Here is a 60,948-nt window from a genome sequence, read left to right as displayed (position 1 = left end):
ATAACTGAAGGAAGGTCTTGCCAAAATTAATATATGTAGCCGCAAACACAAATATTGACAATATATCTAAATTCAAAGATGTAGACTATATGTTGATTTCGTGTCATTTTTCTGAAGACCCTGATATAGAAGAGAAAAAGTGAGTCTTCAGTGCCCCCTTCTGTTAGCTGGTTATAAATGGGCTATGATTTTAATCAAAGAAATACAGTATAATATAGCGATCCAAATGATCACATGGGGAAAGAATGGCTACATAAGAATGCAAAACAAAAGAAAAATGTCAAAAAAATTAAAGTGAGAAGGAAATGATTATGGTGGAATCAAAATAAATAGAATGACAAGCAAAATGGCTACAAACACAATTAAAATTAACTAGATGAGGCAGTATTCCATGAAAAGATAACAATAATGAGACATAAAATGACTATCAATAGATGCAAATCAAGTTGTGAGTTTTTGAATACAAATGACCTATATGAGACAACAAGAAAAACATCCATAATTAATGCAAAATGACAACAAAGAAGCAAAGACAGGCTGCAAATAGCTTCTGAAAATGAGACAAAGGTTCTGACACAAAATGAGCAAAGCAAGAAATAAAAGAGATTCATGAGATGCCAAATTTGCCACAAGCTGACTTGAAGTGATCTTTGTGTTTCCATCAGTCTGGGTGTCTGTGCCTGTTGTTTCATAAATCCCCAATACAGATTAATACAGATTAATATACAAAGCAACTCACTTCTGTTTTTCTTACAACTTTGATGAAATGTTAAAAAAAGGGAGACACACAAAAAAATAAAAATAAAAAAAGCTTGTAAAGGCAGCACATTTCCAACATTTTTGATGATGACGTGTAGATATGAATACAAATCGGACGCTCATCTGGCAGCCCTGTGCGTGCTGACGAACTACACTAACTGTTAGTGACTGTGCGATCGGCATGCATATCAAGAATTTGAGCATAAAAGACAGCTTGTTGATGTTCCCCTCTCATCTGTCACACTCAGCCTGGTTACAAGACATTGTCTTCTCAGCCCACACTTACTAAAAAGGTTCCTACAACCTACAACAGGTTGTGTGAATATTTGAATCTTTTACACGTCCTGTATTATAATTGGTCAGTTCAAATAAAGCATTTAAAAGGTGTTTGGACTACGGATGAGCTCCAGATATCTGTGCAGCCTCTGTGAGAACACTCCCAGCATGTTGCCTGTATCCCTGTGATAACTCCTTCGCTCTCCTCACTTGCCTCATGTTCTCCTCCAGGTTCTCATTAAGCCTTCCTTGTTCTTGGTAAGTTTCTGCTGCACCCTTCACTTGCTCGACCATTTGATCCTGGCTACGGAGCAGCCAGCCAGTGAGCTCTTGAAGTGTGGTGCCCTTTGCGATGATGGCCTTGGCGCTGTCAGAAATGCCCTTGACTTCGCACTGAGCCAACCGCAGAGCATGAGGCAGATGTTCCACCTCATTTTTGCTCTCTGAACCCACAGGAACCACAGTGAGGGAGAAATCATAGCCCTTCATCTTCAGAGAGACTCTGCGTGTGGACTCTGATGGAGCAAAAAGGATGGAGACAAACAATGGCAACAGACACCAAAGGAAATGATCTATCACATCTGCATATAGATGTGCCACTCACCCTGCTCCACTCTGATCTTCCTCACACAGTCAGCCAAAACCAGGTTATCAACACCCACACAATCACAGCTCTTTAGCAGGTTTCTGATGTGGCGGAGCATGGCCTCATAACGGTCTTGCTGCTCATTGAAGGTCTCTGCCATGTCAGCGAACCTCCGATCCAGCTCTGGCACATTCGTTCGCCTCATCGCCAGCCTTCCAATCCGTTTTACAGTCTGTATGTCTGAGCATCCCACAAATAGAACGTATATGCAAAAGAAAAATAAAGACACAAGAGGCCAAAATACATCTTACATTCAAGTACAAGTGGGAAAAAAAAGAGGTTGGCTTACTGCTATATGCTGGACGGGGTTGCCTGGCTGACTCAGGTCCACTAACTTCAGATGACGGTCTGGGCTGCAGGAGTGGCTGCCTCTGGAACAGCAAAGTTGTTTTCTTTACATATCTTCATTTTTTGCTCACGTTGAAGAGCTATAAAGCACTGATTAGGCTCACCTTGACCCATATGATTACTTTATCTTTAACTATTTCATGCTTCCATGCTCTTAAAGCTTTGGTTTCTCTTTCTATCACCAACTGAATGTTGAGGCTACTTCTCTGAGTGATTAAGTTGACCTCGCCAGTTTTTGACATCAACTTAAACTGGTGAAGATAAACCGACGGCGAAAACTCATGAACGAAGCAGTAACTCGAAGGAATCCACTTTATACTCATAGAGCTTTGCGGAAAACTCGGTGCAGTGTACAAAGATACATACCTCGTTGCTGGAGTCGCTTGAGAAGCAGCAACAGCAGATGAAACGGAGCATGTTTTGCAGCATATTGCCCTCTTTCAATTTGTTTTCAGGTCAGTCATTCTTGGCAATGCATTTGTGGCCCGCATTCCACGTGACGTAAGCGTCATTAGAGTCCAAAAAAACAAAAACCTTTCCTGGTTATGTTTTTATATGGCAGTGCAGGTATCGGAATGACGGACAGGTGCAGCGACAGGTGAACTGCAACAGCGGCGTACACAAAACCACGTTGTTCCCATTAGATATGGCCTCAATAATACGATTAAATCTGAAATAAAGTGTTGTCCATTCCAACCAAGAGGTTCCACAGTAAAAAGGGTTAAAAAAGAAAAAAAAAAGAAAAAGCAATTGTAAAGCTACTTTCATATCTGCGTAGTTTTGTACCAATGGCGTCATCCAAACAGAGGGGGGCAGCAATGCCCCTAAACGGCAACTTCTCTGCCTGTCCGAGGAAGAAGAAATAGGCGAGCACATTAATAAACCATAGAAGAAGAAATACGAACCGCTCAACTAAACCCTAGCTCGCTAAATGCATTTATGCTAACAGTTAATAAATATTATGTTTTTTTTTTTTAGCAATTTCTAACAGACTGGGGATTTCTCTGCAGGTGTCACGGGGAAGGTGCCGTCAAGAGTTTTAAAAGTCTAAATTCACAACAAGCTGCTGACTGTTAGCAGGTAAACTGCCTGTAGCTGAGTGACAACAAAGAGACAAAAGCCACACACTGGTGGCAGTGGTTCTCAAAGCGTTGTTGTCCTTTGTAAGTGAAGAGGCAATACAAAAAAAATAGCCTGACATGACGGGGATGACCTCTCCAGAGAAAGCTACAAGCACCAAGAAGAAGGGCGACAGAAAGTGTGCCACCAAAGAGGAGTACAGACAGCTGTCCAGCATCATGGGAGTCATGAACAACCTGAGAAAGCAGGTGTGTGGTGTATGTCTGAGAGACAGAGGGACGGGATACAAAACGAGGACATTAATTTATGTCACCTAGTGGTCTTTGCATGTGGCATGCGTGTGTGCCTCTTTCCTGATGTCCAGTGCATATGTGTGTGTGTGTCTCTCATCAGGGTACACTCTGTGATGTGTCCCTGGTGGTTCAGGGGAAACACTTTCCTGCCCACCGAGTAGTGTTAGCTGCCGCCAGTCACTTCTTCAGCCTCATGTTCACCAGTAAGCATCACACACACAATCACATAAAGGGCTAATGATGAACTTCAAAGTATGCGCCAGTGACCAACACCTGTGAACAAGAAATGCCTCTGCTTTTATAAGGATAGTGTCATTTCTAATGGAAAAATCACACAAAAAAATTGCAGACAGGCGACGTGTGTGATGTGTTGTCACCTTATAACAATGCAATGTTTGGTTGGGAAACTGAATTAAGGTATTCATTGGAATGTTCCATCCATCTGAACATTGTCACAGATCAACACTTGGACCAAAAAAATGGGAGTTTTAATTCTACAGAGGAGCTCGATGAAACACCAGCTTATGAATGAGCATATCTTGCACCTTTTAAACTTGTGCAAAGTGCATTCACTCAGGCTATGTATATATATATATATATATATATATATATATATACACATTATATTGCTTACCCCTTTTTACTGACTTCCAGCTAGAATGATGGAGTCCATGTCCCCTGAGGTGGAGCTCAGGAGTGCTGAGCCTGAGATTATTGAACTGTTGATTGAGTTTATCTACACAGCACGGTAAGAATCTTGGCACAAATGAATAGCCTGAGGTGCAACAGTTATGACAGATTTATTCAAATCTAAATGAAAGATTTGACCTGGTATCATTGGGTTTGCTCTCGTTTTTCTCAGAATTTCTGTTAACAGCAGTAATGTTCAGTCGTTGCTGGATGCCGCCAACCAGTACCAGATTGAGCCAGTGAAGAAGATGTGTGTGGAGTTCCTCAAAGGGCAGATAGACGCAACAAACTGCCTGGGTAACGGAAGAATTTTCTTTTTAAAACACGGGTCTAATAACTCTGTAGTTTGTTATATTCACTGACCCTTGTTCTGGCCCCCTGTAGGTATTTCCGCCCTGGCGGACTGTATGGATTGTCCGGAGCTGAAGGCAGCAGCGGAGGACTTTTTCCAGCTCCACTTTACGGAAGTCTACAAACTGGATGAATTCCTGCAACTCAATGTCGCACAACTCACACATCTGCTGCACCAGGACAAACTCACTGTTCGTGCCGAGGCCCAGGTAAGCATCCTTTGACTGAAGAAAATATTGTATGTGCCAGTTACTAATATGTAACTACTTCCTTTTTAGAACTTCTATTAAAAAAACATGGTTTTGCATGATGTCGGGACTGAACAGAGTCATTTTCTGCTAAATATCCTACCCCATGTGACCTGTATTTGAAACCAGATGCTTTGTTGTCACACGTGTGCACAGATTTACGACGCTGCAGTGCGCTGGCTGAAGTACGACGTGTGCAACAGAAAGCAGTACATGGTAGAGGTGCTGGGATGCGTTCGCTTTCCTCTGGTCTCCAAAACCTTTCTCTCAAAGACCGTACAAGCTGAGCTTCTCATCCAGGACAACCCACAATGCCTCAAGATGGTCATTAGTGAGTATGAGCAAAGAGGAGCACAAGATCAAACGTATTCAATGTGGGCAATAATGTCTTATGGGTACTTGATATGTTTACACTTTTCTGTGTTTTTGAAAACCTGGTTAAATCTTTGACCACTCCTCTTGGCAGAATCAGTTGACTTCATTTAAAGGTGTTGCTTTCCTGGTACTGACCTGACTTTTAACCACAGTTCACCCATTTTCAGTTGAGTTTACGATCTATTGTCCGTCAATTTTACTGGAAGTAAAGTAGTCCCAGAGCACGATGCTACCGCCACTGCACTCAGCAGTTGAGTGTATACCTTTGCTCCTCCAAACACACCTCTGGCCATTGAGGCTTAACAGGCTCCATCTTTGCCCCATTTGGGAAAAGTAAAACTTCTTGAAGCTCAACGTCATCCTTTTCTTGGAGCAAAGTTTTCTTTCTTTGAATACAGCCTCTCAGTTCGTGTCTATGTTAAACTGTCCTGATTGTAGACAGTGGTACTACTGTTCCAGCAGCTTTTAGTTCACGGTAGACCTGTTCTTTTGTGGTGCCCGGGGGGCGTTTTTCATCTTCTAAACAATTTCCTCTTCCTGACTATAGGAAGACCTTCATAACTTCTGTAAATCTGATCCGTCACTTCTCCTATTTTACTGTGATGCTCAATCCAAAAAGTGCTTATAAACTTTGGAGCGTAATTGTACGAACAAACACAAATTCTAGTTTATAAATTGTATAATTGTATAATAATAAATGTACAAGATAATATATCTTATTCTTGTTAAGAGACAAAAACTACCCCATTCTTTAAGGCAGTGTCTAAGATTTTCAGTCATGTTTATTAAGAATATACTATTACTGTAGCAAAATGTCATCTTCATCGCTATAAGGTTAGAATATGTTTCAGAAGATGTTCAACAAGATATGGTGGATAATTCAGAAGAACAAGTTGATGTTAAAACTGCAGAAGTTCAAAAGCCAGCGGTGCTGACACAAGCAATGAAAGCCACACGGAACAAAAATAACTGGTACATTTGCTGAAGGTGGGATGCGTTACCATCTGCTGTCCCTGGAGGACCGAGAGGACCTGGGAGAAAGCAGCCGGCCGCGACGCAAGAAGCACGACTACCGCATCGCGTTGTTTGGAGGTTCTCAGCCGCAGTCTTGCCGCTACTTCAACCCCAAGGTACCGCGCTGCACATGTTGCACATTTTTGCAGCATAGTTCTGTACGGTCAGGTTTTTTGTGTTTTTTTTTGTAATCATATTAGTTAATTGTCAGTATTTTCTATGCAGGACTCCAGCTGGACAGACATCCGTTGTCCCTTCGAAAAGCGCCGGGACGCCACTGCTGTCTTCTGGGACAATGTGGTCTACATCCTGGGGGGCTCGCAGCTCTTCCCCATCAAGCGCATGGACTGTTACAACGTCCTGAAGGACAGCTGGTACTCTAAGCTGGGCCCACCCACGCCTCGTGACAGCCTGGCTGCCTGTGCTTCTCAGGGCAAGATCTACACATCCGGGGGGTCAGAAGTAGGTGAGCACAGGGAGCCGGGAGTAAAGAACTTTGTGTATCTACTGAAAGAGCTACGGACAGTGAAGAGCCATCATGAGATGGATTTGTTTTTTGTTTTTTAGCTGTTCTGGCACAATTTCATATTGTTTTTTTTTTTGTAATTTGTTTCTACAGGTAGCTCAGCCTTGGACCTTTTTGAATGTTACGACACAAGGACCGAGTCATGGCAAGTCAAAAGCAGCATGCTGATGGCTCGCTGCAGTCACGGCTCTGTGGAGGCCAATGGGCTCATTTATGTTTGCGGAGGAACAGTGGGCAACAACGTCTCTGGGAGGATCCTCAACAACTGCGAGGTGTATGACCCCACCACGCAACAGTGAGTCAAATACACGTAAATTCAGTTATTTTCCTCACATTTAATTCTGGTTCCCCTTCCCTGTCTTTTGTCAGTGTATTATCACAGTTCCACTGTGCCATGAGCTTATATTTACTTTCTGTTTGATGGCATCTCCTTCTAAATTCTGTCACATGGCTCAAACATTTCCAGTGGCCTTTCCCAAGCTTTTCATATTGAGTACATTTTGTGTTTTTGTTTGTAATCTTTGTTTTCTAGCAAAAGCAACCTCGCAGCATAATGCTTCCACCACTGAGCTCATCAGCTGGGGGGAGGTGCTTTGGCTAGAAAAGCCTCCAGGCTAAATTTTTCGGTCAACAGACCAGAAGTGGATCTTTGTTCCCTTTTCCACTTTCAAAATGTAGTCTGGCTTTTTAATAGCAGTTTTGGAGCAATTTCCTTCTACTAAGCAGGCCTCTCAGGTCATGTCATTATAGGATTCTGTTGGGCATGTTGTACAAAAAATCCAGGAATTGGGATATATTGATTTGAGTTTGTTGTGATGTTTTTAACTCATTCGTTGAGTTTTGAAAGACACATCTCAACAAAAGGGCGCACTCTAATTAGAACTGCAACCATGACCTACTTTTTTTTCCCCCCACAACTCTAATTATATACCTTTCAGATGGAGGGAGCTGTGTGGGATGAAAGAGGCCAGGAAGAATCATGGGTTGGTGGTTGTCAACAATAGGATCTACGCTGTTGGAGGGCAGGGGCCAGTAGGTAATGAAACTGTTATCAGTGAGTCAAAGAGGAATGAGCATATCGACAGTTGTGTAAGATTGCAGAAGTAGTTTACCAGTAAGATGTCACTATTGTGTTTTGTTTTTTTTTTTTTTCTAGGCAGCCTGGATACAGTTGAATATTATGACATTGCCAGCAACGAGTGGCGTGCTGCTTCTTCGATGCCATGGAGAGGTGTGACAGTGAAGTGTGCAGCTGTCGGTGATGTAATATACGTCCTGGCAGGATTTCAAGGGGTGGGGCGGCTCGGACATGTCTTAGAGTACCAGACTGAAACCGACAGGTTGGTGTATTAACTAGATATTACTGAAGTAAGACGAGTGTGTGTCACTGACATAGAGGCAGTGGTGTGAAAACATCTGCAAGAGACATAAGCTCTGCTTATTTCATATAAATACAGTCAATACAAAACACTCTGATGGGATTTTGTTGCTTTGGATCATTTTAATTTACTCTGTTACTTACTATCTAAGTCTATTATTGTTTTGGGTGGGTATTTTAGTCTGTGTTCTGTCATTTAGGATGTAGGAGTGGAATACCACCAATTTAATTTTAAAACCTGGTCGTGTAACGTCAAATCATTTGTGTTGCAGTTTTTCACAAAGCAATGCTAAAATTCTGTCGCCCGTAACCAAACTGAGAATCTATACAAATAAGTAGCTGCTTGTTCAGATTCCGCATCTCGTCTTCATCTTTGCAAACTCTCGTCGGTTCTCAGGTGGGTTACGTGCAGCAAGGTGCGAGCCTTCCCCGTCACCAGCTGCCTGATCTGCGTGGTCGACACATGCGGAGTCAACGAGGACGAAGACATGGACCTCATAGACTCCCAGCCGCACGCCGCGTCCGCTGCCTCCACATCTGCCTCCACCACATCGTCCCCATAGGAGAGGAGGCAGATTCGTCACATTTTAACGTTTGCGGACAGCTGTCACAGCCACCGTGCTGATGGACAAGAGGCTGGGCCTTTCTTTTCAGGAAGAGTTTCTCACGGCTCGATGGCGCATACTAATTCAAGAATTTATGCACATCAGGCAGCGTACTTCTTTTTCTCCTTAAAGCTGTTCAGTAATTATTTTATCTTGAGTTTTTTTAGCTGTTCCAAAATTCCCCCAAAAAAATGTTCCAAGTTCCAGTGGGAAACTTTCCATAAGTTTATGTTTAAAAGGTGAAGCGCTACCATTGTCAAAATACTATTTGATAATGCCGTGTAAATTAATGTTATTGTGTTGTGCCTTTGAAGAAAGTGTGTGAGCATTTTATTTTTATTTTCACCTATATGTTGTTACAAGTAAATAGAAGAAAGAGTCGAAACTCTGGTTGACAGAATTGCATAATAAAGCAGCTTTACAGTCAGTATTTAAATATTTTGCAGATATGATTGAACGGAAATGAGAATAGTGAAATTAATTGGATAAAATTGCTTAGAAATGCTAAAATGTGGGTGAGTTTTCCTTGGAAAAGCTATTCGGGTGAAGTTTTGACTTCACACGAGTCAAGATGGCAGCATAACTTTGGACATAAAAAGCACTCAGATATAACTGAGGAAGGCTGAAGTAGTGCAATACATGTAAACAATAAAAAGGATTACTCTTCTGGAAAGATGACTTTGCAGCATTCCCTGAGCATCTGAGATTTGGCCCCTTGCAAGTGTTTCATATCTGTCATATCAATCATCATACTCCTCCTCGCTCATAAGGAGAGCAAACCTGTTATTTATCTCCTCGTCACCTCTCCCCCCACCCTGCGCTCCTCTTCCACCTCTTCTTCTCCCTCCTCTGCCTCTGCCTCTCCTCTTCTTCCCTGATGCAGAAGAGGAGGGATTTGTTTTGAAGCCGCAGTCCCTCACAGCCTCCATCAGGCAGAGGTAAAGTTGTCCAGATAAGGATCCTCCAGGCAGTAGGGACTCAGCAGCTCGGCCTCCTTTCAAATACCTGAGGAGGCCGTGTACCAAGGTGCCGCTGAACAACCTGGGAGACAAGCAGGGAGGGAAGAAGGCGGCACACTTTAAATTCTTCTTAAGCAGTACACTCCTCCCCGTTACTCCTTAGAGTTTGCAGGAAAATATTTTTTTTCCTGTAATATTAATGTTTGGAGCAATAAGAAGATAATTATATCACCATCAATTGTACTGCAGTGCCAGCAGACACTGAAGGAGTTTCTTTCTTCTGCGCAGCATCATTTTCTCAAGAGTTTTGGTTTCTTTCTCTTCGAGGGTTTTAACAATTTAGGAAAAATTTGTCATTTACAGGTTTGTAGTCACACTTCTGCTTCCCTTTCACCTCAGCTGGGTAAATGAGTGAAAAATGAAAATAAGGGCACGTTTTTATTTGCTGAACCGGGGTCTTACCACGACAGATTTGGCTGAGGCAGCGGCATCAGTAATAGCTGATTGAGACACAGTGCGCTCCAGAGACAGGCCTGCCACTGGCTGATACTGTGAGCCACCCCGATATCCACGCCTCGCCTCTCCCCTGGCCTCACTCGTTGTCGATCCAGCGCTGCACACACATTTCGCTCTGCAGCCCAGTTAAGCTGTGAGACTAGAATGTTGGACCATGAGGGGTGAATCACAGCTTGTAATTCTTTTTGAAAGTTGAGGAATAAGATAAGACAGCCATCTCGACTAACCGGCCTGTTGGTGTTGGGTCGCTCCAGGCTGGTTGTGCAAGGACAGCTCTCCATACACCATGCCAAGCACCAAAGCCTGCAGCAGGAGCTGTGAGGGTGTTGGTATGGCCTCCCGCAACCAGAATCCTGTCACTGCTACAGCCAGCTGCAGGGGGTAAGGCGCAGGATGCAGGGCGGGCTCCTTCACCCCCAAGACTTCAAGCAGGACACCAAGTCGAACTGCCACAGGAGTCTGAACAAAATAAAGATTGGAAGACGAACTGATTCATGGGCACAGTTTCTTAAAAATACATGCAAACAAATGATGGCGATTAAAAAAATACGTCTACCTGACTAAGCCTGTGTAGTTGTATATGGTTCCGAGGGAGATGTGCCTCCACTTGGTTTTTCTTCAAGTTTAGGTCCGCACGATCATACTCTTCAACAAAAACTGGGGTGCTAAAACCCTGTGGTTGCACTAACGCCACACCAGCTGATTGCTCCATGCCTAATGTTACATTTGCCCTACCTCTACCCCCCCTCCCCGCTCTACCCGTACCACCTCTTATTCCGGATATTTGGGCTTTGGTTTGTCCTCCTTTAGCTAGCTGCGTGCCTTCATCTCTTCCTGGAGTTGTATTGTAAGTGTATGTCTGCAGTAACATCCCATACACAGCCTGGCGTATGGCTCTAGAACTACTGTGGCTGCTGGCTAGTTTACTATTCTCCACCTGCGGGAAGAGCAGGACCCTCTGCATCACCACAGCATCAACAGCTAAGGGGGCCAACAGTCCCTGTGCTGCAGCCAGCGACAGACACTCTGGCAGCTGTGCCAGACCAGATGTCTTCCCTCCTGGAGCTGAATTGCCTCCAGAGAACCAGCGAGCCACGGAGCTTTGAGCGTTGATGTGGTACTCCTGCATAGCTGCCCACAGCTGCGAGCTGAGCCCGCCCATCTGACCTCTCCTGCCTCTCCCACCCTCCTCACACATGAGCCTGCTTACTTCCTCCAAGGCCTCTGCCACATTCGAAAAAGAGGACAGCCAAATGAGGAGGCCCTCAATACGGGAAGTGGATGATCTTCCTCTACGTCTGCCACCACCTCCTCCTAATGCGCTCACATCTATCAGATCAAATAGCGTCTCTGCCTCTTTTGGAGCACCATAGTCATTACCAGTCAGGACAGCACATAAGGGTAGCAACTCGCAGTTCATGCCCCCAAACCAGCGACACAAATTGTTAGTGGTATAGTGCCGAGCTGAGATGTAGCGGTGAGATGCTTTTCCGTTGAGGTTGGTCCACTGGAAAAAATGGAGAGGCAGATAACCACCTAAAATCACAAAAGAAAAGACATAAACAGTATGATAAACAACTCCAAAGTCAAGCTGGACAATATCTCTCAGGTCGTGAGAATCCAGAATAAAGTGGAAAAATAAAAGTCTTTTACTACCCCCACCTGGAAGGTCAAAGATGAAAAAGTCACTGTCGTTTGTCAGCACTGGGCAGTTCCACTGGTGTGCCAAACATGCAATCTCCCAGTCAGCCTCAGCTGGACATTGGAACAGTGGGATTCCTCTCTGGATGAGGACCTGGATGAAGACATCTCTTGTGAGGATAGGAAGGACAGAGCCATTACGGCCATGAGAGATACTGTCCGCCTCCTTTATCTTGGCCTGCAGGCGCTGTCGCAGCGTGGAAAACTTCTTGTCACTGGGGTCAATCCCTTTGATCCACGGAATAAAAGGCAGATAATAAATGTTAGCGAGGCATTAAAATGAAAAGATCTACAAAACAAGGCTTCGATGTTCATCCATTTACTCTAATCTAATCTCTTGCGTTATGTAATTAACGTGCAGAAGAGATGTCTATACTGACCAAAAAAAGTTCTGCTGCAATCATTTTTTTTAATCTAAAAGAGAGGAATGAAGAGAAGAAAAAACATTAACAAAAAGGGATTGACCGGAGCATCCATACCTCCATCCAGCACCACAAACGGCTGGATGTTACAAGCAGCCAAAGAACAGAAGAACTGGGTGAGCAGGTGAGCAAAGGCATCGTAATCTCCCCCATGCAGCTGGTCCAGGCCGTGGTTAAAGTAGAGGCGAAAATACAGACTGCAGCCATCAATAACCAGGCGACTGTCCCTGAACTTCACATCTTGAAGGAAGTTTCTGTTCCCCTCCACATACGTCGTCAAACCATGTACACCCATGACATCTCAGAGCCTGCAACACACAGAGTAAAAAAGATTGATCAGGTTTTATTCACTATGGTGCTAACGCAGATACACACAGAAAGGTATTTAGAGTGTGTCTCTGAGCAGACATCTAATCACAGTGTGCGACAGATTGTAAATGTCAGTTATAATAAACTCAGCGGACTGTGCACCGCACCGCAGTTTGGATCTCTTTAACGAAAGACTTCTTAGCAAATTACGACTCACTTGACTTACTGCTTACTACAGACAAAGAATTAATAGAAATTAATTTAAAGGTTTTTTTTTAAAAAAAAAAAAGACCTATAAAACAATCAGGGTAATTTGAAAGAAGAGCGTTAAAATGCATAGAGGCTACACTAACCAATGTCACTTCACGTTTCATTTCATGTACTGCGCAATCATTTCCTTGTTCCATTATCAAATTTCAACATAAAGGCTTTGACTTTTAACAAAGAGGTGTATTATCTCGTAAATACGATGCCGTTTAACTTATCTTAAACGTAAAAGCATAGAAAAAACACACACCAATAAACTGAAACAAAATACTGACAGTGAATGACAAACAACACTAAAAAAAACTAACAAAACTCTTATGTTACTCTACCCAACGCTACTATTAAGAGTAGCGTTGGGTCTCGCGAGAGAAAGCGAGAACGCAAACGCTAGCGACCGCGCTAGCCAGTCTGTTTTCCCGTTTGAAATTAATCTCGTTTTATTATGGCTACAATGTCAGGAGGAACAAACCTCGGGATTCCCGGGACAAGCCAAGCCAGCTCCGGGGCATTTGCGCTGCGGAAAAAAGACAGCAGCCCTTCCGCTAGATTCTGGGAGAGTCCGGATACTTTAGCACAGCTGGAGGTGGTGAGACAGTGGATCGGGAAGCACTACAAAAAGGTAGTTAACAGACTAGGAAGCTACATGAACCGCTAGCCGCCCCCTGCTAGCAAGTCCGTTTGCTCACACTGTAAACAAATCTCTCATGCTGGATAACGTTACAGTGGCTACTCAGATTTCTGTGGTGAAAATGGAGAACCGCGTCTATGTAATTTAGAGAAATAAAGCGAGGGAAACTATGTGCAAATTTGGCTCAATCAAACATGTTAACAAGTCTATACATGGAGCATCTAAGTGGGCAAAATTACAAGTAACAAACAAACAGAAACTGTGTAGACTCTGACAACCAATTCGAACCAAAGATTTTCATATTCCTTTCAAAAATGTGTGTGTGTTTGTCAGTATGTGTTGGTGGATGCCCCATCTTGTCAGGCTCTGGCTGCAGTCACCCTGCAGCTTCTCCAGTTTCAGGAGGATGCCTTTGGCCGACAAGCTGTCAGCCCTGCACTCACAAAACTGCCCGTGAGTCTATCTCTTGTTTTCTCTTTGTTGTCACTATTAACCTCAATGTACCTTGTTGGAGTAGTTTGTGATGCATGTCGATGGACATTGTTCTGGGATTTTCAAAGTGGTTGAACGTGATTTTTCTTGTACTAGAAAGGGACATCATGTGTATCAAAGAAACCACTGTGTTATTTTGATCATATCTCTACAGGCACATTGTTTCATGGACCTGCGACCAGGAGGGGGGCTTTGCCACATTCTTGGCACTGCTTACAAGTTCAAGGTTGAACAGGGCTGGTGGGTAACAAGAATTCGGTGCCTTCGCTGTTTCACGGGGATATCATGCACAAACCTGTGCTGCATTTGTTCGATTCCAGTACTCTTAGCTCCCATTTTTATCTCCACACAGGCGAAGGTTTGACTTCCAGAATCCATCAAGAACGGAAAGGAATGTAGAGATGTTTGGTGCGATTGAAAAAGCCGCAATCCAGGTATCAAAGATGCGCTCGACAACAAGTGTTCACACTCAGACAAAGGGCTCTCCAGAGATTGATTTGTACTTGTTTTTTTCATTTATTTTTTGTTAACAGAGCAACTGTATGACTCTGCCTGTTATATATCTGGATCCTACTGTGGATGAAGAGCTGGCCAGCAGACTGACTGGTATCATCATCAAACACCAGGTACGGTGCTGCAGATTGCAGAGATGAATGGACAGACTGGGTGATGAAGGAGAATATGTTCCCTGTTTTAAGCAAACAGCAATGAGGATAACTCATCAGAATGTTGCTCAGTGTCCATGCTACTCAGTAAAGGTTTGTCCTTCTGTAGGGTTCCATCACTGAGGACAGATCTATTGCCAGTCATCATGTTTACAGCTCACCTGTCTCCACAGAGGAGGGTCAGTTAAAGTCTATTCATGTGTGTCTGTGTGCTTGCTAACATGCTATTGTCAAATATTAACTTGATCCAGTTACATTATGTGTACACTTCTATTTACAGATGAGTGGATGCGTCCTGTTATGCGAAAAGACAAGCATGTCTTGGTACATTGGGGCATGCACCCTGACAGGTAATGCTCGAGCAACCGCACACACGCAGGTGCTCTCCAGCTGATTTTCAACAACCGTAAAAGTTTCTGCAGTGGTACTCATTTGCAGACCACGCTCAGTTTTTTTCCTGCCGATCTTTGATCTAATTGAATCTCAATGGGAGTTTTTATGACATCTCTGTCATTAGTGAATGTGTACCCAAACCCATAAAAACAAACCGCTTACTTAACTAAAGCATGGAACTGGTGCTGCTGGGGAAATACATTGACTCCCTGCAGGGTTGATTGGTTCCACATTTGCTGAACAGAACTGGCAGACATGCAGAGCTTGAAGCACTTGACCACAACTTCTCTTTTCTCTTTTTAACAGTTATGACAGTTGGCTGTCCATCGGGGATGTCGAGGGAGACGTTGAAGAGCTGCCGCACACAGAAAGGCCATGGAGGGTTAGTATGACAACATGTGTGTTCTTTTTAGACACTTGATGACCTCTACCATTATGAAACTGTCATTGATATTAAGTGTGTTCATATGTGTGTGTGTGTGTGTGTGTGTGTGCTCCAGGTGCATGCTGGTTGGGTTTTGGATACAGGTGTCTTCAATGAGTGGATGAATGAGGAGGACTATTGTGTAAATGAGAGGAATGTACCAGTCATCCTCCGCCGGCGCATTCACCTCCGAGACGACCAGGTGTGTGAAGCTGTTGTTGCTCTTGGTCTTTTGGCCATATGAAGGAAAATGGTTCTTTACTAATTAGATTAAGTTGCTGTTGTTTTTTTTTTTTCAGTGTGTAAATCAGAGTTTATAGTATTTCCTGTTTTAGAAAACGTTTCACATGCTCTTTTTTTTGACCTGCTCGATGAATTTATCCCAGTTTACCTCAATCCCTTGGTTACAGGATACCAAGTCCAACCCTCCTAAAAAGAGAAGACACTCGCCATCTCCTCCTTCCTCTGAATCCAGGAAGAAAGGAAAGAAGGGGTATGACGAAACTTTTTTTTTCTCCGAACAGGGTTGTGGTTTTGGCTTTGCTTCACATAGGAGTGTTTCAGACTTAATATGTGTGTGTTCACACAGGAGAAGGCGTGGGCAACAAGAGGAAGAGCCAGAGGAAGACCTGACCAAAGACATGGAGGACCCTACACCTGTGCCTAACATGGAGGAGGTCATACTACCCAAAAATGGTAAAACATTTGAAGGCAGTATATTCAAGTTCTACGTACATTTTCCCTCTAAAGTGTTAAACAAAAGTCTACTTTTCCACCTTATTTTTGCAGTGAACTTGAAGAAAGACAGTGAGAATACTCCGGTGAAAGGAGGGATCATGGCTGACCTTGGTAAGCTCGCATACGTGATGGAGAATGTTCCGAGAGGAGTTTTGGTCACTTCTGCGAGCGTTTGGTTTCCTTTGTGCACACGCCTTGTTTTCTTTCTCTTTCAGATGAGCAGGACGATGATTTTCCAGGACGGGTGAATATGATTTCACTTTTCTCCTTCCATCTTTCTTATTGCAGGAATTATCGTTCAACAGTATAACTTGCCCATGCGAGATGATATAAAAGTGCTTTTAACGTTGATGTGCATGTGTGCACAGGACGATGAGGAGGGAAGAGGAGAGATGCCACGCCTGTCGGAGGGAGAAGAAAACATCACGGAACAAACGCATCATATCATAATACCAAGCTACACATCTTGGTTCAATTACAACAGGTAAACGGCTTAATTCTTTTTTTGCTCAACTGGTGTTTACTGTCATCATAATATGTCCCTAAAGAGAGCTTTTTATTCAGCATTCACTCGATAGAGAAACGTGCACTGCCTGAATTCTTCAATGGAAAGAACAAATCAAAATCTCCTGAAATGTGAGTACCCCAGACGCTCGTCGCCGTTTGCTCGGATGATGAAGAGGGCCTCGGGCTGACCTCTCCTTTGTGTTGCAGCTACCTGGCATATCGTAACTTCATGATCGACACGTATCGGCTCAACCCCCAGGAATACCTCAGCTCAACGTCCTGTAGACGCAACCTCACCGGAGACGTCTGCGCCCTCATTAGGTATGAGTTGGTGTTTGAGCGTCCGCCATGCCTCCATGTCTGAGTGGAGTTCGGATGAAATGCATGACCCTGTCCTTTGTGTCCAGGGTCCATGCGTTTTTGGAACAGTGGGGTATGATCAACTACCAAGTGGATGCAGAGAGCAGACCCCTCCCTATGGGACCTCCACCCACCCCTCACTTTAACGTACTGGCCGACACGCCATCTGGCTTGGCCCCCTTACAGCACAAACCCCTACAGGTCAGTGTTGTCATGCACAGCTTATAAACCAGATCAGCTTTGGAAAAACATGTAAACTTCTTATGAATGTCTTCTGTTTGTAACAGCTGAGAAACTCTGCTGCTCCTGTTTACTCTTCCAGGTGTCAGCCTCCCAGCACATGCTCTATTTCCCAGAGAAGAGCAGAGAGAAACCTACAGACTGCCAGAACTTTGGGCTGCGCTCCGATATCTACGCCAGGAAACACCCCAAGGTCTCACACAATAGTAGTGCGAAAATACAGAAAATGGGATCTTTTTGTGACAGTTATAGGCAATTTAAAAATGGACGGTCTTATAAGATGGGAAGCCTGGCTTATATTGACAGCAGTAAAATACTGTAGAAGACCATTTTTAGGACCCTATTAAGAGTTTATTAGTCTTTTATATGTACTGTCAGCATCAAGGTGTAATACTTTTTATTAACTGCGACAATCCTTTTTAGTGTAAGTTTTAAATGGTTGTGATGACTCCTTTTTCAGACTAAAGGAGCGAATGCAGGAAGAGAATGGACAGAGCAGGAGACACTCTTATTACTGGAGGTAACAATCGCTTATGCTTTATTTTCTCCTCTGTTACAGAGCTTACATGTAACTCGCAGTTTGCTAATCGGACATCAATTAGTTTTTCTGGTTTAATAGCTGCTTTTCATGACCCCTTAAGATTTTCAGCCCGATCCCAGCCTCTGTCTTTGTCTCTGTCTCAGGCCTTAGAGGTCTACAGAGACGACTGGAACAAAGTGTCGGAGCACGTGGGCTCCAGAACGCAGGACGAATGTATCCTCCACTTTCTTCGTCTGCCAATAGAAGACCCTTACCTGGAGGACTCATCAGCCTCTCTGGGGCCTTTAGCCTATCAACCGGTGCCTTTCAGCCAATCGGAAAACCCTGTTATGAGCACTGTGGCCTTCCTGGCATCTGTGGTGGATCCACGTGTGGCATCGGCTGCAGCTAAGGCGGCACTGGGTGAGAACATGGGGCAGGGGGGTAGTTTGTATATAGTCTATGTCCAGAAATAGCAGTGAGATGGTACTTTGTATCTATGGTATGGTGACTGTTCATCTTTGTCTTCAGAGGAGTTCTCCAAAGTACAGGAAGAATCAATGGATAAAGCTTCTGATGCATCCAACCAGCTAGAAAAAATAGGTAAAACTGAATAAAAAAAAAAAACACGTTTTTGCCCCAAATTCAACTTTTTGTTGCTGTTTTTAAAAAAAAATATTTTGTTTTCCTCTGTCTTAAAGATGTGATGGATGCCGAAAAACTGGACTCCGATCCCCATCAGGTAGTGCACCTGGAAGAACCTAGAAAGTTTGTAATGAATGGAAAATTACACTATTTAGGTGTATGTTCATGTGTACATTTGGATATGTTACAGGTCCCTCTGAGGGTGGACGGGGTCAAGGTGGAACCTGACATTTCAAAAGGGGAGGACGATCGAGTCAAAAGGGAACATGTGGACAATATACTTGCTGAGGAGACAGATGGTGCGTGTGTGTGTACAGGACTGTAGAAAATGCATTGCAGCGGAGTGTGTGTGTAAATAACTGAATATAGGAATTCTGTGTTCCAGGAAGGGGAGATGACAACGAGAGCATAAGCCGGAAGGAGGGAGATGGAGATGGAGACGGAGACGGAGATGGAGATGATGGGAGGAGAGTGATGGAGCTGGATCTAGTGGAGGGCAGCGTTGCCACGGCAGCGGCAGCTGCTCTGGGCTCAGCTGCGACAAAAGCCAAGGTAACGCCTGCCTATCACGGGCATCATGATCTATCGCAGGAAGCATCTTGTCATGCTTCAGGTTTTCCTGCAACCAAACCAGACAGACACAACCATGGAGATAGAATAGGTAGATCTTTAGGATTAGAGATTATCTACCTTGGTAGATTGATTTTGATAAGGTTTTCAACAGGTGTTAGAAGATGATCAGTTACTTGGTGTATCTCCCCCCCATGGCCAGTGCCATTATTCCCATCTTTATCTTGGCACTATGCTTTCCTTTTAACCCCATCCTCTTTTGGCAGCACTTGGCAGCAGTAGAAGAGAGGAAGATCAAGTCCCTTGTGGCTCTGCTGGTGGAGACACAGATGAAGAAGCTGGAAATCAAGCTGAGACACTTCGAAGAGCTCGAGACCATCATGGACCGCGAGAAAGAGGCTGTGAGTGACTATACTGTATAATCTTGTTGCTCATTTAATGTGAGCTGAAGTTTCAAATTCCTACTTCTTTTAGTCTCTCTTTGTAGGGTTTGTCACAAAGCAACAGTGTAGTGCATAGCTCTTACTAAAAATACATCCCTTGTGTCTGTGTGTGCGTTTTCCAGCTGGAGCAGCAGCGGCAACAGCTCCTGACTGAGAGACAGACTTTCCACACTGAGCAGCTGAAGCAGGCAGAGATTAAAGTCCGCCAGCAGAGGGAGCAGCAGGGGCAGCCAGGTTACACGATGCCGCTATCAGGTCCGGACACACAAATGCACACAAGCAACTCCTGAGAGGTGGCACAGCTGAAAATCATGTTAATCCTTCTATTTATTAGCCACATCTTTTCACAGTGCAGTGCATTGTGTTTCACTCCCATATATCTATAGTGTTGACATTACATTTTAGTCCTGTTTTCCTCAGGCCAGCCCATGCCCAACCGGATGATGCCTGGTGGGGGAAACACCCAGACGATGGCCCCACGACACCCCGGGGCTCCCAATGGCATGTGTGAGGACTTTTAAGCTGTTGTCAGAGGTTTAAAGTACTGTTGCTGTTTAGATTACTGTCTGTCTTGGTCTGTGCCCATGGGTGTGTTGACATTAACTTCTGACTGTCCTGTTTCAGACCCATCCTCACAGCCTGATGGGATAGCACCTGCTCAGACCGGTCCCTCTTCCTCCAGTCACAGCTGAACAGGCCAGAAAACAAGCGAGACAGAAAAGAAAAACACAGCCTGCTCTCAACCAGGACAAATGCCCTGCTGAAATGTTTAGGAACAACTGCTTAAAACTGAAGCCTGTAACTCTTTAGTAGTCACGTTTTTAGACTGTAAGCCTCACAAACACAGCTGCTGTGTTTTTGTCCAACAGCTCAGTTCATCTTCTATCTGTGAATTATTTGTGCTCTGACGTCAAAGAGTTGAGAAGTCAAAACTCAGCTCATTAAAAAAAAACATTTTATACGAAACTAAATGCTGTTTTGTCTTCTGTTGTTGTTCAGGTGTCAGTGAGCGAGCTTCTGTTCTATCTGCATGGTTACGTTATAGGATATAACGCTTATAAATGCTTATTTCATTAACCATTCAAGGTTGGTGTGTGATTTATTGTTACTTCTCGCAGATAAGAAGCCATATACGAGTATTACAGAAGCACTTCATCCACACAACAATTGAGTTTAACTCATGAGCACATTCCTGACTGTCTTTTTACAATCAAAATAGATTCTTTGGGTGCTGCGGGTTATGGGGTGGAACCTTTGTGGTTTGGCCTTGTTCCCCAGATATGCCATCAAACTGGTATCTGAGGACTTTAGAGGCTTGATTGACTCCTTAGACTTTGGCTCAATCTCAATTCCTCTCCTCAGCCCTCGCCTTCTGTCCTGGAGAGGTATGGCTCCCCCTTTAGAGATCAAGAGGTAGTGGTCAGGAATTAAGATTTGGCCTTTGCTGTGTTCTTTAAGCCATTTCCCGAGCAGTTTTTTGAGAGCTGGGAAGTGCTATTGCCATGTTGGAGGGTGTGGCTGGTCTGCAGAGACTTTTAGATGGGTGACAAGTGTCAAAGTAAAGCCAATGTGAATACCAGGAAACAGGTTTTTCAGAACATTGCATTCTAACACAGTGAGCCAAATGGTTTCCTAACCTGTCAGTGGTGTGAATGTTGATGGCCCATCAGTATATAACAGAATCTATTAATTTATTAGTTTTCAAAATAAAAACTAATAGATTTGAAGTTGAGGATTGTTTTAAGGTTTTTGTTGGGTCAGTGTTGCTTGTAGGTAGGTTAAGTCTCTACAAAAGTGTCCTAAGAAGTTACTGAAACTCTTCATAGACTCCACCTTTTATGCCAGTTCAGGTCGAGCATTTTTATTTGACAGCAAAGTCACAAAGCTCTGCGTCAAATACTTTCTTTGTTTGCTTGTTTTTGAGGTTTTGCTCTCATAGCAAACGTTTGGCTTCCAAATTTGCAGTTATTTCTAAACCTTAACAATTCGAATGATCGCTTTGAAATAAAACAGCAAACCTTAAAAGTTGAGGCTGATCCGACTGCTGTCGTGTATTGCATTGAATGCAGGTATGCCCATAAGATTGACCGGTGATTAAACGTTGTTACTAAATGTAATGCCAGCAGTGAAAATGATTACAGTTTAACTTAAACATTTTTCCAAAAACTCTTGAAGAATACAACATCATAAGCAATAAATCACAACACTTTTCCATGAATTGGGAAACAGTCTTAATACCTTATAAATGGATCTCATATCTCTGAAATTATACTGAGCAAAAGTTTATTGAAACAGGACCAACTAACTGGTACAATATTACACAAAATCGATATTTGCTTGTGACAAATTAGAAATGAGTTGAGATATGATTTTTTAAATTTTTTATTTCAAGTTCTCCACAGGGATAAAACTGTTGATATTATTTGCTTACAGTTAAATAGATTTAACGGGATGAAGGTTTGATGGATGCTCTGGTCAAATTTCATTTAGTTAGAAACTATTATTAAGTGAGGGTTGAATGAAGAATCCCAAAATGGGTGAAATCTTGCTCTTCAAAAACAATCACAATGAAATGAAGGCATGTGGAATAGAGCTTGCATTTTTTTTGGTGACATACAATCGACCATCATTGAGAAGTTTGTACAGTTGATTTATTGAAGGAAAATGATATAAATTATGAATGTTAAGCTGTATTTCCACCACAGGAACCTTTTTGAACCAAGCAGGGCCTTTTGGGGCTTCAAGCACACAAATTTGGCGTTGAAAGAGTTCTGGAGGAGAAATTTCACCCCCCCCCAAAAAAAAGGCTAGGGAGGTAAAACCTTTGAGACTACCCTGAATCGTTGAGGTGGGGCTTCCAGCATTGAATATTTCTGATGGGTGGAGTATTCTCAGTGTTGTTTCATTTTCACTTTCTGTCACGCGTCATCTCAGATTTAATATCCACAACAGCTCATGAACTCTGTTAACTTTAACATTTATGATAGTGTTCCAAACTGAATGAGGAGGCAGAGCTCAGATTGTGACAAGATATCAGAGCAATAAAAACATTGACCTCTGAATGCTTCACAACGGTTTAGCTTTAAGGCACTAATCAAAACAGTCAAAAACCAATGGAAATGTGTAACATTAAGAGATTTTAAGTGAGTGGAGCTGATGAGTACAAATTTTTAAAGTAGAGTAGATCATTTTTACATCATCTGAACACGTATTTGACGCGTTTGACCTCCCTAGCCAGCTCATTCTTCTCTGAGAACAGATCAATGTCATCATGTGAATCACACGCACATATGTGACTTAAGCAGCTTTCCATCATATCTAAGCAACCACAGTGTGACAGGATCACAAGCTTTGGTTTCCTGAGGTGAAGCGAAGCATTTCAAGCAGAGTTACCAAAGAGACATTGTTGGTGCATGAACTTCAGTTATATAATACTGTAACTGTTGATCCAGCCTAATTTGGTCCTGTTTCCTTCCAAACAGCCAGACTTCCCTATAATCTTTAAAGTGTCCTGATCAATAGTTTTTCTTTGGACATTTTCTGCTTTTTCTTTAATTTTCAGTCCAGTCTTTGTACCTGAGCATTTTCAGAGGAATGTGTTTTTTTGTTAAGCCACTTAACTCTGACCTATGAATCATTCAAGCAGAAAAAAGGCTCCTAACTCAAGGGATGAACCAGTGTTGTGTCGACACATAACAGAGAACTTAGCAAAGAAGCCATTTTAAACTGGATCTTTAGGCACTTTGATATTAGCATCCTGTCACAAAGACACATCATTTGTTCCCATTTCTTTCGTTGCATCTATGAAAAACAGCAAAGATAACACAGTTTGACAGACAGAAAATAGGATTTCTGCAGCAAGAAGGTGATTCCCAAAGAGCTATTAGCTGAAAACTTGGCATATCTCAGATTTTAAGACCTGGTAGATGATACCTTGTATAATTAAACGTATTACTTAGCTAATTTATCTTCCTTCTCTGTAGAATCCCTTGATTGTTCAAACATGTGCAACTGAGTTTCTCCAACAGCAGAACTGTATATTTCTTTTGTTTTTCCTTGACAAAACCTTTGATATTGACAGTTTTGAGGAAGACAGAAGAGTATTTAGGAGATTACTAACTCCTACAGTGGGTATTTAAAAGAAAAAAGAAATAAACACAGCTTTGTTTACCGCTTGTTTTCATGAAACTTGCACCATGTTCCTGTTATATTATGTGAAAGTACCTGTTGTTTTTGCATGTGCCATATCAATAAAAGTAGCTTAACTTCAGTCATTTTGTGCCTCAATAATCTGAGCTGTGGGTTTACTTTGTATGATTTATTTATTGGGATTTATTAAATTACATTGAATATTCCTATTCCCATTCCTAATATAAGTGTTCATGTTCATTTTCAACAAAGAAATAAACTTGATCATTTAAATCTCTTCCCAGTATACACACAATGAACATATTCTGTATAGATATATTTTAAATATGCATGGAAGTAAATTATCATCTTATCCAATAGGTAATGTTCAAATTTAGAACTGTTCAGCAATTGATTCAGTTACAGCAGGACAGTTAATTTGCTCTGTGCACGAACAGCAGAGGCAAAACCAAACTTCTGGGCAGACAAAGCCAGTATGTGGATATCAGCACCACACAGCATAACATAATTCAACAGATTCGAGTGTTCTACAGCAAAACCTACAAGCATCCCCAAACAGAACACCAACAGATATCCAAGTATGGCTGTGATAGTGATGAAGACTTTCTAAACACAGAGAACAGACACGCTGCAGAAAGATATAACCACGGAGGAGATGACCAGCAGGATGAAATATAGGATAAAGGGAATATTAGGGACATACTGAGAAGTTACACCAAGCAGTCCACAGGAGAGCAACCAAAACACCCAATAACTTTACAAGAAATGCTCAAGATTATTTAAATTTCTTCATCATACAGACGTTCTCCCTATTGCCGTACCTTAAGACCAGTGGAGTCACATTCCTCCTGTAATTACATGGTAATTAATGACACATTAGGGTCATAAAGACACAACATTAAAAGTCAGCATATTTGTAAGAGTAATAGTTATGAGAGTAGAAGCCAGGAACTTGTAAGGTGAAAGGCTTCACATAGACAGATTTGAAATGAAATATTTTGAAGTCAAGGCCAAATGCAAGCATCATCTGTCAGCTTCTTTCCATAAGACTGAAATACAAACATTTGCTGTTTGGAGGTGCGTGTGGTAGTGTGTACTATAAACCCCAAACAGTTTGAATGGCTACTTCTAGATAAACAGGTTATACCTGCATATTCCAACTTTCATTGCCTTTAAAAGGCAGCAACCTTCATGTCTTACTGTCTCATTGTCTCTGTGGTGTTCATCTTACGCAGGCTGAGCCACAGGTAGGTCCACATATTGGGGGAATGATTCCTAACTTTGAAATATGAATAACAGAATATGTTTTTTTGCTGCCACCAGAGCCAGCTGGTCCTCTCACTTTGCTGCTGCTTATGTTTTGTTTTAATTTCAAGATTTTAAAGTCTTGCAGCAGTCGATACCTTTCATAGTTAGAAAAAAAAACAAAAAAACTTTTGTGCAGTAACTTGAATAGAAATGACAAAAACAATAGAAGACAGAGCCTGTTGGTTACAACCAGTCTTACGCTGCTACTATTTGATTATAGAAAATGGTATTTTTCTATAGGTGTTTCCTTCCTAGAACCATGTGTATGGTGCACATTATTGTCAATGTAAGCATATTTATGTACTTTTTCCAGTTCTAAATAGGCTGTTTTGTGCTGTAGTGTCTGAGCGGGGATTGTCGTCATGGATACTGCATCTGATGTATTAGGGGCTGCTGACTCAGGAGTTTCTCTTGCTTCAGTTTTTGCAAGTGCAATTCCAACACATCGCCAATGCACCGTCCTGCTCACAAATAGCTCTTCTAAATACACCCTTTGTAATCCCAGGTAACTACATATTTTTCTTAGCATGTTCTTTATTATTTTAACACGTATTCTCATATCAAGATGTTTCTGCTTGTCTATTTTGCAGGATTTATCTAGATAGCGGACGCTGCTCTAGTCCCCTGCCACATACTATTAAACCTTGTGCATCTGGAGAGGCGCTTTTCATCAAGACTCCAAACACAGCAAAAGGATCTGTCGGTGTGTTCACGTACGAGCTCCTCGATGCTACTACAAATACCTCCACTGAGAAAGTAGCTGTCTTGTTTGTGGTGCCATTTGACCTCAACTTAAGGTCAAACATTTATGCACTGGGAGTCTTTGACAGCAGCAAGGACTGTAATCGCGATCTTTTTCGTGAGATGTCCAAAACTACAAACACAAATTTTGTCAGAGGCAAAGCAAAAGGTCCAAGTCTGACACACAAAAGCCAAAATGTCACCATTGAGGCCACGATGTCAGACTGCCACACCCCTGTTATGAAGGTGAACATTAGTGAAGACTAAGATAAACTACAGATGTTTCTTTAGAACATCAATTCCTCTCTGTTGTCACAGATCTTTATTTTTCTTTCTTGTGGTTTTGTATCTAATCTTAATTCAGTATGTTGTCAAACTTTACAGAATATATTGTGACAATTTAAGGTATTTCCCCCTGTATTGTATTTTCAATTGTGGGTTTCCTGCTTTTGTATTAGAATGACTTTTTGTTTTGTGGTTAAAGTTGTGCAACGAACAATTCAGCAACTGTTCCTGTTATACTTCAATAAATGTATTATTGTCTGGATCAATTTGATTTCTTTTAATCCCCATTTTTATCATACTTCACTCAATATGAATTGGAATCCACTTTGTTGATCCCACATCTTAAACTGTCATCTAGACAAAATAGTAGTTTGTCTAAAACTTTAAAGTTTCAGTGTATGGCATTTAATGGGACCTTCTATACAATGCAATTTTTTTATCCCAGCTGTCACAGGGCGAGAGGCGGGGTACACCCTGGACAGGTGATGCCATAATATGCCTTATTCATATCTTTAAATATCAGGGATCCACTTCAGGGGGAGTCCACCATGTTTCTCACCTCAGACTCTAACCCAGAGCAGATAAGCAATACACAGGCACAGCAAATGGCTATTCATGCTTTTTGCATTGATTGTAGGTTTCTTTTCACACTTGTAAAGAGATCACAAAGCAAGAAGTTATATAATATAGTATATAACCATTTAATATAACCATGCAGATTGCTTCTATTGAAAACCTACGAATATTGTGTTGCTTTTCACTTAAAGGTGGCAATAAAATGGAAGTCATCCAACTTGTGCTTTAAAAAAGTATCTTTTATTTTTTTCTGAGTAAAAAAAAAGGCTAATTTGTTTCAACATACACCCTTTCCAATGCAAATATCCTTAAATATTTGATATTGAGTCTTAGACTTTTGCAAGGTTCCACAAACAAAATTAAGGATTTCTTTATTTTCTACAGTGGAAAACAAAACCAAAGTGATAACCATTTTATTGATTCCTGGAATGGTGTCCAGTTAACAGATTATATTTGTCAAGATCAACTGGTGAAATTTGCCCAGGTTGTATTAACAAATTATTGTATTTTTCTAAGGCTGCGAGGTCTGTTTATGGGAAAGAACCAAGGTCTGAAGAAAAAGCAGCTAACAAAACCTCAGCATGAGCTTGATTGAAATACATTCCAAGGTCTTTTCAATGTATAAAGCCATCATCACAGTCATAGGTAGTTTGAAAAGCATTTAACTACTTTGGTCACAAAATCTTTTGTCTGGTAACTTCTTTCAAATGAGTAATTAGTAAGTTTGTTCCTAATGTAAAAATAGCAATATATACAGTATATAACAATCGTAATAATAAAGGTAATAGTAACAGTTTTTTCCCATCTTTAAAAGCTATCTGTGTAACCCGAAGGAATGGATTCCTACTTTTCATGTCACTCAAACAAAAGGACATGAAGAGTCACCTGTGTACCATCATGCTCACTACCCACTGACGCTGGCTGTTGTGCAAACTCCACAATAAAAAGATGTGGAAAAAATTGACTGTATATGTGAGCAAAGAAGTCACGCGTTGACCCAAGCTGAAGATTGAGAGGTGAGAAACAAAAGTATAGTTCAATGTTTTGCAAGAGTCTCTGTGTCGACACAATTGGCTCTGTGTGTGAGTCCTAAGTACCTTTTTGTTGAGCTTAATAAGCTGGTAGTACAGGTTATGGACTGCATTGGTATGTCTCACACGAACACACACAATCGCAGTATTGATTTATGTTCAAATATAAATCAGAAGTTTGTATTTGAGTTATCAGATGCTATAAAATGGGATGTATATTGTTGTCATGATTGACAGGCTTTATTGACTGTGGCACTTAATGAAAGAGTTATGAGGGCAGCTGTGGGCCTCGACAGACGTACGCAGGGGCATGCTGCGTGTCACGAGGAGGGTGAATCAAATGCATTCTACCAAATGAATAAAATGACTAAGTCTAATCCATGTACTCACACTTCAAAGAAAATAAAGTATCTCTTGAACTTATGTGGGCGGTGAGCTGAAGTGCAGCTCAAAACTCATAAGCCAGCTGGAATTAAACTCTCTTTCTCACATACACACGCACAGAAGGTTGATGTCAGAACAGTACACAAAAAGTCAGGTAATGCAAGCAGGACATCTGGAGGAGGAACATCAAAGCAGACAGTAAGGGGCAGATCTCAGTGAGGGAAAGAATAGTGTTAATAACAAGACAAATTATCAAGAAAAATCACCTGTTTAGTATTTGCAATTTGGTATCAATGTGTGTCATTAAGTTTTATTCGAAATCAAATGACTTTTGGTTGATATCTATGTATCATTTGCTTATACTGACAATAAAACAAATACTATGATTATGTTTGGATTGTGGTGACAATCACTGTGAGATAGAAACAGGTGCACTTTTACAGAGAGCCATTGGAGTTGTTTCAAGATGAAACCGGCAGACGCAAAGGTCCACCAGCAGAGGGAGCAGCCATCATGCAGCACGTCACAGAGGCAAAGGATTTTTGTTTTCATCAGTTGGTTACATTCAATTCCTGGAGACTAACCTTTCTACTTTACCTTAAGAAATGGAGCATGTGCTGTCAGAGCACAAAAACTTATTGACTGAGCCGTAGACCAAATACAAATCAAGGGTGTTCATGAACTTGTTGAGCTTTTATTTGTGCAGTAGGTACGAATCGTTGTTGTGTTTGTGTTTATCCAGGCTGAAGGGGGACCGGTATGTGTGCATGTCTGTGACATTTTCTACAAAATGTTTGGCTACACCAATGTTTAGGCAGAAACAAAAATGTCTAGTAAGATAACTTTTGGATAACACCATGTCTACCTCAGGGATTTACATAGACGTAGTACAGTCATGCATAGTTTGGATGCAAAGACAGATAGTGTGACTAAAGTGACAGGCTGTACTCACAGTTGCTGCTCCTGTTTTCTTGTTGTGGTCTTTTTTACGTTGCTGTTCTGATGTGACCTGACTGCACTGTCCCAAGTTTTCAAATCCATTGACATGAGCGGCTTCGATTTTATGCTATTTATATATATACATATATACAGTAGTTTTCTAATGACCAAGATTTAGTTTTCTACAGATCTGTGCATCAGGTAATCAACATATTCTATCCACAGCCTGGCTATGGGCCCGGAACACAAGAGTTCCATGATAACAAACCAGGTACCAGGTTAATTAACAAAATAATGCACTTTTGATTTCTTTACTGGTTGTATGGTTAAAGTCAATCAGTATCTAAAGACCTGAGCCCACACACCAACTTCCCATTCTGAGCTTGAACGCTCACTGCTTTCACTCTCATAAATATTATGGGGAATTATCTGGAAAAAATACAGGGGGATTCTGTAATTAAAGATGAGTTTTAGAGTAGTGTTATAAACTTCTTTTTAATCCATTTTTTTGTAATAGTGTTACCGGGTGTTAAATAGCATTTGTGTGGGCAAGGTGTTGCAGCAGTGAGACACTGTCCTTTAAACCAAGGTAAAGAAAGAAAAAAACTTTAAAAAAAAACTTTTATTCACTGATAATTAAAAAAGGAAAGAACCATGGAGAGAATGTAGACTCGCACAAATTATACCCCCAAAAGTAAAAGCTATGATTTTCCAGATTGAGGACCAGTCAAAGTCAGATTTTCCACAAGGTGGAAAAATTAAACATGTTAACATTTTTATACAGTGAGAGAGTAGCGACACGCTGACATAAACCCATCATGCCAGAAGTAACAGTAGGGTAAAAGACTGTGGAATTAATTGAGCTACTTATTTTCACAAAAGCCTTTTGTTTGTTTCTGTAGTTCTTGCATGGCTCTTGATGTGTCATGTCCTTAAGTGTGTATCCTTAATTCATTTTACAAAATAGTGTAATTGCCTAATCTTGTTTCTTTTTGTCATTCAGGGGGAAAAAACCCCCCAAACATCTCATATCACCAGTTGAAACAACTTTTCTTCTTTTCCCCTCTCCACAAAAAACGAGGGACTGGATTAACAACCACTAAATCACATCTTTGAAAAATGATCCTTCAAAATCAGCAGCAGGAAGCTCTGCAGGAGCTCAGTATTATATTTGATTTCCTCTGCAGATCAAATCTGTTTGTGTTGGACAGAAGAAGACACATGAGGTGTCAGCTTTCTGATTACCTTCACCACTGCAAAGGTAAAGATATTCAACTGCCCATTGCTGTAGAGTTGCATGAATGCAGCTTTGTCATCACCTAGTGGCAGCACTGTTCCCTTTCATCGTGCTCCTTGAATTCACTCACTGTTACCTTTTACAATCGTCTCATTCATCATTTCACTCTGAATATTAAGCTGGGACATAAGAAATTGACTTCTAGTCAGTTAAAGATCTCGAAATCCATGCATTTTTTTAAAAAGTAAATAAATTGATGGGCTTATACTGAAAGGAGAATAGGGACAGGAACGTAATTCTTAAACTGTTTAGTTAGTTTGGCAAAAATGGAGAATAGGGCTAGACTTGCCCAGAAAATTAAAAAAAAAATGCAATCCATGCAAGCAGTCACTGTGGCAGGGCTCCTAAAAGGAAAACTAACAGGCTCCAGAACTCAAACTCAGCAAGAATACCACTACTTAAATGATGTCAGTGGACAGAACATCTTCTGAGCCTTCAGGGTCTGTTCAGTAGTACTCATAGGACCGCTTTCCTCACCATAGGTGCCATGTTCTACGAGTGTTTTTATGTCACTGAGCTAAGCATCTGTTTGTGAAAGATAAGTGTCTGTTTGTCAGAGATAAGCCCCCAGAATCTATTAAAGCTGTTTTGATAGATTTGAGGATGCAACTGGATGAACAAAATATACCAGGAAATTGGACACATTAAATTAACAGACTACATTCCCAATATACCTATTTCCCCCAGTTGATAGATAAGCCAGTCAGCATTAAAAAATAAGTCAAATGAGGCCTGTTTATTGAAAGAAGAAATATGATAGAATTTACTGAGTTCTGAAGCAATGAGCTTCTAGCTTTCAAAGAGTCTCTGCTGCATCAGGCACACATACCCATATATCCACTGTTGCATGCCATTTGTACTGTAAGGGGATAACTTTGTCCTTTTTTTTAAGCATTGAATGTAGCAAGATTCTCATCCACACACAGAGTCTGCGCTGCAGGGACCTTGGACATCCTGCTCACCCCTTACTGCTCCACACGGGAACAGGATGGCAAAACCAAAGAGGCCTGAGCTCTACATGCACATGAACACACCGAGCTTGGCGTCAACTAAGGTGTGTTTTTCTTCCACTCTGGGCCTCAGTGAGATCCATCTGTTCATCCTGCACAAGCAAACATGTCTTCTCTTCCCGTCTCCAGAAAATGCCAAATACTGGAATAAATGCAATCACTAGAAAGAGTCAGAACATAAAGATAAGATACACATGCTTGTGAGCATTTATCATTGCTGATATGTGTGAGTGTGTATTTGTGCAGGGATGGTAGGCGGGTACGGAAGCAATTCTGTTCTGCTCTGTTTGGCAGTACATCAGTGAACATTTTTCTGTTTCTCAATCTGCACCACTCTCTAGACCCCTCCGTAAACACTTACCCATCTCCATCCATCCTCTGAATCACATCACAATCACCCTCTTGCGACAGCCCTTCCATTTCTCACCCTGCCAGCTCCCTCTTAATAAAATCCCACCCTTCTTTTGTCGGCAGTAGAGGTTTGAGGTATGGATTTGGTTTAGATATTTATGCATTTTGTAGGATAATTAATGAGGAGTAGCAGGATGCTGCACACAGCATGGAGCCTTCCTCATTTCACTCCAGATTAATTGAGCAATGAGTGATAGTGCTGTTTGTAACTAGGAGAGCAGAGTATTTGGTGGTAATTATTTTTCTTAATGTATTTTACATAATGCCATTGGTAGAAAAAAAGCGGGTAGTCAACCTTCAGCAGTTCATTTTGTTAGCTATAAGTGACAGATATGGAGACACCGACAACGGAAAATGGATTGGTGTCAAAAATAAGTGATTACAAACGCATTCTGGAAGCAATTCTGTATTTAAGCTTACAGAGGGACAGATAAGACGTAGTGTTAAAAAGCAGAGTGAGAAGTAACATGTATGTTTGGGGTGTTTTGTTGGCGGATGGAACAAAATAAAAAACTACAGGGCATGTGTATATGTAGACCATTAGTCTTGTCATAGAAAAAGTGTGTAGGTAGACAGCAGATGCTATTGTCTGGAGAGTATATCTCAATGTAACAGTAAGAGGATTATCCAGACCTGCACGCACACACACATAAACCTCCTTGTTGGCCAAAGGCAACATGCACCCATAACCTACTGACATATAAAAACCACCCAGCAAGAGACACACATAATGGGCTCCCACACACATTAGCTGGGGTGTAAAATCGAGCATATTGACAACCACTGACAACAGACCAAGTGTAAATCTTACATTCACCCCCGTATAAGCTATAGGCTGAGGCTGTACACAGGGGTGCATTCACGGTGTGTGTTCATGTGTGTGTGCTGACACTTTGACACCCAAACGCGCTGCTGCGCGCGCGCCGTGCCGCTCTGCGCCGATGTAGCTGAAGGAAAAGGCTCTACAGCTCGCGTGCAGGCGTAGAGGGAAGCAGTGACAAAACCTGTGTCCTTAAATTCTCGTCTGCGGACCTTCCGCTGGTCGCGCGCATTACTACTACAACTCCTTGCAGTGTCGCTGTCCACTGTCTCCAAAGCGCAGATCGAGTGACACACGCGCAAAAGGTGCAGGGGAGAGGGTTGCCACCTGGGATAATGGAACCGAACCCGTGCTGTTAAAATCGGTCACACACACAGGCGCGCGTCGGAGAGGATAAAGGCGGCATGGCGAAAACTGACAAGATCTGAACTTGCTGTGAGGATTATTGTAGCTACATCTGACCGGTGAGACGAGGGAAGGAATCAGAGTTTGCATCACCTTGTAATAGGAATAAACAACGTTATGGCGCGCCGTGACAGTCGTTTGGGAACCTGGCAGGTCCTACTGACCATCTCTATGGTCATCATCCCCTTGTCTGCTCAAGGTAAGCCCGTGTCCTACCCTGTGCGTGTGTGCAGGCTATGTTTGGCTATTTGTGCTGGAAGCGCGCACGTGCGCGAATCAGATCACACCTGCATGGGTTTGATAAAAAAAATGTCAAGATATGTCACAGAGATGCAATCTGGAGACTGGTGATAATATTAGTTTTTCAGTACTGAGGGTCACGTATTCATTTTTGAGCACTTATCTTGAATATATTGACACTGACACTGATATCTTATGTGCATTATTTAGCCACTGCTTCTGGCAATAATGCCATATTGTCCTAATTCCTTCGCTAACCATGAATACAGTTACACTGAGAGACAATCAATCATTTTCCATTAGTATGATGTCGTATTTTCTGTCATTGCTATTGATCAGTAATGGCTCTTGAACCGTTGCTGTGGCAATAGGTCAGCCAATATCATGTCCATTCAAAGTGTGAAAAGCAACTCTTCCCCCGATGCTAATTAGGCCTAATTTAAAGACGAATTGTTATCTGCTTTGGTATTGTACATCTTCAGAGAGAGGAGGGGTACGCCTTTAGATGATCAGAAAGACATTTGGCAGTTCAGTTCAGCCGTTGCGACTGGCCGTTGCGCCTCTATATCCTAGACAAAGGCGGGATTAGGCGCACCGTGGTCAGGCTACAGGAGACTCATTCATGGCGTTGAAAGCATCGAATTCCTCCAGACATTCAGGGGAACTTGACGGTCCACACTGGTCGTTTCTCTACCTCCTCATTTACTGTCTATCACGCAGGAGACACTGCCCAATGCAAGAACGAACATCTCACATCACAGCCCATCTCTGCTTTGCCCGTCCTTATGGCTGACACGCGCGCGCGTGCTCCTTGAGTAGTGGAAATAAGGAAATTATTGTGGAACGTAGAATTGAGCGCTGCCGCTGCCCAGCAACAGGGTAGCTCGTGCACTTACAGGGTCGCTGGGGTTCACGCAGTCGCGCGCAGCAATGAACCCCGCGCCTCGCCTGCTCGCCGCATTTCGCGGCCTCAATGTGTAACCAGGCGTTAACACTGTGGCATATTGATAGGCTTCTATGTCCGGCGTTGTCCCACTCATGATTTTAACCACAAACACCACTTGACGGGGGATATACGATTAATTAGGAGTTGGTCATATTTTATATTTCATTATTCATGCCAATATGAGCCACATAGGGAAGATGATTTTAAGATGTTTTTCTTTCTCATATTTTCCTTCTTTTATTAGGTTAAAACTGTAATAGATCAAACACATATAGAAACACATTGAAATCTCCTAGAATTTGGTGAAAGTACCATCTTTTCATCTTCATTTTCATTTAAAAGCTTTTATCAATCAGTTGGACATTAACGTTGTAGATTTATTTTAGATTTATTAGATTCCAGGGCGCACCTCTCGCCCAATGGCAGCTGGGGTAGGCTCCGGTCTCCCTCGTGACCCTGAATTGGAATAAGCAGGTATAGAAAATGGATGAATGGATGGATGCTCATGTCAGAATATTGCTCTTAGCAATTCCCTTGTGCCCAAATTGTAAAGTTCCCAAGCCATTTTTATTATTAAATCACAAATCTTTGATTTTGTCATCTTTTCCAAGCAGCAGCCCGAACCCCAAATACATTTGACTTACTGTCCAGAAGGACCAAGTCTCAACCCATGATTTTTCTTTTTGACAGTTTAATTTAATTTCAACAATCATCTGCCTTTCAAATACGTTCTTCTCCAATTGAACAGTTCAGTAGCTATTCAAACCACAAGCATGAGGAAGTGAACTTTATTTAATGTGGCCATGTCAAACAAAGTGGATGGAATCCAGACTCTTGGGTGTGCTGGCATGTGAGTGAGTGTGCGTGTCCGATATCTAAGAGACTGCATACTGTGAGGTCCATCTGCCCTGCAGCCCCAGAGCCCTTATGATATGCCACAACAGATCAGATCTGATCAGATCATCAGCATCTCTCAAACCCTAACACACACACGAAGGAGGATGCTATTCATAGTTTGGAAATCTAAAATTCACACAATATAATGGCTGGTGGTCACAGGTTGGCTAATTCAGGGTTTTGGAAACAAATAAGAAATAAACCGAGAGCAGCAAAACAACATAGGTTGATTGTGAATATTATTAAACATAAAAAAAAAAAAAAATTGACGTATCAAATCAGCTCTCTGACCAGCACCTTATTACTGACAGAAGTGGTGGTGGTCAGCATCTTTGTAGTGTCTATTCAACATTGTATGCAGGGTTCTTTTCATCATTTCCTCTGTGTGCTGTTGGCAAGGCTGCTGGGAGTCTGTACTCTAACCAATCACAGTGACCTCAGGTAAAACTTGTTACCATGGTGACATGCCCAGTGTGATCCTGGAGGTTAAGAGCTAAGCGGCAGTTAAAGGTGCAAATCATTCCTGAGACAGAAATCACATAGCTCAGCAGAGGCTCGTGCATTCAGCTTGATCGTTGTGGCCGTGTAATCTCGTCATGTTCCCTTTTGCTCTTGTAACCGCTATGAAGACTGCCAGCTCCTGACAGGATGCAGCATCCAAGTTTCAACAGAGAACAAATTGGCAGAATGAAGCTCTAAATGAAAACTGAGTCTGCCGTAATCAGTTTGAGCCGCTGAAGTATGTCTCTTTCACGAACCAAGTGGGGTTCATTCCACCTCAGTTTTTTCCCAGAGCTGGAACTGGCAGAGAATACTTAACTCATTGGCTGGCCAACTGATTGAGAAACAAGAGACAAGGAGCACCAACACTGGATTCTCTGTTTCTGCTGCAGCTCCCTCACTCAGTTCCCTCTTTCAACATGGCACCTCTTTACTTCTCACCATGGCAACTGCGCTGTGTGTGTGAGGTGAATCTCGTGGCTCCTCAGCCAGCACGAGTCTTCGTGAGTCGAGGCACGTTCATATGGTTTTTGTACTAGCTCTGAATGAAGTGCCAGATATGGACAGCAGTAATCTTCTTGGACACAGGAATTTCTGGTTGGCAGTGGCAGAGAAGCAGTGTACCCCATTATTTTGATGAGTTTGACCATTTGTACAGAAGTATTAGGCCAGTCTTTCTTTTTTTCTTTCTTTCTTTGTAATTGAAGAAATATTAGTACAAATTGAAACCACAGCACCCCACTGTTTGCTTGTTAATGATGCCGATCTTTGTGCACGTTGCTCGATCATTTGTAGAGAAATATTGAAATTTTGTGTCTCCGTGGTTCATTTAGCATATAGAAGGGAAGATGAAGTCCCAGTGAGAATGCAAATTGCGAAACTTTTCTAAAATGTCCACAGTTGCTCAGCATCTTATATTGGCATTTGCCATATAAGGATGCATTCATTTACAAATTGAGATAATTACACACAAAATACAAAAGGTCATAACGCTGTCTTTGTATTGCCATACAAACTCATAGAAAAATACAAAATCATGTGTTAGTAAGTACAGGTCTACTGATTGGCTCCTTGCTCTTGTTTTTCACTGGCCAAACCGCTGGGATTGTGGATTTAAAGAAATGCAAAAAAAAAGGCACTTTTTTTCCCTACTATGCCAGAAATGATAACAGGTGCAGACAGACCTATCTCCACAGTGCTGATGCATCACTGTTATGAGACTATTTCTGCATCTTTCCATCAATAGGAAATCTTGTACATATGACTTTTTAAACAACTTTTGTTTCTTGTAGTCCACAGAATTTCTCCCAAATCTATTATTTTGGGAGAATGAGATTTCAACTTCTCCACACTTATGTAGAATTTAATGATGTCTGGCTGTGCATCGTTACTTTATAAAGGGTGGACAGTTAGCAGCCTACTGCATGTTAGCTTTTAAGCATAGCTGTCAGTCTGTATATCTTTGCTCCTTCAGTATGCAATGAGCATCATTCTTTGCAGATTGACAAGTGTAGGAGAAGAGCTTGGGCAGTTAGCCTCTGACCACTAGCTCCAAATCCTAATCTAATCCTCACCAAGTCTCAGTCACTGGAGCACATTGGTCAGTCAGTCACTGTGCCTAATCCTACATCACCAAATTCTACATCACACGCTCAAGTCTCCAGCCGTTGTTCTCATAACTCCAACGATTAATGACTTTGCTCTTTTACAGTAAGACAGAGCAAAGTATTTTAGGGAGCCATTTTTCTCCTGAAGTGATGAAGGTGTTTTATCAAAATCAGATGAGTTTGCAGGGATAGGTGTGATGTTTTTCCCTGGAAGAATAGCCTTGAACGTCCTCAAGATTTTTCCCTGGAAATACTGACAACAAAACTTTGGTATCAATCAGTTGCGTGAATTTTTTACTTTATTCATCTACATTCAGATAAGATGGCAGAAATAACAGTCCAACTTCCACTGTTGTCTGTCATTGTTCTGTGCAGACCATAATAATCATGCCACTAAATCAATTCTGAACATGAAAGCCTTTAAAAACAGTTGCATTGTGGCTTTTTTTTTTTAATCTGATCAATGGTGTACCATGGTGGTGTCACAACTGTCTACGGAAACTATAGACTTTTAATAGAAAGCCTGTGTTACAGTTTGTTTTAAGAATCAATAGTTGGTCTTTCTCGCTGTAATTATGTTTGTTGTTACTCCCTCAAAGATGTGTAAGTACAACATTAAACCACTGGTCTACTCAACAACCTTTTTGTGTCTAATTGACAGGGAAGCATTCATTAGCCAAGCGCCATCATCACCGCAATCACTCATCTGTCAACAAAGAGGCCTCGGACACCAGGATGGTGCTGAGTGATGACTCAGCAGAGAGAGAACACCTGATTGGGGCAGGGATTGGCGCCAAACTCCCACTCAGCTCCATCAGACATCATCATTCTCATAAACGCCACTACCTGGATTTCGTAGAGGAGGATCCATCTGTGATGGAGGAGCTAACTGCTGGAGGAGCAGGGCCAGACCAACCTGGGAATCCTTTATCGGATGGCGTCATCACTGTAGAGTTTCATAGTCCTGCACCAGATGTTGTGCCCTCTGATGTTGCTCTGGATTGGGAAAAAGCCCCGAAACCCCAAAAGCAGAAGGGTGGAGACCCAACTGCATGGACACTCTCCGACTTTTATGACTACCTGTCTCCTGACGATGACCTCTCAGCATTAGATACAACCCCAGAGCCTGAGCCCACCCTTTCACCTCCAGTTGACATGGAGGATGAGAATCCGCTGCTTGCTGGTTCTCCTGCTGTTCCCGACATTGTAAGCCCAAATGTGGACAGTGGGCCATCTTTACCAGCTCCTCCCATGCCAGGGCCAGACAGCAGTGATGAGTTAGGTGTAGGTGGCGCCATGGGTGCAGATGGCTGCAGGCTGGGCTTTGTGCTGTCTGGACCTGGAGTGTGTGTTTCTCAGTGTGATATAGAACCCAATTTCTGCTTCAACGGAGGAGTGTGCACCGTCGTGGCAGGAATGGGAGCCTTCTGCAGGTGAGAATCATGGAAATTCTGCGAGGTCAGCTGGATTGTTGTCTTTGGGCAAATTGAAATTAGGATTACAAGACATTCCTTTTCTTTCTAATGCTTAGGGATTTGTAAGCAGGCTGTGACTTTTAAATGAACAACTGGCACTTGTGTGTGTACAGCTGAAGTACAACAATAGTTCCTCTCTTTTATTTGTCTTTATGGAATCATTTCCAATGTGTTTCCAAAACAAAAGAAAAGATTTAGGACACCACAGACAAGCAAAAACCCACTGAACAAACACACAGAGACAGAAGGCTGGCTTAATGTGTCATGAGGGTTCGTCAAGATCACAGCAGGGTCCTGAAAGGATTAGCTCCTCTTTTGAGGTAGGGGGTAAAGACTGTGCATCTGTGGGCTGCTGATATACACATGCAGTACACACGGAAAGAAAGCATGAGGAAGATTATACAATACAATACAAGTAAGGCCAGTGAAGATCACACAAATAATAGCGAAAGGCACACACACTCACCCCCGTGAACATATGTGCAATACACAGACACACAAACACACTCTCACACACACAAGACTGTGCGTTTGCCTTGTGACCATCTGCCCAGTCCTGCAACTTCACTGTAAACTTGGAAGCAAACTGTTGCTCATCTTATACTACCTGCTGAGGGATATTACACACGCACACAAACATACACACTCAAGTATGACTTGCATATTTTCAAAAAGCTCTCAAATACTTGCATGCAAGTGCACAGAAAGAAAAGGTATACGAATCAAATGCACACGAGCACAGATCCATGCACATGCGCTGATCCTTTGATCTCATTAAAAGCTAGACTGCAAGAAGAATCCCTGCTTTGCTGGACAGGCCTCAGAACACCATGCCAAGAGTACTGAGTACCATATTACACTCTTTACTCTGTTGTATGTGTTGTAGGCATAAATATTATCAATCTGCCAGTGTAGTAGGCTAACACACTGAGGAGAAACCTATTGTCTTTGGCTTTTTAAGACAGCAGGTCAGAAATGTAGCTGTCTGCAAGCTAAAGGCATTACTTGAGGTAATTAAGGCTAAAATGGCCCCCATTTCTTCTTCTCTTCTCTCGCTTTTTATCTCTTTGAATCCAGGTGCAATGTACAGGACTATATCTGGAACAAAGGCATGCGCTGTGAATGGGCAGTCACAGAGTTCCAGGTGTTGTGTGTGGTGGTGGGCGTGGCCTCTTTCGTGCTCCTCCTGCTCCTCATGATCATTGTTTTCTTTGCCAAGAGACTCTACCGCCTCAAGAACGAGAACAGGCACCTTCGCAAACGCAGGTCTGTGGGGCTGGAGTGAGAAAATGTAAAAATAGGAACTGTGAGAGACACTGTGTGAGTTTGGTTGTAACTTTCTAGGCGTCAGCTAAAAAATGGAATTCACAAGCTAACAACAGATAATGTCTTCATCAATATAAAAGCTTGTGGCTCTAGTTTGATTGATTTGAATTTACAAACTATCAAAAATATTTATACCACACAAATCTCCCTGTCTGTATTCTTGCAGTAAGTACCGCCAACAGAGCAGCGAGCCACAGACTGACGGCCTCTCGGTTTCAACAACAGCTGACGGCTCACAGCCAAACGTAAGGAAACTGTGTGACACCCCTCCGCCTGCTCCCCAAGCTCATACTCACAACCTGGCGTACTATGACAACATTATCTGTCAGGTATGCCTCAACTCACCTCATGTTTGCTCTTCTCTCCCTTATCCCAGCTCATTTATTTTCTCTTAGGTCTGTTTCTCTGTTTTTCTCTCCTCCTCATTATGTTCTCTCCTATATCTCTCTGCCAGCTTGAGTAGTGATTCAATCTAATTTATTTCTATGTTTCGTCCCGTCGTCATGTTTGTGTGCATGCTTGCCATCCGTTTGTGCTGAATTGCTGAGTATAATCAGCTACTAACTGCAAACACTCCAAAACTGGCCCTTTATAATCAAAATATATATACAGTATGCCTCTGTTTAATGGTTTTTATACTCACCAATTCTCTCAGAAGCCACCAACAGCAAGATATACCTGGGATTATAAACACAGAAACCCTTATAACCACTTCCAGGTAAGCACAGTGAAGACGTCCACATTGCCTGCAGCAGTTTCCCTTTTCTCCTTGGCTTTGCTTTAAACTTGCCAAATTTGCTGCACAACCTCACCTCCACCATCTATTTCCTGCATCTGGTCCATGCAAACTCCAGGTGAAATGATTGATCACTTCCTGCGTGGCTTCCTGCAGCCAGTTGTTTGAGGAGTAATGTAGTCACCGCAGAGTGAATAAATAGCAGGCTCCCTCATTCGCTGCCTCTCTTACCTGTGCCTCTGCAGCTTTCCGAATAGCTCAATATGGCAGTTGAGCCTCCATTTTGTTTCCATGCTCACTCCTCATACAGCACACACAGCCATTTTAGGCCTATGCACAACTCTTCTCTACCCAGTTCTCTTCTGCAGGTTGTGCATGTCGTACTGCTATGGATTGCATTATAGCAGCGTGTAAGTGTGTGTAAATGGAAAAGGAAATTCATTTCTGCCTGTGTCTCAATGTGTTTGTTTGCTGGCAGTATTTTGTGTCCCTGTTTGTGGTAATCAATAAAATTGGCCCACTGGGTTACTGAGCCAAAACACTATGTAAGGTAACTGAAGCATGGTTAAACTTCTATACCAAAAAAACAATGGAGACTCTTCTTCACAAAAGCAAATACAAGCACAGACTAATCACAAATTGTGTGCTGTGTTAGGCATATGAGATAAGCCAAAAGAACTATGACTAAACTTTCCGAGCCTGACATTTGGTGCATGAAAGCACACTTAGTGACTCGTGTCTAGCAGTAGCGAGTGTGACCGATCAATGTTGTCCTATTTATCGCCTGCTGTGCCCATGACCTTCAGATGTCTGTGACAGGCCAATAAATGAATGGCTCGAACATTTACGTACCGACACAAAAACAATAGTTACAGACAAGCATCTCACTCTCTGACTGATGGAGGCGTGCAGTTAACACATATCTGCAAACACAAGCTCATGCTGATAGATTTTCAAAATCATACTCATTGTCAGTCCATTTGCCCACAATTGGCTGAAAAAACTGAAGTGAACAAACTAAGGCTTGTTTTCTCAGAGCTGAGCTGGCATTTCCCTGCAGCGATTATAGATGAGTTTCTGTGACTCCCGGATGCTCTAAATGTCAGGTCCAGAGGCTAAAAAGCCCCTGCAGACACATGGTTTGCAGTGCACTTTTAAAATGTCATAGGAGTGATAGGTATTGCTATTTTGTAAAGATAGGGTTAGTTGATAAGATAAAGGTGACCATACAAGTCCATATGTAAGTCCATATGGTGACCCATTTTTTTTTTTTCCCTTTTTCATTGCACTTTTTTCCTTCAGTTCTTGATGTCACCAAGAAAAATATTTGGAGCCTGAATGAAACAGGAGCTAAGACAGAATATTTCAGGCACAAGAGAAGAAGAGATGGAGCAGCAATATGAAAAATGACAAAAACATGTTTTTGTTTTACCCTAATGTGTACATGTAAACCTATTTAAGTGGAATCCCCCAAAAAGATTTTATAAATTAGTCATGAGACATTACAGAGCTTCATATTTCTAATTTCTATTTCAACTTTCAGTTTAGTACTGATTTTCTGTCTTAATATATTGTAGCTATTTGTAAATTTCTCTATGGCCAAATATCCTGAAATGTCCATGCCATTGCTATATTTTTTCTTGGTCTGGAGTGAGCTTCCCTCAATTAACTTCCCCCTTAACTGGAATGAGAAGTAAATACTCACTCACATCATTGTACAGCATTTTGCACAAAGGCTTTATTACAGGTGCACACAGATTTACACTCAAAATAATCAAAAATAAGGACCCGATCCACTTGTAATGTGCATATTCTGCAAGTGTGAATGTCAAGAAGCTTTATATATATATATATATCAGCTATCATGCATGTGTGAATAGTAACTAACTCTCCCCCACAGGATGAACCTCAGAAAGACAATCAAGCAAAATCCCCTCAACCCAAGGAAGAGGGGTCTATGAACATCCTCAACTCCCATTCCCCCAAGCAGGAGAACAACCGCCCTGCCTCTGTCGTCCACGGCCACACCCCCAACAACACAGAGGAAAATGCTGAGGTAAACACGCTCCAGAACAACCTGGTGTAATGTCACCACATGATAAAGTGTCCTGGTGAGGAATCAGACCAAAATATTTATGGCGCACACAAAGCTTCTAGTCTAACATCGTTTACATCTTGCTAAGTGCATTCCAAATCTCTAACAGTATAGTAAGACCTAATGTCAGAAGTGAGCACAACATGAATTTAAAGATCCAACTTGAGAAGCACAATAGTTCTGTTTACAAGGCTGCCATGCTCTTACTGATCACGTAGTGGCGCTGCTGCCTCCTTTCCTTCCTCTTTCTGCCTCTAATGCTGGACTAAAATCTCTGGCTTGGACCAACTATTGACTGACTGTCCTCTTTACTGATGCCCTGCCTTGGTCTTTGGCCAATGAACTCCTTCATTGTCTCTTCTCCAATCTCTCTGACCCTCTTTTCCCTTCCCCTTGCCTCTGACTGCCCCGCCTTATTGTCTCTTTCTGCCCGCATGCATTGGTGTTATCAGCGAAAAGTGTCTGAAAATCTTAATATTTGCAAAAGAAGTACGTGGCAATTCAGTGAATCTGTATTTGAAAAATATTCATGTTTGACATTGCTAATAAGTGAATATGTCTAGATTACAAGAGGTTAAAGTAATTGCTTGGAGTTGATATTTGATTCTATATGCATATATTACACACGCTGTGTCTTGTTTTTCAATGTGTTTTATTATACTTTATTGTACTTGAGATTCTTTTTGTACTTTTTTGGGTATACATGGAGGATTACAGTTCACAGTTGTTGGAATAAATCTTTTTGATTTTATTCAGCTTGTCCCTGTGTGTTGCTATGAGCTCCACTTTCCCTGCAGACTCTTTTCTCTCTGGCTCTTTCTTTTTTCTGCATGTCTACTCATAATGAAGCTCTCTACTGCCCATCTGCTCCCATGCTAATGATAACTAAATGCATGGCTGACCCTGCTTTTGTGCTACAGTAGGATGCTGCTCACAGATTACACCACACAAAACATACAATGGTGACTGGGAACCAGCAATCAGAATCAGAACCATGGACAGCTCATAAGATGTGAATAGAAGCATTACAATAAAAGCTTGAAATGTAGCTTTATATACTTAATTTGAACATTTAGGTTTTTTTTTAATTACCTCTATCAGCATATCAAATTCAAGCGAGCTTTTCACCAATGTATCCAGTGCAATTTTAGGGGAAAAGTATGGATTACTGAGTTTGAACATATGCCTGTATTGTATCAGATTTTTGGAACACTGAATGGGCGTCAATGTTGAAATTTCTCATCCATTTCTTTGTCCTCCTCTTTAATTAGCACATACAGGGGTACACACTTTTTGTGTTTGCTTATTGCACAACATTTGGTTTGTATTAATTGCATCTTATTACTTTTTTAATTCATAAAGAAGGCATGCTCTTTTCTAATGGTTTCTGTACAAGTTAGCACAGAACTGTTAAGATAATTATATATATATATATATATATATATATTGGTGTAAAAAAACAGAGTGATAGTCAGAGACAGTTTGAATTAAGTTTAGAACACTAGTGTTAGGGTTGCGTGTGTACATAAGAAGAGCAGATTGTATAAATGAACACATATTAAGAGTATAAAAATCTCTCTGTCAAAAAGATACAATGTGGCTGATCTTAACACATGAGGATTGGAAGAAGGACACTGTTAGTTGTGCAAATTATTAAACTGATACCTCTCTGCTGTTAATATCTAGCTGCACAAAAAGCTCTCAAAGTTTTAATTTGATACTAAAAGATGGATTTAGCTCTGTTGCTGTCCCATAATCCTCTAAACATCACCTAAATTTCTGAGCAAATTCAAATGAAATCAATTTGATTGATCGGATAGTCTTGAGACAGTATATAGACTAAATAATAGTCAAATCTCCGTTAAAACATATGTAGCCCAGTCTGATTCACAGAGTTCCCATGGTAACAGGGCACGTTTGTTTTACCGTAACTGCAAAGTTTATTTTGTGGTAAAATGTACAAGTCAAAAGGTTTCATTAATTATACCGTTTTCTCTCAGTCGAGTTTTTAATTTCAGAAGGGTGAAGGGTTGATTTTCAAGTTAATGTTACCAACTATTTAGCAGATTAAATCCTTCAAAAAAGATATTGTGTTATAGCTGAATTTGTCAAAATGACAGAATTTGATCAAGGTCTAAATGCACTTACCTGCTTTTTAATCTCTTTTTTCCATTTTCCAACCTGATGTTAAATTCAGTGTCAGTCAAGTGCATTTGATTTTTTAACAATGTCAGGCACCAACATAGATTCTTCTGCCTGATGGCATTTACATCTCAGTCTGACTGTGATGTCTGGGATTTCATCAGGAAGAGAATGGGTGAAAAGATGGAGCTTTTTGTTAGTGATTTAGCCTGAAACTCCTAACATAACCTGCTCCAGAGCAGCTTACTGTATGTGTTCAGTCTAAATTACCATGGTGATTTTTCCTGGTTAAAAGGAAGCAACCCTCTAGACTAAGCCTCAGATCGACCAAAGTTGACCTGCTTCTGAGCCAGACGTTTTGTCCATCCAGCCTGATCTTTTACATGGGACTCAGTCCCAATCCCCTGGGTGAAAGTCCAATAAATGACTTTTACCATTAACAACCCCTCCACCTCTGATTTTGGAATTATTGATGTGTTATTAATTGATGATAGCCAACTGATCCTTCAGGAGAGTGTAGATGCCACCTAATTTAGAAATAATTATTGATGACAGCCATGAGCTACATCATCAATGTTTTTAAACACACAATTTTGAAAAATCACATTAAAAAGATCAATGGCAATTACATTGACATAAAAGAAAAATGCTTTATAAAAAAAAAAGTTCTTGAAATGATAACAAATGATTTTTCCTAAAGGCAGGGCAATTGCTTTTTTGTGCCCACTTTGAGGTTTTTTTCCTTTCAGTTGTGGCATTTCAAAAGTTTACATCAGCTAAAAATGTCAATAGACAGTTTTTGAATGAGGCATATGAGGCATTCACAATTATTCTGTGTGACTGACGAATGGGGCCAGTTGTAGCTTTGTTGTGTTGTCAGCTCAGTGCTGTAGTTTTCAAAGTGTGCAAATTCATCAGGTGGCAAGACATATGATTCAAAACAAATACCACTCCACTTTAGCCAAATATGTTAATAGGCAATTGTGCTATATTAACCCAAGTTTATATGGATAAGATGCTAAAAATCATAGGCTTCTGCTATCAAGTCTGTACCCAGGAGCCCAGTGTCTCAAAATTCATCCACATCAGCATTTGTCTGTGTATCCTCATTTCATTATTTGACCTCTGTGAATATCTACATCTCCTACATTGTTGCATCCTTCTTTACTTGCCATATTTCCAAATCAGGATGGAGTGACTATTGGCCTGGAGGTGCTTCTACCCAAAGAGGCCAAGCGGCACTCGGACACCAAGGCTCCACTTCAGTATGACGTCTTCCTCTACAAGGTTGCCAACAATGGAGACTCTACCTCTCCTCCGTCTCACTCCACCACTTGCCATCCCATTTCTAGATCACCCAAAACACCTAAGATACCCAAGTCCCCCAAGTCCCCCAAGGTGTCTAAGTCACCCAAGATGTCCAAGTCCCCCAAGGTGCCTAAGTCACCCAAGATGTCCAAGTCCCCCAAGGTGCCTAAGTCACCCAAGTCACCCAGATCACACAAACACACCAAGGAGCACTCGCATCATAGCCGTGAACGTTTGACCGGGAGGCATTCCTCACCCGGCCGTCACTCCTCACCCAGTCGGCACCCATCACCCAGTCGTCACTCAGCACCCGGATGTTATTCCTCTCCTACCTGTCATCCTTCCTCTCCTCACTCTCCCTCCCAGTACAAATGCATGCCCACATGCCCCTCCACCCCGCCTCAGCTACGCAGACCTAGAGGTCGGGATCCTGGCTCAGAGCACTCTGGGAATTCGAGAGGCTACCAGAGTGGACACATTCGCCCATCTCCCTCATCACCTCATCTCACCCAGCCACCTCCATCCCCACCCAGAGTGAAGTTCAGTGCAGTCAGCACTCGGTCCCTGCCACCACTCTCATGACCAGGCCTTCACTCAGTATATTTCTGCATATTCAAATAAACAAACATCTGTCATGATCTAATCTATCAAGTGATCCATCCATTGTGGCTCTAACATTTTTATTTTTTTTTTACTAGTGATTTACACATCTTTTATCCACCCATCTATGTACCCTGGTTTCCTACTTTAATACCCAGAAGATAAGAACAGAACCTGGTGTTTGTTCTGAAAACTAGACCTAGGACAACTCTACATACACAACAGCAACTACAATTCAAAGATGGATACTCTAAGATACAAACACAAATCACTGAGTTGTTGCTGCAGCCAAGCACTCACACCTTTATGTTAAATGACAACCTCTCAAAGCTCAGGTTTCTGCAAGCTTTTACAACTCTCCTAGCATGGTGCCAATGTCAGTGACTGCTGAGGATATTGTTCATAAAGGTTTCTTAGTGTTATCAATGTTTTATATAAATCTTTTGCTATTCAATCTGTACAATTATTTTACGTTTTACTAAGCTTTTTAAAATGTCTTTTTCATGTTTCTAATCCTCAATAAATAGAAGTTGCAACAAAACATGCCGTATTGTGTTTTGAAGGCAAGAGGAGAAGCAGGCAGCCTGTGGTAGAAATATGAGGGACTTTGCTCTCTCCTTGTGGACAAAGCAAGCATTACAATAGAGGAAATGGCCCTGTAGTTTATTGATGCTATATATTTCAAGTTTTAAATCATTATTTAAATCAACTGTTGAAATTTGAGATATTTGCGCCTTTTATTGTGGATGCAATACTCAGGTATAATGATAGCTGTTAAAACCTTTTTGTTGTTAAAAGTTACATGAAATGGTATTTTAAATGCATGTCCATTAGCATGCTCTGCTAATGGTTTACTGACTGAATACCAGATTGCTATCAGCCCTATTCTTTGGTGCATTCTTCGTAGGACTGGCAGAAAAAGAGATTTTAGAAAGAGACAGTTATAGCGAAGTCTGCTCTTGAGTTACACATTTTGTATTAAGAGAAATATTGTCAAATATAAGAAATGTAATTTTTCTTAACCGTTATGTTAGTACTTTTGATGAATGCCTTATCTATAAAGGAGAATAGACTCTTGGAACATTAGTCTGCTAGTAACTCATTGAAAATAAAACATTAACTTAGAGGTTCCAGACTATTTTGCATTTGTGTATTTGTCTGGCAATCACACTTGACATTATTGGCACATTTATAAAAATGGGCAGACTTGGACTTTTTTTTCTGTAAGGGGCAGTATACGGGACACATTAGAATACAGGCACCAAATATATTCTCACCCACACACAATCATTATCATTTTGTTCAGTTTTTTTTTTCACTAGCTATTTGATGTTTCCTGTTGGCAACAGTTTGAGATTTAAGCAAATATCTACCTCGGAACATAATTCACAAATTACTGTTTGCTCAAACACTCAGTAAAATAAAACAAATACATGGGCCCTCTGCATCCATGTTTGAGCACAATTTATGTATGACCTGTACCATATATTAAGCGCACACACTTACTTCATTCACTCAGTCAGATCGTCCTGTGGTTTCAAACCATCAGTATCCACAGTTATTTTTCATGTCCTTGCTGCTGGTGTTGTTGTTGTTTGTGTTTTTTTTCTCTCTCTGTCTTCCTGCAGGTGCTCCTGATGATTCTTCGCCTGGTTTGCCCACAGAGGCCGTAGGATATTTTCTGTTTTGTCCTTCTACAGATGTAGCAGCTGGTTGTCCTATCTTGTCCTTTATCATCTTCCCACATCATTTCTTTGTATCTTTTTCTTTATTCTCCTCTTCCCTTGTCCCTCCGTCAGGTTCGGCATTAATATGTATTAAGTGAGAATAATGTGTTTTTAAATATATGTATGTAAAAACACATTATTCTCACCTCTTATTATAACCGAAATAAACTTCTATGCCATAATTTATTATGAATGTCTTTATTATTCATTATCTAAAATAACCTTCATAGAAAGTGTTATCACACTTTTTTTTTCATCGTGCAACGGAACAGCTGTAAAACTTGTCAAATAGCCCTCTTGGGTGCTATATAATTTAATATCAACACGAGTTAGATAGCAGACACTGTATTCACAGAACTGGTGGTTTTAGTTGTACTTAAAATATAACATTATTCTTGCAGCTCAGTGCTAGAATGGAGAGGATGTGCTTGTGAAATCAGAAAAATCAATCAAACTTTCTGGTCGCGTTTACTCCATTAGAAGCAGTAATAAGACATTATACATTTTGAAGATTTCCCGATACTATTTGTAAATGTTCATAGCTGGGTGTGATAATTTAGAATGATTTTATTAGGTTTTACGAGCATTCATAATGCTATATATCTCTGTGCCAAAGAGACAATAATGTTCAATGGACAAATCTGAATTCTGGATCACACAGCACACTATAACTACCAGAACCTCAGCTATATGTTTATGTAAAAGAATAATATATATATATTCTTTTTTATTTTTTTAAATTCCAAATTGGATATTCTGTAGTTTATAAATTGAATATCATGTTTTGTTTGATAAGGACTCGAATTTACGGTCATAGTTGCCAAATTCCTTCAAAGTCAGACTTATGAGTGCAATCAAACAGATCATCATCACAACTATGTAATACTATATCAAAGACTGTAGAACTGGGAAATGTCTTGGACAGGTGGGAATGTGGAACACACTCGTTCAGTTCGAACTTTTGATACTAAGATCAGTGCAAATCCAATTTTATCCATAAACATACATCATTTAAAACATAAATTGAAAGCAACATATCAAATGTAGTCCAACAAATGATTGACTATATAAAATGTAGCTCCGCCGGTGTCCAGTTAACTCATTTTTAATGCAAACTCAATTATAACCTTTATATATTCATGTAAACTCTGATTTATTTGGAATGTAGGCTTGGCAGGTATGTCAGTCTTACACATTTACCACAATGTGACCCTTTTTCAGTGTGGTTAACAGCAGCTGCAGCTCCTCTGTTCACTGATTTTCTTTTTTTTGTTCCTCTCTGGATGAAAAGCACATTCTGCCTCCTGATGGATGAGGTGAAGGTGAATCTATCCTTCATGCTGCTCTCATTTATCAGACAGGCTGTGCTGACATGAAAAGAGTAACTGACAGGTTTTAAAAAGGAGTTTGCGTCTATCAGCAAGGGCTCTGCCTGCATGGTTTATACTACGTGTCCCAGGTGTGTCCCCATTATGTTCAAGGGTTTTTTTCATATGCATTTTTTATCAATATTAATCAAAATGCTTTTTTTTTCTGATAGATCATCTTTGAAAAGTTTAATTTTGAAGTGACCCTGAAACTTGAAATCTGAAATAGAGAAGAGCTTTTGTGTGAAAAATGTTGTTAGTCTCTGTCTCTGTTGAGCTGCACAGTGCTTTACACTGATCCATAAGACAATTGACAATGCAAACTACCAAGCAAAGTCCAGGCAAATTACTGAATGATGGTGTTTCCTTTCTTTGTAACAGTCTTTTAAAAACACTGCGAGAGAAGTAATTAAAGCATTAGCTTAAACTCTTGTTTTTGCTGACCTCAAGTGGATTCAGTTGTTCAAAGTGATGCAGTGGTGTAGAAGTGGACCCCCATGGCTGTGTCATTAAACTATATCATCAGGGGTTTGCATGTTTATGGATGAAATTGGGAATAATAAGGTTCATATGGCAAAATGCTATTTAAAAAAAGATAAAGGTATAGACGACATTTTCAAGGTGAGCACTCTTGAGCGTTTGCAAATTTCCCATTTCTCAGGGGAATCCTGTGGTAATTACCAATCCAGCAACTGTTCATATTATCTTAGCAGGGTGTGCATTTGGAGGTTAGTCTAGTGGTGACTTTTATGCAGGACTTGATTACAGTGCAGGCCAAAAGAATGATCTGCAGCCCTCTTTACTGTCCAGTTTTTGTCCTATGAGAAGGTCAGCTGTCATAGTCCACAGCCAGATATAGGAACAATGCAGCTTGCTTGAACAATGACTTCTTTAAAATAGCCTCTCGAGCTTGGTCTGTGTATCTCACAGAGGTGACAGATGATATAACTAAGCTACAATGTGTCTCGTCAATTATACTAACCGGTCAGAAGAAAGTAAACCAAGAGTTTTGATGTAGATGTTCTTTCCGCAGACTTTGACTTGCTCACAAACACAAAACCAGCATTCTAAATGCAGATATATGACCTTAAACCATGTCAATCATTCCAATCCTGTGAGATGTTACCCTGCTCGACCTGGCCCACATCACTGCATGTTCGCAGCTCCTGCATCAACCACTGAGAGGCAGCATTGCCTCACAGTCCAGTCTGTACGGGCTCAAAATTGGAACATAAGACCGGCAGGCACTTTGAAACCACAGATCTGCATCCTCATTAACATTCGCCCTGTGTGGAGTGAGGGAATGTGTGCTGATTCAACATGATGCTGTGATAACTGATTTTGTTATCACATTGATATCTGGAGGATCTCAGACAATCTCAGGCGTGTTATAAAGAGGAGATGAGAGCTGGGATGGAGCACATTGTGTGTGTGTGTGTTTGTGTAAGAGTGTGTGTTCAAGATGGACACACTGAGTTCTGCAGTTCATGCTGAGCAAGGTTGGACAGATGATATATCCGCACACTGTATGCGAACATTGTGAATCTTTACATGTGGGAGTGTGCTACCTTTTTGACGGAGTTAATGAACGTTTATGCGAAGTGAAGAATTGTCCCAAAACAGATGTTCTGTAACACACACACACATCTCTCCTGAGTTGCCTTCTTTGCAGATTAAATTAGTAAAAAAAAACATACACAATGCATTGAATGGACTGTTTTTCTTCGACAAAACCCAAATCAATATGTAATTATTCTTGATTGGAAAGTTAGAAAAAGCTCTTGTGTGATGTCTGTCTAATGTTGATGAACAAAAGGAGGTAATGCGTGTATTGTTCAGAAACATCATGGGCAGTAATTAAATTTTTGCACATAGGGTTTTCAAGTTTTAAAATGTGTTTTTAAGGTATCCAAGCCTACACAATAATATAAGACTCTGCTGCTTCGTGTTCTACCTTCTTTTATTTTTGTGTTGTTACTTTTGCCATCGCCTCATCTCTGTGAGTCACGCTGAATGGCTTTTTATTCAGTTGCATCGTCGCTTTGTGTGCACACATGGGTGTGTGCATAAAGGGTAACTTTATTATAACTTAATTCCATTAACACAATTCAAGTGAATTTAAGCATAAAAGAGTAGGGCTAATGACAAAACAGTCATGTGACAAGCAATTGCACCCCATGGAAATAGTTGTCCTTTAACGAAAGATAATTTTATCGAAGTTGAAACTCCGTGTACTTGAACAACAACACAAGGAAAATGAACCATTTCAATAATTAATTCAATAGAAATATGAATTTGTGTACTATTCATTGGCTTTAAATTCAATACAAATGTCCTTTACTTGCAAGATGCTTTTTTTTGGGGGTGGGGGTTGTGCAACACCAAGGTGGAAAGGCATCAGCAATGATCTTAGAAAAGCAATCGTTGCAGCCTATCAATCGGGAAAGGACTTAAAGGTGTTTTACAAACAAACTTGGAGTCCATCATTCTACACTGAGGAAGATTTTTTACAACTGGAAAAACCTTCAAAACGGTCCTGCATCTCAGACTCTACAGGCCTCAGTTAGGATGGTGAATGTTAAAGTTCATGACAGCACAGTCAGAAAAAGACTGAATAAGTATGGCTTGTTTGGAAGACTTGCCAGGAGAAAGCCTCTTTTCTCTGAAAAAAGAGCCTGACTTATGTTGGGAAGGTTACATCTGAGCAAACCAGAAGACAAAAGTATTCTAGAGTCAAATGTGAAGTCATTTGTCTGACAGCTAAAGCTTGGTTGAAACTAGGTGTATGCAACGTGACAATTAACCCGAACACAGCAGCAAATCTACAACAGAGTGGCTGAAAATGAAAAGACGCTTCTGAGACCCAATCAAAGTCCAGACCTCAACGTGATTTAGATTCTGTAGTTGGTCCTTAAAAGAGCTTCGTATAATATGATCTCAATGAACTGAAGCAGTGTTGTGAAAGATAGTGGAGCAAAATTCCTCAATCACAATGTGAGAAACTGACAATGTTTGTGTTGTATTTACATAATGTATCCCTTTTTTTTTGTTACCTGTATTTTTCTGTAATTTGTGAAGCATATTAAATACACACAGTGGATGTTCTCCAACTTTGTGTAGGCTAAATGACAATATTTATGTACTTTATGTAGTTGATTTTTTTTTTTATCCTGGTGCCATAGATACTGCCTGGTGTTCAAAATCTTGCCAGAAAAATAGTCCTTATTTATTGTTTTCAGTATATTGTTGATTTAGTTCTTTTAATGGAATAACAAAATCGCAAACTATCGCCAGCACTATCCGTGCAGTCATATGCACACCAAAACATGGATTATTCCAAACATTAACCTACACCCTAAGAGTCAGGAATGAAAAAAAAACTGCTTTCATTCCTTCCCTCAGACTTTCCTCCTCCACTCATCATCACTTTCTCTCCCGCTTCCCCTCCTTTTTCTATAATTTTCCCTTTTCACCCGCAACAACACCACTCTCTCCACCCTCATCTTTCAAGCCCTCTCCCTCGGCTTCCATATTGATTTACTCGACTTCCCGTGGTCACATTCTTGTGGCGAAGGTTTCCGGCTGAAAACCCCTGACATTTACCTCCCAGTCACAACACGGCTCATTTAAAAACCCAATGAAACAGTGCAGGCTTTGACATGTCAGTTCTCTGCAAGTTAAGAGATGACTGCAAACATTTGTAATGGGCTCATGAAACTATTTTCTTTCTCAAAGACACAAAACTCTGTGTGAGTCAGAGGACTTTTATTATATATCCAAATGCAAATATGAGAGTCTTGGTCGACCCTTTTTTTCACCTCTAACTTTGCTCTCTGGTTTCTACCCATTCGTATACCATCTTACTCATTCCTTCCCCTGATCTTTGTTACCATGGAGTTGTCTAAGATTCAAGGTGGGCTTTAATTGAGAAGTAAAGGGTATGAGACAATAAAAAGTAGTAAAAAATAGACTGCTTTTGTAAGGTCATGTAAGACAAAGTGGGCACATACACATATATCTCACACAGACAAAACATCTGAAGGCAGGAAAGGAACACCCACAGAGAGGAAAGTGGGGACCCAAAGACTGCACCCTGCTCTCACTCAGCAGTGCTGGAAGGAAGGAACCAAAATTTACCCCCATGGGTGGGAGGTGCGCACACATACACCCCTGAGACGCAGGTGTGAACACCTGGGAGGGGCTCGCCACAGTAGGCTCACTGGCAAAGCCGCTTAGAGGGACGTGTGAGGATGGTTGTGCATGAGAAGTTACAAGCTGCCCTCTTTTTCAGTGAAGTCTACATAGCTGGAATAAATGTGTGCTCATAAGTGAAGGATTTTGGTCACTGTTGCATTTTTTTCTTAAACAAATATAATGCAACGTACAATTTAGTGCTGGAAACAGAGCAATAGATCACATTTGATCCCAAAATTTGGTCACTCGTAAAAATAATTCCATGTTCTGTTACCAGTGAAAAGATGCATTCTTTTCAATCCTTGCTTTAATTGACTTGAGAGCTTATGTAAACAATGTATAATATCATTGCCCACTGATACAAGTCAGTGTGAAATTGCATTAGCATCCTCTTATTCCCCCTCTTCTCTTCTGTTTAGCGACCCTTCCTTCCTGTCACTGTAAAACCGGCTGTATGACTGAGGGAGTTAATGTGTTCAACAGCCAGCTGTCCCTCAAATAACACACTCAATAATTCATATTGCAAGGCACACACCAGAGCTGAGTGTGTGTGTGCAGACGCAGGTCAAGTCAATGCTTTGTGTATAAACCCAGCAAGGAAGTAGCAACTTAGGTGCTGACCAGCCATAGATGGAGAATTTTGAGATATCAAAGGAATGTGTGTGTGTGTGTGTGTCATGGATAGAGATGGTCACTGTCTGTGTGTATGCGCAACATTGGGAGAGTTTGTGTGTCTGTCCTCTTTACTAATGGAAATCAGATCTCTCATGCGTTGAGCCAGCAGAAGTAGAGCAGTAGATCCATCATGTCAGGGCAGGGTCAAAATTGCAGGCCAGCTTTCTCCAAGACACTCCAAGTAATTTCCCCCAGAATGTTTAGATTCAGCCAGAACTTGGACAGCTCTTTAATGAGTGAATCCACATGCATTTAAGGACACGGTATCTGATAAACAGGCGAGGAAATTGGATGGGCAAGGGCAGCAGCTGTTGTTTTAATCAAAGTAAGTCTGGGATGAAGGTCTGTTTAAAATGAAAGGCCACTATTGAGCCTCTAGCTTGATTGGATGTGGGTGAAAAATTTCATTATATGCAGATGATGTGTTGTTGTTTATGTTAAACCCCTTGGTATCAGTACCCCGTCTTATTCAGATTATTGACCAGTTTGCTGCCTTTTCTGGGTACAAAGTAAACTTTTCCAAATCAGAGGCAATGCCTCTGGGTAACTTATGACAACCACCAGATATTCCCAATCCTTTCCCATTCAAATGGTCCCCTACGGGTTTCATATACTTAGTATATACATTACTCCCAAATTCAATCAGTTGTTTCAAGCCAACTTTAGCCTGCTATTTGATCAAATTAGACAAGATTTGGAGAGATGGAACTCTCTTCCCATATCATGGCCGGGCCGAATCTCACTTCTGAAAATGAATGTCCTTCCGCGTCTGCTCTATCCAATTCAAATGATTCCCATCTTATTTAATCACAAAATAGTGAAAAAAATTAATGGTTGGCTTAGCTCATTTATCTTGAGTAAGCGAAGACCACAGATCAGGATGTCAAGTGTTGCAGTTATCGAGTGCTATGGGCGGGCTGGATCTTCCAGATATTAAGAGATATCAAATGAGTGCCCACTGAAGATATATTTCTGACTAGGTTAAAGATGATGCTTCTTCAGTGTGGCTTGTTAGTCCTTATCCAAATGTTCTCAAAAAAATCTACTTTTTATTCATAAATTGACATGCATTAAAAAGCTTTGCAGCAACTTACAATTAATACTGTTAGAGCGTGAAGGATCACACAGGTCCCTCCGTTCGTCCCAGGATTGTCGTTTAGCAGTGCCTACACCACACCTAAGACAATCCAAACTGGTGGAATGGCCTACCGAGCGCTACCAGAACAGGGGCGTCCCTGTCTATTTTCAAGAATCTCTTGAAAACCCAGCTCTTCAGAGAGCATCTCCTATCCTAGCACTTACCTTGTACTTACCTACCCCCCCTATCTTTGCACTTTATCTTTCTGCACTTCTTTCTATGCCTGCACCCTATCTCTACTCCGTCACCTCTGACAGAGTCGGACTAGTTTGTTCCTTCTATGTAGTTTATTGCTAGCTTTTTGTATAGCTTGTTATATCTTCATTTGTAAGTCGCTTTGGATAAAAGCGTCTGCTAAATACATAAACATAACAGAAACATAACATATGGATGGCAGATCAGGGCTTACATCGTCAAGTTATGGAAAAATATGACATACCAAGACATGATCTTTTTCGTTACTTTCAGGTCAGAGATTTTATTATAAAAGATACATCTTTGCTTGCTGATACAAGTGTCACGCAGATAGAGAAACAAGTGCTTCTTTCTCAGGGCAATGCGTCCTTTAGATCCTTTTATGCCAGTCTGAAGGACTGTTCAAATCTGGGCACTCGGACGCTGGGAGTGGTCTGGGATGAGGAATTGGATGTTGAGATAACTGAGGAGATGTGGGATGACATCTGGGATAATGCAAGGAAAATAACTGTGTGTAACAGATCAAGAGCGATGCAACTTAAGATACTGCATAGAGAACATGTTGCCCCAGACCGTCTCTCCAAATATAGAAAGGATGTCTCTCCATTTTGTCTTAAATGTAAGACAGAAATTGGTGATCTTACCCCACTGTTACTGGTCTTGTGTTAAAATTTATCTCGACTCAGTTTCCCTCCTTCTTGGTCTTCCCGGTGATCGTGTTACTGATATGTATCAGAAGAAATTGTATAATGTTATGACATTTTGTGCCAGAAAAAATATCCTTCATCAATGGATCACAGATAAGACCCCCTCAGTGGTGGGATGGCACAGGACAATAATGGAATACATACCTCTGGACTTTTTCACCTGTCTTCTGCACTCCAAAACTAATGCCTTTGAAAAAACATGGAGACCATTTCTTGATTATATTAATGTAAATATCTCTGCTATACTGACGAGAGCATTTGTATGAACTTTAGGCCTATTTATTTTTGCATTTTCTTTTTCTCCTTGTTTAGCTCCCACTGTGTTTCACTCTGTTGTATAATGTACTTGTATGTTTTTTCTTTGTTGCTACTCCCAGCTTGTTGCTGTTGTACGGTTTTGTTGGTTTGTCTGGTCTTGTCTTTCATATGTTTGTTTATGAAGAACATTAATAAACCCATTTACAAAAAAAAAAAGCCCACAAAAAGTAGTTTCAAGTCCTCTGTTAGTCACATAACAGCACATACCAGCTCACTTCCTGTGACAGTGGTAGAAACTACGATGCTCTAAGAGATAAAACAAATGTTTTTGTCAAGGGAGGTACGTTTGAAAGGAGCATTACAATTGCCTCAGTTGCCTGTCAAAAAGCACTCCTGGCTTTGTGAAGGTCTTTCAAAGTCTTTCTTTGAACATTGGTTGCTTTTGTTAAACACTTTCAGTCCATTCCTTGTACCTGACTATTTTCAGAGGAATGTGCTTTTTTTTGTTTGTTTATTTAGTCACTTAACACTGACCTATGAATCATTCAAGCATAATTGAAGACACACACAATGGATAAGCCACCGGTGTGTCTATACATAACAGACAACTTTGCAAAGATGTTTCTAAGCCCTTATTTAGTGCAGTAGCAGCCTATCACAAAGAGATATAATTCATTCTCATTTCTTTGTATCTATTAAAAGTAAGTTTGACTTTCATGAACTAATATTTTTGCACCGTGAAGGTGATTCCTACAGAGCGGTTAGCCTAAAACTCGGCATATCTCAGCTTGGTGTGCGGTATGTCCTTAAAAACTTTGAGGAAAGTGGAAAAGTGCAGCACAAAAAAAAAGAAGTGACAGGCCTAAAAACTATCCACAACTGATGAACAGTATCTCAATCAGCAAAATCCTCACATAAGACCCAAGAGATAGATCTGGTACTTTAATTTATTAGTCCGCTGTCCACTTATGGAGGGATGAATCCTCTCGAAGCCCAGATCTTAACGTTATTGAAGCAGTGTGGGATCATCTTGTCAGAGAACAGAACAAAAGGCAGCCAACATCCAAAGAAAAGCTTTGAAATATCCTGGAGAATGGAGAATTGCTCCTGAAGAGTACTTAAAGAAATTACAAGAGCGCTTGTCGAAAAGGTTTCCGGCTGTGTTGAACAATAAAGGTAATCATGCCAAATATTGACTTTCAAGCTCATTACACTTTTATAAAGTTTTCTATTTCCCGATTTCCAGGTAAAATATAGAAATGAGGGGTAGCTGAAGACTTTTGCATAGTCCTATATTTCTGGCCCCTTCAAATGCATCTCCCCTTTCTGACTATTCATTGAAACAAGGAAACAATAAGCTGATTTTTCTTACCAGCATTGGTGCTATTTGCACAACAAGCTGAGAACAAGTCATTTCAATACTGAAAAACAGCAGGCCTGCTTGACAAGGATTTGACAGCTGAAAGGTTTTGCTCACTGAAGCCATGTCATCTCTTAGCAACCAAGTCTCAGTAAAGTCAAATCAAAATCATTTCATTATTCCCTTGGCTGCAAATATGTCACAATACTATTTCATCAACCACCGAGGGTGCAGCTATAAACATGGTGCGGCGTCTAAAAATGTTGAGAAAACATTGGGACATTTTAGGTTAGAAACTTTGAATCTGCAAATTGTCTTTATAGAGTCTGTGTTTGATCAGATTTTATTGACAAAGTAGAAATTAGCTAGTCTAACACTCACAAGTGTGGCAGTAATTACTGTGTTTGTGTGCAGTACGCCTGAAGTCAACATCTCTCCGATGTGCTGCTGCACTGAGAAAAGTTAGGTCAAACTTGCTGACCTAATGAACCTGACATTGACAAGTGAAAGCACAACAGTGGGGTAAAAAAAAATATGCTCTAGCAAAAAAATGCCAATATATGTTTATTGATCCCTCTAAATACATTATTGTTGGGTGGATTATCAGACTGAAGATAGTCTAACCCGCAGATCCGCTGGAGCAGAAAAACACTAAAAATAGATCAGCGGTCCTGCACACGCTGTCTTCAGGAAATCAGAGGCCACAGCTGCACAAATCAGGATGGACTTTGTCTTCGATTTCTGCTCTGGTGCTTTAACAGGCACCAACTCCCTCCCCACCCCACTCCCCCCTCTCGTCCACCCGCACACGAGTCTGCTGATGTGCAGGCTCGGCAGAGCAGGACTTTCAAATGATATCATTATCATTTCAAAGGGACTGGTGCCTTACAGACCTACAAGCTATGGGATGTTACACCGAGCAGGATGTAGCCACAAACTGCCTCATCACCGTGCGTCTTCATGTCTAAATGAGGGCCGGCCACTTCAGGACCATTTCAGATGGAAAACTGCTGTGTGTGGTTTCAATTAGTGAACAGGCATCGATGCTGTGGGTGTCCACAGTTGTTGCAGGCTGTCCTGTGAGGCATCACAGCATCGTGTCAGTGTTTCAAACAAAAGCCTTGCTGCTGCTGTCAATTACATGGCAGATATAGAGCAGAGGCCAGCACAGAGGGACAGATTCACACCCAGACCTTTGAGGATACAAAATAACAAACAGTTGAAAGGACACGATTCTTATTTGATTATTTACTGCCCCCCGCCCAAAAAAAGAAAAAGAGTCACCCACTAAGTGCCAAAGGGGATCTGTCGGCCCCTGAAGTGAGTCTTTCTCATTTAAATATTGGTGTACGTAAACACACAAACAGACTTAAGCGCACAGCGGTTCCTCCTGCAATATTAATGTCCTCATTTATCCTCTTATGCACAAATGTCAACCTTTGTCAGCCTTCATCCCTGCCTCTCCCTCTCTGCCCTCTCCCCTTCCTTATACTCCTTTGTGTTTGCTTCCATGCCTTATACCCAATTCATTACTCCCTCTCCTACCAACATATTCCCTTCCCTCTTCTGTCTACATTCTCCTCACTCTTTCACTTATTGTATCCAGCTCACCTCCACATCCTCCTTCCTTCTCCTCCATCCTGCATAGATATTACACATTTGTCCACAGGATCTGCCCCTTGTTTTGTTTCATTGTCGACCCCCCCCCCCCCCCCAAACTCACTCCCTCTTTTCTCTCTGCTCGGGGATCCTCTCGTGACATCATCACTCCTACAGTTACCATGGTTTCAGCAGAAAGGGACACTAATAACTGTTTTGATCAAACAGGCCTTGTGCCACAATATCTCTGCTTTACACACAGACACAGACACAGGCTTAGCAATTACTCTTTATTGAAGTAAGTGGGCTTGGGAGAAGGTTACATTTGAGGGAATCTGTGGTCAGGTAAGAGTTAATGACGGCTCTGTGTGAACGAACAAGTTGTCGTCGTACAGATCTTCATCCAGGTCTCCATCTTCTTCGGTGAGGTATGTGGGAAAAGGAGGGTTGAGCAGGGTGGAGCGTCTCGTTGGCAGCACAGTGTCTCTTACCTGCATCACACACACATAGACAGCTACTTAAACACTGATGCTGTAACAGAAATATCAGGCTAAAAGCCACCCCCCCAAAAAAGACAAACCAGTTGATCTGCTTAATCTCTGCTAAATCTATTTAATCTGTTGAGTTTGCTGCTGTAATAACCTGCACATGACAGGTGGAAAGTGGCTTAAAAGTGTTATGTTTGAAAAAGCAACAGAACAAGGGCAGTGGTACACAGCTTATGTGGATCAATACAACTTTGGGCAGAATTATCTCCATACAAATTTATGCAATTTGTTTATGGTCATCAAACGGTCTGCTGAATCTTTATTTTTGACAACAAGAGATGAAAACTACAGCTGCACCAACTTTATCTTCTTCCTGATACTTTGTCTCTTCGTAAATACAGAGGCTGAAGCTGCATGCGCCACGGCAGAAAAATAAATCATTCTTACTCAAAAACAATCCCTATCTGGGGAATTCTAATGGCATGGATATAAGGACGGGAAGCACTTGAACACGGCTTGTTATAAACATGACAACAGCGGAGCATGTCTGATGGCTGTCGAGGAACAGAATGAATACAGAGAATGTGACGACTCCGACTGTGACACAATCATCTATTAGCTTG

General features: G+C 41.3%; 7 protein-coding genes across 9 annotated transcripts in view; 4 read left to right on the top strand and 3 right to left on the bottom strand.

Moving 5' to 3' along the window:
• Positions 1–390: 390 nt before the first annotated feature.
• LOC140274771 (uncharacterized) lies at positions 391–2,535 on the bottom strand. The gene is made up of 4 exons (XM_072370130.1): positions 2,396–2,535; positions 1,971–2,052; positions 1,640–1,861; positions 391–1,550 (listed from the first exon to the last, which is right to left on the bottom strand). Exons 1-4 carry the CDS (start codon positions 2,456–2,458, stop codon positions 1,153–1,155), a joined length of 765 nt encoding a protein of 254 aa, XP_072226231.1. The 5' UTR covers positions 2,459–2,535; the 3' UTR covers positions 391–1,152.
• Positions 2,536–2,894: 359 nt separating this feature from the next.
• Positions 2,895–8,547, top strand: klhl7 (kelch-like family member 7). Its single transcript, XM_072370129.1, has 12 exons — positions 2,895–3,357; positions 3,503–3,605; positions 4,057–4,150; positions 4,265–4,389; positions 4,477–4,652; positions 4,848–5,022; positions 6,054–6,196; positions 6,306–6,546; positions 6,700–6,901; positions 7,545–7,642; positions 7,763–7,946; positions 8,382–8,547. The coding sequence occupies exons 1-12, from the start codon at positions 3,229–3,231 to the stop codon at positions 8,545–8,547; spliced, it is 1,836 nt and encodes a 611-aa protein (XP_072226230.1). The 5' UTR covers positions 2,895–3,228.
• aste1b (asteroid homolog 1b) lies at positions 8,370–12,760 on the bottom strand. 2 transcript variants are annotated; one of them, XM_072370127.1, is made up of 7 exons: positions 12,664–12,760; positions 12,245–12,495; positions 11,727–11,993; positions 10,621–11,600; positions 10,292–10,523; positions 10,011–10,203; positions 8,370–9,630 (listed from the first exon to the last, which is right to left on the bottom strand). In XM_072370127.1, exons 2-7 carry the CDS (start codon positions 12,480–12,482, stop codon positions 9,330–9,332), a joined length of 2,211 nt encoding a protein of 736 aa, XP_072226228.1. In that variant the 5' UTR covers positions 12,483–12,495; positions 12,664–12,760; the 3' UTR covers positions 8,370–9,329. The 2 variants fall into 2 exon arrangements, with proteins under 2 accessions (XP_072226228.1, XP_072226229.1); XM_072370128.1 differs by having other exon boundaries at positions 12,659–12,722.
• Positions 12,761–13,133: 373 nt separating this feature from the next.
• smarcc1b (SWI/SNF related BAF chromatin remodeling complex subunit C1b) lies at positions 13,134–20,331 on the top strand. The gene is made up of 28 exons (XM_072370340.1): positions 13,134–13,382; positions 13,725–13,844; positions 14,038–14,123; positions 14,236–14,317; positions 14,417–14,509; positions 14,658–14,727; positions 14,829–14,898; positions 15,248–15,323; positions 15,442–15,567; positions 15,776–15,858; positions 15,955–16,061; positions 16,155–16,214; positions 16,319–16,347; positions 16,472–16,587; positions 16,668–16,739; positions 16,818–16,931; positions 17,018–17,171; positions 17,293–17,403; positions 17,671–17,730; positions 17,895–18,153; positions 18,262–18,333; positions 18,432–18,472; positions 18,566–18,674; positions 18,761–18,927; positions 19,212–19,346; positions 19,511–19,643; positions 19,809–19,895; positions 20,013–20,331. Exons 1-28 carry the CDS (start codon positions 13,206–13,208, stop codon positions 20,078–20,080), a joined length of 2,877 nt encoding a protein of 958 aa, XP_072226441.1. The 5' UTR covers positions 13,134–13,205; the 3' UTR covers positions 20,081–20,331.
• A 4,876-nt stretch (positions 20,332–25,207) lies between these two features.
• On the top strand, positions 25,208–25,853 carry LOC140274714 (DELTA-actitoxin-Aas1a-like). The gene is made up of 2 exons (XM_072370083.1): positions 25,208–25,350; positions 25,436–25,853. The coding sequence occupies exons 1-2, from the start codon at positions 25,208–25,210 to the stop codon at positions 25,851–25,853; spliced, it is 561 nt and encodes a 186-aa protein (XP_072226184.1).
• A 6,577-nt stretch (positions 25,854–32,430) lies between these two features.
• Positions 32,431–43,318, top strand: cspg5b (chondroitin sulfate proteoglycan 5b). Of its 2 annotated transcripts, none has more exons than XM_072370918.1 (5): positions 32,431–32,943; positions 37,597–38,368; positions 39,488–39,676; positions 39,903–39,981; positions 42,373–43,318. In XM_072370918.1, exons 1-5 carry the CDS (start codon positions 32,862–32,864, stop codon positions 42,556–42,558), a joined length of 1,308 nt encoding a protein of 435 aa, XP_072227019.1. In that variant the 5' UTR covers positions 32,431–32,861; the 3' UTR covers positions 42,559–43,318. The 2 variants fall into 2 exon arrangements, with proteins under 2 accessions (XP_072227019.1, XP_072227018.1); XM_072370917.1 differs by having other exon boundaries at positions 32,439–32,943; positions 39,903–40,065.
• A 16,795-nt stretch (positions 43,319–60,113) lies between these two features.
• The window catches only part of mrpl3 (mitochondrial ribosomal protein L3), an 11,496-nt gene continuing 10,661 nt past the window's right edge, over positions 60,114–60,948 (bottom strand). Inside the window, exon 10 of the mRNA XM_072370325.1 lies at positions 60,114–60,328. Coding sequence (XP_072226426.1) covers positions 60,179–60,328 — 150 coding nt within the window. The 3' untranslated portion in view covers positions 60,114–60,178. The remainder of the gene's footprint in view (positions 60,329–60,948) is intronic.

Source organism: Leuresthes tenuis, unplaced genomic scaffold (genome assembly GCF_036924035.1).
Source record: "Leuresthes tenuis unplaced genomic scaffold, fLeuTen1.0.hap1 SCAF_18, whole genome shotgun sequence".
In the NCBI taxonomy this organism is placed as follows: domain Eukaryota; kingdom Metazoa; phylum Chordata; class Actinopteri; order Atheriniformes; family Atherinopsidae; genus Leuresthes; species Leuresthes tenuis.
This window is presented reverse-complemented; position numbering and strand designations above follow the sequence as displayed.

Excerpts from the sequence above, each read along its gene's own strand:
- cspg5b (XM_072370917.1), top strand. The coding sequence starts at position 32,862 with ATGGCGCGCCGTGACAGTCGTTTGGGAACCTGGCAGGTCCTACTGACC. Across the intron at positions 32,944-37,596 it reads CATCCCCTTGTCTGCTCAAG|GGAAGCATTCATTAGCCAAG; the intron begins GTAAGCCCGTGT and ends TCTAATTGACAG. Across the intron at positions 39,677-39,902 it reads AGGCACCTTCGCAAACGCAG|TAAGTACCGCCAACAGAGCA; the intron begins GTCTGTGGGGCT and ends GTATTCTTGCAG.
- klhl7 (XM_072370129.1), top strand. The coding sequence starts at position 3,229 with ATGACGGGGATGACCTCTCCAGAGAAAGCTACAAGCACCAAGAAGAAG. Across the intron at positions 6,197-6,305 it reads GCCGCTACTTCAACCCCAAG|GACTCCAGCTGGACAGACAT; the intron begins GTACCGCGCTGC and ends TTTTCTATGCAG. Across the intron at positions 7,643-7,762 it reads TGGAGGGCAGGGGCCAGTAG|GCAGCCTGGATACAGTTGAA; the intron begins GTAATGAAACTG and ends TTTTTTTTCTAG.
- LOC140274771 (XM_072370130.1), bottom strand. The coding sequence starts at position 2,458 with ATGCTGCAAAACATGCTCCGTTTCATCTGCTGTTGCTGCTTCTCAAGC. Across the intron at positions 2,053-2,395 it reads CAAGCGACTCCAGCAACGAG|AGGCAGCCACTCCTGCAGCC; the intron begins GTATGTATCTTT and ends TTGCTGTTCCAG. Across the intron at positions 1,862-1,970 it reads ACCCCGTCCAGCATATAGCA|ACATACAGACTGTAAAACGG; the intron begins GTAAGCCAACCT and ends TGGGATGCTCAG.
- aste1b (XM_072370127.1), bottom strand. The coding sequence starts at position 12,482 with ATGGGTGTACATGGTTTGACGACGTATGTGGAGGGGAACAGAAACTTC. Across the intron at positions 10,524-10,620 it reads AACTACACAGGCTTAGTCAG|ACTCCTGTGGCAGTTCGACT; the intron begins GTAGACGTATTT and ends TATTTTGTTCAG. Across the intron at positions 9,631-10,010 it reads CCTCAGCCAAATCTGTCGTG|GTTGTTCAGCGGCACCTTGG; the intron begins GTAAGACCCCGG and ends CTTGTCTCCCAG.
- smarcc1b (XM_072370340.1), top strand. The coding sequence starts at position 13,206 with ATGGCTACAATGTCAGGAGGAACAAACCTCGGGATTCCCGGGACAAGC. Across the intron at positions 15,859-15,954 it reads AGGAAGAAAGGAAAGAAGGG|GAGAAGGCGTGGGCAACAAG; the intron begins GTATGACGAAAC and ends GTGTTCACACAG. Across the intron at positions 16,215-16,318 it reads AGGGATCATGGCTGACCTTG|ATGAGCAGGACGATGATTTT; the intron begins GTAAGCTCGCAT and ends TTTCTCTTTCAG.
- LOC140274714 (XM_072370083.1), top strand. The coding sequence starts at position 25,208 with ATGGATACTGCATCTGATGTATTAGGGGCTGCTGACTCAGGAGTTTCT. Across the intron at positions 25,351-25,435 it reads TACACCCTTTGTAATCCCAG|GATTTATCTAGATAGCGGAC; the intron begins GTAACTACATAT and ends TCTATTTTGCAG.